This window comes from Phocoena phocoena, chromosome 20 (assembly GCF_963924675.1).
Source record: "Phocoena phocoena chromosome 20, mPhoPho1.1, whole genome shotgun sequence".
Taxonomy (NCBI): domain Eukaryota; kingdom Metazoa; phylum Chordata; class Mammalia; order Artiodactyla; family Phocoenidae; genus Phocoena; species Phocoena phocoena.
The window spans coordinates 13,073,185-13,143,426 of record NC_089238.1 but is presented as its reverse complement, the minus strand read 5'-3'; the positions used below and the strand labels follow the sequence as shown (position 1 = coordinate 13,143,426).

At 48.0% G+C, this 70,242-nt stretch overlaps 4 protein-coding genes, 1 non-coding gene and 1 pseudogene across 5 annotated transcripts in view; 1 reads left to right on the top strand and 5 right to left on the bottom strand.

The window, feature by feature from the left end:
• SARS2 (seryl-tRNA synthetase 2, mitochondrial) overlaps nt 1-4,845 on the bottom strand; it is an 11,033-nt gene extending 6,188 nt beyond the window's left edge. Inside the window, exons 1-2 of the mRNA XM_065898474.1 lie at nt 4,566-4,845; nt 485-580 (exon numbers count right to left, since the gene is read on the bottom strand). Coding sequence (XP_065754546.1) covers nt 485-580; nt 4,566-4,832 — 363 coding nt within the window. The 5' untranslated portion in view covers nt 4,833-4,845. The remainder of the gene's footprint in view (nt 1-484; nt 581-4,565) is intronic.
• On the bottom strand, nt 2,045-2,188 carry LOC136141120 (large ribosomal subunit protein eL39-like; annotated as a pseudogene).
• Nucleotides 4,846-5,447: 602 nt separating the features above from the next.
• Nucleotides 5,448-7,835, top strand: MRPS12 (mitochondrial ribosomal protein S12). The gene is made up of 2 exons (XM_065899597.1): nt 5,448-5,496; nt 7,465-7,835. Exons 1-2 carry the CDS (start codon nt 5,448-5,450, stop codon nt 7,833-7,835), a joined length of 420 nt encoding a protein of 139 aa, XP_065755669.1.
• Nucleotides 7,836-9,870: 2,035 nt separating this feature from the next.
• On the bottom strand, nt 9,871-15,981 carry LOC136140387 (F-box only protein 17). The gene is made up of 5 exons (XM_065898475.1): nt 15,633-15,981; nt 14,812-14,923; nt 12,752-12,847; nt 12,140-12,275; nt 9,871-10,014 (listed from the first exon to the last, which is right to left on the bottom strand). Exons 1-5 carry the CDS (start codon nt 15,979-15,981, stop codon nt 9,871-9,873), a joined length of 837 nt encoding a protein of 278 aa, XP_065754547.1.
• A 6,003-nt stretch (nt 15,982-21,984) lies between these two features.
• LOC136141599 (U6 spliceosomal RNA) lies at nt 21,985-22,091 on the bottom strand. Its single transcript, XR_010657771.1, has one exon. It is a non-coding gene; the product is annotated as a U6 spliceosomal RNA (small nuclear RNA).
• Nucleotides 22,092-32,721: 10,630 nt separating this feature from the next.
• Nucleotides 32,722-64,894, bottom strand: LOC136140244 (F-box only protein 27-like). Its single transcript, XM_065898324.1, has 7 exons — nt 64,855-64,894; nt 64,153-64,597; nt 63,740-63,835; nt 60,172-60,307; nt 59,373-59,501; nt 36,146-36,333; nt 32,722-32,761 (listed from the first exon to the last, which is right to left on the bottom strand). The coding sequence occupies exons 1-7, from the start codon at nt 64,892-64,894 to the stop codon at nt 32,722-32,724; spliced, it is 1,074 nt and encodes a 357-aa protein (XP_065754396.1).
• Between the last annotated feature and the right edge of the window lie 5,348 nt (nt 64,895-70,242).

Sequence of the window (70,242 nt, the reverse complement as noted above, 5' to 3'; positions counted from 1 at the left end):
CCCCTGGGTAGCCTGCAGTTCAGGGAACGTGGGCCCAGCCAAGGTTGCCTCTTGTCATTGACTGGTGTGGCTGTGGGGTGTCTGGGCCCATGAGACATGAGGGGACTCTGCTGGATGCTTCAGGAAAGGTCTCCCTGCTCTTGGAAAAGGCACTCAAGCCAGAGAAGTCCTGTTTTCTGCCTCCGGCAGAGACATGCCAGGAGACGCTGTACTACGGCAGCCACCCTGGGACCCTGAGGGGGCAACTGAGGTCAAATCAACATGGTGAAGTTGCAGGTGGAGAGAGAGGGAAGGAACCTGGCTTAGGGGTGCTGGGGAGAGCTGCTAATTCATCAGTCCCAGGGATGCCTGGCCCTGGGTGGCTTGTTGTGTGACATAATGAGTGTCCACATCCTTCACGTTCCATAAATTGGGTTCCTGTTACCTGCAGCCAGAGGCATCCTCCTGCCACCCCACCCCACCCACCCAGGACCCCCGCGCTCACCAGCAGGGCCTGCACTGCCTCAGCCACGGCCCCCTTCTCCTCCTCCAGGCTCCGGATCTGCTCCCGCTGCTGCCTCAGCTCCTGCCATGTTGAGATCTGGGGGTGGACACAGGAGGGAAAGATGTGAAGCGGCCACTGTCCCCTGCCCCTTCTGGCTGGAGCCTCGTCCCCTCAGCCCCCTGGACCAGCAGTGGGGTGAGGTAGAGACCACTCACTGTCCCCCAGTAGCCATTCTCCCCTCCTTCCCTTCAGTACTTGAACCCTCTGATGTTTAGCCGGGCACACAGCTGCCCAGAATTAAGACACACTCCCAGCCTCCCGGGCAGCTACATGTGTCTGTGGGCCCAAGACTGACCAAGGGACATGAGTTGAAGTGGTAGGTGTCACTCTTGAGTTGCTTCCTTAAAGATAAGCCCCCATACTGGACTTTCTCACTCCCTTTGGACTGGACGACGGACCCTGAGGAGAGGTGAACAGGACAACCCCCTAAGGGATGCAGAGCAAGAAGATGAAAGGACCTGGGCGCTGGGGGACATGGAGCTGAGCCGCACTTACCTCTTGACTCTCATGTGAGAGCAAAACGGCCTCTGTCCTATGGCGCGGCCACGGCAGCTACACCTGCACTCACCAACCCAGGGGGGGTCAGGAGGGTCAGGAGGGGCGGGAGAGACGCAGCCCCCTCCAGCCCTCACTCTTTGGGCACACCTACTGCTGTGGAGTCCCTCTGTGAGCCCAGATCCCCGAGCAAAGCCCTCTGTCCTCTCTGGCTGCAGTTTTCCCTTCGACAAAATGGTGAAAGCAACACCGTCCTACCTCCCTGGAAGGGGGAGGGGAAGCCAGAGGGGAGAGAGGGAGATCACAGGATGGTTTGTTACCCACTTGGTGGCTCCCCCTGGATGTCTCCTGGACACCTCCCAGCTCACCGTGTGCAAGAGTGACTCTGGGAAAAGTATCTCCCCCACATCTGCTCCTCCTCAGGGACAGCCCCACTAATGCCCACCCTCCACCCCAGCCCCACAGCCAGGTACCACGTCCTGACCTTTCTGTCCTTCCTCATCTCCCCACTCCTGCCCCACCCCAGATCCCATCATCTCTCCGCAGAAGCCCTGTGCCAGCCTCCTGGCCTTCAGGCTCACCTTCTCCAGTCCAGCCAGAGTTCTTATACAATCCTCTCCTGCCTGAGAGCACCCCTGGCCCCCAGCGCCCCCAGGAACAAACTGCATGCCTTGCTACTGCCTGACAAGCCACACGCCATATTCCTCTCCATACTTATGCCCTAAGGAAGTGTTTTTCAGGCTTTGGAATGTGATCCATTTGTGGGTTATAAATTTAACTTAGGGTCTCTAAACCAGCACTTTAGTAAACTGAGGTAAAATATACATAAAACTTACCTTTTGTTTTTCTTTTTCCCAACAAAAGGTTCACATGTTTATTACTGAGCTACACAGTGAGCAGTGGTGAGGAAAGATCAAGAAAAGAGGAGAGAGCATCAAACATAGGCAGTTGTTCCAGACACTAGTGATATTCTGACAACGTGCGCCACTTCATATGTGAGGCTCCTTATAGCCCCAGCTTGGTTCTTCTCTTAGAGTTGTACCTGATTTCATTACCAGTTTTCATTCGAATCCATTGGGGAATGGGACGATTCTACTTTTGTTTCTTGGCCAGGAATCGCTTGATCCTGAAAGTCTTGTGAGAAGACATGGCGAGGAGTAAATCCAACCGCCAAAATTTACCATTTTAATAATTAGAAAAGTATTTTTAAAAATTTATTTATTCTTTTATTTTTGGCTGCATTGGGTCTTCATTGTTGCATGTGGGCTTGCTCTAGTTGCGGCGAGCGGGGGCTACTCTTCGTTGCAGTGCAAGGGCTTCTCATTGCGATGGCTCCTCTTGTTGTGGAGCACGGCCTCCACACGGTGCATGGGCTTCAGTAGTTGTGGCATGTGGGCTCAGTAGTTGTGGCGCATAGTCTTAGTTGCTCCGTGGCGTGTGGGATCTTCCTGGACCAGGGCTGGAACCCATGTCCCCTGCACTGGCAGGTGGATTCTTAACCACTGTGCCACCAGGGAAGTCCTTTAACCATTTTTTAAGTGTACAGTTTGGGGAGGAGGGATAAATTGGGAGATTGGGACTGACCTATACACACTATATAAAATAGATAACTAATAAGGACCTAATGTGTAGCACAGGGAACTCCACTCAATATTCTGTAATGACCTATATGGAAAAAAATCCAAAAAGGAGTGGATATATGTATATGTATAACTGATTCACTTTGCTGTACAGCAGAAACTAACACAACGTTGTAAAGCAACTACTCCAATAAAAATTTTTTTTAAAGTGTACAGTTCAGTGGCATTAAGTACATTCATATCATCGTGCTATCATCATAACTATCCATCTCTGGAACTTCTTTACATTCCCAAACTGAAACTCTGTACCCATTAAACTTTCTCCCCTCCTGCCCCTGACAACCACCATTCTACATTCTGTCTCTGTGAATTTGCTCCAGGTGCCTCATGCAACTGGAATCACACAGTATTTGCCCTTTTGTGGCTGGCAAATTTAACTTAGCATAACGTCTTTAAAGTGCATCCACGTTGTAGCATGTGTCAGAATGTCCTTCCCTTTTTAAGGCTGAATGTTATTCCATTGTATGTATTTACCACATTTTGTTTATCCATTTATCCATCAGTGGACCCTTGGGTTGCTTCCACCTTTTGGCTACTGTGACTAACGCAGCTATAAACATGGGCATACAAATATCTGAGTCCCTTCTTTCAGTTCTTTTTGGGTATATATCTAGAAGTGGAATTGCTGGAATACATGGTAATTCTATGTTTAATTTTTTGAGGAACTGCCATATATTTTTTGTTTTTCTTTTTTGAAAAATTAATTAATTTTTAATTTATTTTTGGCTGCGTCGGGTCTTCGTTGCTGTGCACAGGCTTCCTCTAAGTTGTGGCGAGCGGGGGCTACTCTTCCTTGCCGTGTGCGGGCTTCTCACTGCGGTGGCTCCCCTTGTTGTGGTGCTCGGGCTCTAGGCACGCAGGCTTCAGTAGTTGTGGCACATGGGCTCAGTAGTTGTGGCTCGCTGGCTCTAGAGCACAGGCTCAGTAGTTGTGGCGCACAGGATTCGTTGTTCCGCGGCATGTGGGATCTTCCCGGACCGGGGCTTGTACCCGTGTCCCCTGCGTTGGCAGGCGGATTCTTAACCACTGCGCCACCAGGGAAGTTCCTAGTTTTTCTTTTTTAATTAACTTCTCTGAGCCTTAACTTCCCCTCTGATAAAACAGGGGAAATAATGGTACCCACCTCATAAAGTTGTTGTGAAATTTAAATGAGACTCATCTGTGTAAAGCACTTAAAATAGGATGGTAGGGGGGCCCAAGAGAGGGCTGGGAGGATTTGGGGTCCCTATAATCCTCAGCACCCCAGCAGGGTCTAGAAGTATGGTGACCCTGGTTCTAGTTCCCCAGCATGCAGTATTATATAAGTGCTAGCTTTATTATTATTATTATTAATAATATTCACTGCCTTATTCTCAACATCTGGAACATAACAGGGGTGCTCCCTACATATCTGTTCAAAAGCACATTCATTCATTAAATAACACTATCTAACTGCCTACTACCAGTGGGGTAGGTGCACAGCTCTACCTCTCATTCTCCAAAGGCAAGAGGCAACCCCGGCCCTACCGCTGATTCACACCCCCCGCCGCTGATTCACATCCCTGTGCCCCATTTTCCTTCGTGGCCTTAGGATAAGCCTGGCATGAGGTCTAAGCACAGAGGACACTGACAGTAAGTTCCTAACGCAGAGTGGGTACCCAGCACGCTTTATGGGGCAAGCGCATCATGGGTATCTAGACAGTAGGGCCTTAGCACTCTGGCTAACTGGCACGTAGTTAGGTGCCAAGTACAACACGTTGGCTAAACTTGGGAAGGAACTAAAATTCCTGCGATAAGACCGCCCCCTGCTGGAGAGTTTCTTGCTAACCCATTTCGTCCGTAAAACGAACAGCCAATAGACAAAGCGGCCCGGCCTCGCAACCACCGGCCAGCGCAAGCGCACTCACGATCGCGGGCAGATCCTCCGACCGCAGCTCCCCCTTGCGGAGCTCCAGGGCGCGCGCGGCCTCTTCCGGGTATGCGCACAGCGGCTCCATGTCCAGCTGAGGGAGCGCGCTGTAGCCCTCACGCGCGTGCTCGTACAGCAGGTTCCGGTCTCGTCTCTCCGTAGCGAAACTTCTCCTTGGGCTCTGGTTGCAAACGCAGCCTCCCCGGAGCCGCAGGCCCCGAGCAGCCACCAGAGGCCACAAGCGCCGCATTGTGGACGCAGCCATCTTCGAAGGGGGACAAAGAGTCACGCACTCTTCGTCCCGCCCACTACGCGTTTAGACTAATTGCAAAGCAGCTATTCTTGGGACTAGCCAATCAGAGCCTGGAGGGGGTGAGCCCTCTCCCATGCCTCAAGAAAAAAGATCAGCGAGAACAGTTGACCGAGATTGACACTGTCGTTGCCCAATCGTCGTCTGTTCCCCGCCCCTTCAGTGTACGGGAGAGGCAGAACCAGCCAATCCCTGGCGGGATAATCCCCAGACTGTGCTAGAGGCCAGATTCGGCGTGTCTGTGGACCCGGCTAGGGTCGGTAAGGTCGCCAGAGTTCTCGGGTCCTCCAAACTTCCCGGGCCTCCTCTCAGTTTCTAGTTTCCTTCTGTTTGTGAGCGGGGGCGGTTGGGAGAGACTATTCGGAGCAAGACTAAATTTACGGAGGGATTTTCTGTTAGCAGCGTTAGGGGTTGTGGTTTTACAGTGAGAGGAAATTCCTTAGATTTAACCGGAAGGCTCCGAGAGTGGGATGGGGAGAATTTGGACCCTCCCCCGACTACGGCCACTTTCCCCTCCCCCTGCTTAATGAGTCTCTTATCCCCTAACACAGGGACGCTGCAGGCGGCGGGATGTCCTGGTCCGGCCTTCTCCGTGGCCTCCGCACGTCCCTAAATCATGGTAAATGGGGGGCTTGGGCTGCAGAGACGAGGCTGCGTGAGGGTTATTTCCCCTGGGACTTGTGTCCCTCTGCCATAGTCCCGAGTTTCGGCGGAGCTGGGGTTGCAAGGGCAAGAGGTAGGAAGTAGCATTTAGGCGTCTGGTGGGTATCAGGAGTTCGGGTCAATTATTTTTTTCAGCAAATAATATTAAATACTTCCCATGGGTGAGACATCCAAGCAAGACTTTGAAGTCATTCATTCAACTGACGTTTTCTTTTCCTTTTTTTTTTTGGCCGAGCCACACGGCTTGTGGGATCTTAGTTCCCTGATCAGGGATCAAATCCACGCCCCTTGCACCCTTGCAGTGGAAGCGTGGAGTCTCAACCACTGGACCGCCAGGGAAGTCCCCAACTGATGTTTTTCAAGAGCCTACTACACGCCAGGCACTGAGAGGGACACTTTATTTATGAACCTAGTTCTTCCACAAACATCAAATGATTCTCCTGGGCCATGCCCTTATGAGAAATATTCCACTCAGTCACTCTGCAGACCTTTATTCACCAAGGGTCACAGGACTGGACAAGACAGATCTGTGCCCTGCTTGGGGAATCTGGGCTGGCCTGACATGCATATTTCATGGAAGCCTCTCACACACGGTGCTCAGGAGGGAGACCTGACTGTGGTGCACCATACAGATGAGGACACTGACGCACTGAGAGGTGAACAGTCTTGGTCAAGGGCAGACCCGTCGGAAGAGACTTCTAGGAATGTCTCGTCCTCTCTGAGGATTGTGCTGTAACTTGAGGCATAAGGACACATGGAAACGGACTGTAGGGCCAGGACCTGCCCTGAATCTGGAGGGGAGTGTGACGTTTGGGTGTGAGAGAGCATTCGTGCTAGTGACACAGAGAGAGGATGCACCTCACAGCTCTGGCCTGGGAGCTCCAAGAGGACATGGCCCAGGGTTGTCTCAGTCACCACTGCGTCTCCATTATTGATTGGGGCCAAGACACAGTAGGTGCTCAATGAATGTTTGTTGAAGAGAATCCAGTTGTTTGAGTCTTTTTATGTCCTATTTCCTGTCTATGAGCACATCCTGTCATCTACCTTAGAACCATATTCCTGCCCTTTTCCCCCACCTGCCTTTCCTCTCACTGCACTGCAGCCACACTGCCCTCCTTTCTGTTGATGTGTTTGTGGACACAGGCTGAGGCTGGAGCAGGGATAACGAGGGGGCAAGTGAGGAGATGAGGTCAGAGAAATAGCTCGCAGACCATGTGGGGCCTCGTGGTGGGGCCTCGTGGGCCCCCGGGGGGGAATTTGGCTCTTACCCTCACTGAGATGGAGCCACAAGAGGGCTCTGAGCAGGGGAGGGATGTGATCTGACACAGGTGTCCATGGGGTCCTTGTGGCTTCGAGTGGGGAGCAGACAGTAGGAGCCAGGAGACCTGGGAGGAGGAGGAAGGAGGACAGGAGAGTCCAGTGGGAGACGGGGATGGACAGGACGAGGGTGGATGCCATGGGGGAGGGAGAAAAGGGATTCTGATCAGTTGTGAAGGTTCAGTTGATAGGATCTGCTCACCGGGATAGGAGAGGGTGCGACAGGAGGAGGAGGAGTGACACCTCCCAGGGATACCCCTTGGGGTCGCTGTGGAGCAGCATGAATTAACGTAGGTACAATGTATAGAACAGTAGGAGCCAGTGGGAGCCTGTTTGCGTTTATTGTTGTTTAAACAGCATTAAAATTAATGTCTTCTTTGCAGAATAAAATGAGTTAATTCATAGAAAATGCTTAAAATAGGACCTGACACGTGGTGGTTACTCCATAAATGTTATATTACTCTCAGCCATGAGTACCCCTAGCCGTAAACAAATGCACCCTGGCGAAGTGCTTGGAACGGTGCGGAGAACACCAGAGCGGAGTGGCTGATGCTATCATCTGTTCACTGGGATAATAACCGCGGCCCTCCCGGTTGTGTCTCTCCAGGCCTAGCCCTGGCCCCGCGGCCTTGGGCCCTGCGTCCCATGGCCACCCTGAACCAGATGCACCGCCGGGGGCCTCCAAAGCATCCGCCTACGAAAGTGGGCCCCACGGAGGGCCGGCCACAGCTGAAGGGCGTGGTCCTGCGCACGTTCATCCGCAAGCCCAAGAAGCCCAACTCGGCCAACCGCAAATGCTGCCGCGTGCGGCTCAGCACCGGTCGGGAGGCCGTCTGCTTCATCCCCGGAGAGGGCCACAACCTGCAGGAGCACCACATCGTGCTCGTGCAGGGCGGCCGCACGCAGGACCTGCCCGGCGTCAAGCTCACCGTCGTGCGGGGCAAGTACGACTGTGGCCACGTGCAGAAGAAGAAGTGACTCTCTCCCCACCTCCCCCGGGACACGGCGGGTGGGTGATCACCGCAGAACAAAACCTTCCCCTCGGGGCCCCTGCAGTGTCCTTGGGAAGCTAGTACAACTCTAGAAGTAGCTGGTCGTGGTTCAAAGCCTGGCCGCTTCTTCCATCAGGACCACCCTTAACCCATAGTGGTCCTGGGTGTGAGTCAGAAAAAAGGCGCCCCTCTCCCAACACCCTTGGTTTCCATGTTGGCGCCAGGGACTTCTGCTGGGACGAGACACTGTAGTGCCATCTACTGGGAAGGGGTTGCAATAAACACAGAGACACGCCCCCCCCCCAACCCCTTGTGGTATTTGCATGGTATTTGCCCTCTGTGTGGTCTTGGGCACCGACATCCCCTCTGGCCTCAGTTTCCTCCTGCAGAAAAAAATAGCTCCACTTGCAGTATCGCCTTTGTTGGGTTTGGTGAAGATTAAACTGGGTGCTTTATGTGTATAACGCATGCAGTGGCCGCTCTGTTTTAAACTTTGGAGTTAGTGGGCAGCACTGAGGCCCAGTTCCCCTTCCTGCAGGCTGAGGGCCTGGGCACGAAAGCCCTGCTGTCAAGCTTCCTCATCTGAAAAGTGGCAGTAATTGTAATGTTGGCCACGAAGGGGTGTTGCAAGGATTAATGGTGTGTGCTGCTCTTCTGTTATTCTCAGACTCACACACACCTGGGTTCAAATCCTGCCTCCACCTCTTGTTCTGTGACTCTGGGTATATTTGCTTCCCCCTCTGGCTTCAGTTTCCTCCCTTGGAAAATGGCACTGAGCGTGATGCTGCCCTCACGCGATCATGTGCTTGGCCATGTTAGGTTTGAAAATTTGGGAGCTGAGCTTGTATCATCAGGCTTTGGAACCCAACGTCTGGTATAAGTCCGGCTTCCCCTGTTTCCTGGCCAGGTGACGCTGGGCAGGCCTTTTAAACTCTGAGCCCGTCTCTGTCTGGACTGAATGGCAGTGATGACAGTGCCTCCGTGAGAGCTGCTGGGAGAACAGCTGAGATCGGGCACAGGAGCTGTTGGGTGAGCCCTTGTAGCCCGTCTCTGGGTTCTCAAAGCCCACCTCTGTTTCTTGCACGGCACTTAGCACACCTGAAGTTCTCACGATTGGAAACATCCCACAGGGCCTTTTAGGATCGGAGCTAGGGGCAAACACGTGCATCAGTTACAGACAAAAATCCCCCATCACCTCATGCTTAGCACCGATTTTACTGAGCGAGCTTGTTGGCTGCGCTCAGTTGGGGAAAGGAGAGCTTTCCTTCACAGCATGCCTTGCTCCTGGGGTCCATCTCCAAGCGGGCTCAAGTGTGGAGAAAAGGAGGCTGTCGCCTGACAGGAGGCGAGCTGCCCCTGAGGCAGGGGCAGGAGGTGGGGGTGGAGGATACAGTTTGGGGGTCAGCGCAGAACTGGCCTCAGAAATTCTGAAAGAAATGGCACCCGTCTGGCCCAGAGGGGAGGTGCTGATGGGTGTGGTGCTGGAGGAGGTTGCACAGGCCCCACTGCCAAATCCCAGAGACTCCCCAAAACAACAGGAAGAGTTCACTTTGAGGCCGCTGTTGGTCCCCTCAAGGACCTCTGCTCCCTGCCAGCAATCACCTTGCCCCCAAAACATGCTGATAAGAGTCCTTGTCCAAGATTGTCAGCAGCTTTCCTCTATTTGAAATCCTGGTTTGGCCTTTGTTTTTTGACTCAGTCTGTCAACTGCTATCCACACATGTGAGAAAAAAATCTGCAAGTAACGTACAGGTCTCTGAGTTACTCTTTGACACTCTCCCTGGGAAGCTGGGGAAGCAAGTGACCAGCCTGGTTGGATCCCTGGTTTCTCGAATAGCATGGGGGCCACCACGCTGAAGCAGCAGCAAGTCGGGTTCACTGGAAACATTCCGGGAACAGGCTACACGGGACCCCCACTGTCCTCGGGCATCCTCCGGCTCGTGGCCGCAGAGCCGACCTTGATTGATGATGGTGTCTGGCAGATGGCGGTCTGTCCCAGAAGGCCGGATCAGGCTGGTTAGCTAGGACAGGCGGATCCTGACCCTCACGCTGGAGTGGGTCACGAGGGCACCATAGTGCCCCACCCAGGAACGCGTGTCTCTTCCATACTGCTCAAAAGACACATAGCGGATGCCCTTGCCAAAGTTGGTAAAGACATGGGAGACCTGTGCAGGGAAGGAGAGTGAGGGAGTGAGGCTCCATGGACTTCTCTTCCTCCGCAACCTCAACAGATATTCCCCAACACCAAGTAGGTACCTGGCCCTGCTCCAGGCGCTGGGGATATAGCTGTGAAGAAAGCAGCCAAAAGATCGTATCCTGGCGAAGCTGAGAGTCTAGACTGTGACGCTGAAGACAGATGGGGGAAAGGGCGGAGGAAATACTGCAGGAGGGTGGGATTGTAAAGCAAGGGCCCCACTGAGATGACAGAGACTTGATGGGGTGGGGGAGCCAAGTGGGGATCTGGAGTGTTCCAGACAGAGGAACAGTCAGTGCAAAGGCCCTGAGATGGCAGTGTGCCTGGAGCAGAGTGAGGGGAGAAGTAAGAGATGGGGTCAGGGAGGTAGTGGGCAGATCGTGTGGGGCCTTTGAGATTGGCCACAGAAGGACTTTGGCTTCTGGCTTTTTTTTTTTTTTTTTTTTTTTGGCCACGCCACTCGGCATGTGGGATCTTGGTTCCCCTGACCAGGGATTGAACCCACGCCCCCTGCAGTGGAAGCGTGGAGTCTTAACCACTGGACTGCCAGGGAAGTCCCTGGCTTCTGGCTTTTTAATCTTCTTTAATTTTTTAAATTGAGCTAAAATCCACCTAACATAAAATGTACCATTTAAAACTGTACAATTCAGTGGTTTTTTTGTTTGTGTGTGTGTGTGTGTATTCGTAATGTTATGCAATCATCACCACTATCTAATTCTGGAACATTTTCATCACCCCAGGAAGAAAACCTCGAATCCCTTAGCTGTCACTTCCAATTCCTCCCTCCCCCTATCCTCTGGCAACCAGTAATCTATCTGCTTTCTGTCTCTATGGCTTTGCTTATTCTGGAAATTTCATATAAATGCAGTCATACAATATGTGGCCCTTTGTGTCTGGCCTCTTTCACTTGGCACAGTTTCCAAGGCTCACGCATGTTGAAGTGTGAATCTGTACTTCATTCCTTTTTATAGCTGCATGATAGGCTGTTGGCTTTTGCTCTGAGATGTAGCCACGGAAGGGTTACAAGCAGGTGAGATCCGTGGTCTGACTCACCTTTTTTAAAAAATAAATTCATGGGCCTCCCTGGTGGCGCAGTGGTTGAGAGTCCGCCTGCCGATGCAGGGGATGCGGGTTCGTGCCCCGGTCCGGGAGGATCCCACATGCCGCGGAGCAGCTGGGCCCGTGAGCCATGGCCGCTGAGCCTGCGCGTCCGGAGCCTGTGCTCCGCAACGGGAGAGGCCACAGCATTGGGAGGCCCGCGTACCGCAAAAATAATAATAATAAAATAAAAATAAACTTATTTTATTTATTTATTATTTTTGGCTGTGTTGGGTCTTCATTGCTGCACGCGGGCTTTCTCTAGTTGCGGCGAGCGAGGGCTACTCTTTGTTGCAGTACTCGGGCTTCTCTTGCTGCGGAGCGTGGGCTTTAGGTGCGCAGGCTCTAGACTGCAGGCTCAGTAGTTGTGGCGCACGGGCTTAGTTGCTCCGCGGCATGTGGGATCTTCCCAGACCAGGGCTTCGACCTGTGTCCCCTGCATTGGCAGGCAGATTCTTAACCACTGTGCCACCGGGGAAGCCCCTGACTCACTTTTTAATAGGAGCTTTCTGGATGCTGAGTCTGTGTGTTGGGTTGGGGGTGGGTGGGAAGAGATCAGGAATGGAAACCAAAAGACCACCTAAAAGGTTACTTTGATAAGTGAGGTATGATGACCATGACAGTTTAGGCTCAGGAGCCAGCCTGGGGTTGAATCAGGCCCTGCACGCTTTAGGATGACTTCGGGCCAGTCACCTAACCTCCCGTGCCTCAGTTTCCCCAACTCTAGAATGGGGATGGAGCAAGGACTTTGGTTCACTGCTGCATTTCTAGCAACTAGAGCATAGCAGGCACACAGTAGGTGCTCAAAAATGTCTGTTGAACAATGAGGCCATTGTGCTAATGAAATGAATTAATGGGTGAAACTCTTGGGCAGGCCTGTAATAAGGGTTCAATGATTGTTAGCTGTTGTTATAGATACCCAGCAGTGCTGAGAGCAGAATTTGAGCAGGGTGAGAGGTGGGTGTGCCTTTGGGTCAGGGAAGGTAGTCTGGACCCACCTGTCGGCAGCCTCTTTCAGTCCACTGAAGGACCGGGTTGGGTGATGCCGAGAACTTGACCACTTCGTTTTCGTACATGTCCAGGAGGCGGACCCGGAGCCGGTAGATGCAGCCGCAGTTCTCCCGGGCACCCCACCTACCGGGTGGCAGTGAGCCTTGATAGCCTCACCACCCGCTCAGGTTTCTGGGTTGGGGAGGGCCACTGAGGTCTGGCCTCCCTGCACTTTGAGGAGGTTAGGCCTGGGAAACTAGGGGGAGGAGCCTAGGTGCCCCTGGGGTGGAGCCAGGGCCTGGGGGAAGAGCCTGGGTGCTCCTGGGGGCAGATTCAGGAGGCTTTGGGTCAGGTGTATATGGAGGGGGGTGGGGAGCTAATGGTGTTCTGGGAAGGAACCACAACCTTGGGGAGGAGCTTGAGGGTGTAGGAATCTGGGGGTTCTGGGCTTACCAAAGTTCCGCCCCTCCCTGGCTCTGCTACGATGAGACCATCGCTTCCCCTCTGTCAGCCTCACTATGAAGGGGGCACAGTAGCAGTGCCAGCCCGTGGAGTTGATGGGGGTGTGAAATGACTCCCTTCTGCAGAACTGCTGCCACTACGGGGGGTTCTCCACTCACCAGTCGGCCACACAGATCTCGATTTGGGAGCTGTCGAGCAGCTCCTGCCACACACCCTCCATCACCAAGTCCACAAGCTGCCTCTTGAAGCACCATCTAGGAAGGGGAGATGATAGGATGGGTGGGGGGGTAGAGAGTCCCATCATTCAAGTGAGCCCAGAAATCACCTCCTCCCGGAAATCACCTCCTCCCAGAAGCCTCCCCTGACTACCCTGTCTAAAGCAGCCCATCAGGGTTGCTCTACCAGACAAGATGTATGATGGGCTGTGCAACCCCACTGGCCTCTCAGATCCCCTCCACCCTTCATTCTGCTGTGGACTCCAGGAGGCTGACTGTATGCAGGCCTGCCCCTAATATTTGTGGGGACCAGGACATGAATACAAATGGAGGCCCACATACTAGACATCTGAGCAGAGAATTCTGGGGTCTCCTCAAGCACCAAGAGGCCCATGGTCTAAGGTTGTGTTGCCTGTATGGAAGGGTCTCCCTTACCCTCTACTTCCTGTTGGGTCAGCCAATGGGAAGCTCCAGCAGCAGATAGAAGGGAGAAGAGAGTGAAATCAGGGTATTTATTCTCCTGGCTCCCTCCCAAGGGATCATCGTGGGACTGTTGTATTTCTCAACGAAAGGGCCCTCTCCACAGTGCCCTCTCCTCCCAGCCTTCTCTGTCTTCATGTTTCGGTAATTGCTTCCTCCCCTTACCCCTGCCAGGCCTAGGGGTGGTAAGGTCCCTTCCCCCCACTGTTACTAGCCTAGAGTCCTGTAGTATTTCTTGTGTTCTGCCTGCACCTTTGTAAACAGTCCTTCTCCTCGAATTTCAATGTGCCATAATAACAGAAGTAGTGATTTATCAGAAGAACTGATAAATTGACCAGAACTGAACAGAGTGCTCAAGGACAGACCTAGGTTTGTATGGGAACTTCATAAATGATAGAAGTGGCACCGCCATTCCATGGGGGAAGGGAAGGATTCTTTAGTAGATGGTGTTGGGAAAACTGGCTCAATATAAGGAGGGGGATAAAAAGAAAACTGGATCCTTACCGAACATCACATTCAAGGTGGATTAAAGATCTAAATGTAAAAGATAAAACTATGAGGTTACTAGAAGAGAGTATAAGAGAACACTGTTAGGATCTAAGGGTAGGGAAGGATTTTTTAAACAAAATTTCAAAAAACAAATTCTAAAGCAAAAAGATGAATTTGATCATATGTAAATACCAAATAACACCATGGACATAGTTAATGCAGATGGTAGAGTGAGGGATTTCTGTAATGTCCAGGATGGACAAGGGACTGACAGCTAGAATATACAAGAAATTCTTGTATATCAATGAGAATAAGATATCAACCTTAATAGAAAATATGAACAGGCAACTTACAAAAGAGGGAATCCAAAAAGCTAACAAGCACATGAAGAGATGTTTAATTATTAGTAAACTGAAACATGCAAATTAAAATAACAATGAGATATCCCGTCACCCCTAATATACTGGTAACTACTAGAAAGCTAGATGCCACGAGAATGGTTGACTGTGGGGGGAGGGCACAAGGAAAATGGGTATGGGGTAAGAGGATACAGAGAATCAGCCAATCAAACTGTTTTTATGTCTTCACAGCATTTATCACCATCAGAAGCTCTGAAGTCAGACTAGCTGGGTTCGAATCCCAGATCCACCATTTATAATAATGGTATTTGTGTCATAGGGTTATTGCCAGGATTTAAAAATTTACATGTAAAGCATCTGGCATAGAGTAAGCCCTCTAAATGTTTATTATGTTTTTGTTTTTGTTTTTTACTGTTTGTGCGTTTAATGGCTTCCCCAACCCTACATCTAAAATGCAAATGAAAAAAGAGCAGGTTCCTGATCTTTCTGAATTTTCCTTGTGTCTCTGACATGTAAAACAGTGCCTGGTACCTGGTAGGCCCTTAACAAATATTAGCTGGTTGACTGACTGAACAAATGAATGTGCGAAGGAGAGGCTGAAAGTGGGTGAGGGTGAGGATGAGGACGGTAGGGTAGAGTCCCCCTCCCTCGCACCAGGGATCAAGGGCCACTCACTCGAAAGAAGTCACGAAGCAGGTCTGGGAAGGAGCGCCCGGCACCAGTATTAGGTTCTTTTCCACAGCCCAGCCATTCCCGCCGTGCTCCACCTCCCAGCCTCTGAAGCCCTCTGTGAGATATAAAACGGTTGAACACCAGGAATTCGCCCGCCAGCTCGTCCCGCAGAGAACCCGCCACCACCTAGCTTGCTCCGCCCACCAGCTCCTCCCTCCCAGCAGGCTGTATTCGTGGTCCCACCCCACAACGGCGTCACTCAGCCCTGCCCATCCACTCAGCTTCTCCCCAGCCTCTCTAGGCCCCGCCCCCTGTTCTGCCTCCCTTCACTCTCAAACTACTGGGCTTCAATTCTGGCCCCGCCCCGGGCTCCTTACACCACCGCTTCCGGGCCCCTCCTACCTTGGTCTCGCCCACTCACTCAGTTCCCCTCCCCACAGCCTCGCAATAAGACCTTATATTTCTATGCAAGCTCCGCCCCTGCCAGCACCCAATCGGCTTCTCCCCAGGCCTCCCCGGGCTCCTCCCCCTTTAACCGCGCCCACCTAATCTACAGTTCAAGCATAGCTTCCCGGCCCTGTCCCCTGGATCCTTCTGCTCTGTCTCGCCCAGCCATCTTGGCTCGCTATACGGCCCACAGCCCCTGGCTCCTCCCACCCAGTTTCCCAAGAGCCTCGACCACGTCCCCTGGCTCCCGGCCCCGCCCCTGTCTGCTTCACCCTGGCCGCGCCCACTCACTCCACCTCGCCTGGGTCCCCAGGCCACACATCCTTTTGGTCTCTTTTTTCCCGCCCCTGCTGCTAGACCCTGCCTCCGGCACCCACGCTCTCCGCAGGAGTTGAAGATGAGGTTGCGGCCGAGGGGCGCTCTCAGGCAGTAGCGCGCCAGGGCACAGAGCGGAAACTCCTCCTCGTCCTCGCTGTTGGGCGGGCAGCGCTGGGCCACCGCGTAGAGAGCGCGGCCCTCCGCGCTGCGGTCGCGGGCCAGCTGCAGCAGCCACACGGTGGGCCCGTCCACCACGTCGCGCCAGGCGCGGCACACTGGGCGGCAGCGCGTCACTAACGCTCGCGGTGGCACGTGGCTCAGCACCTCCACGAGCAGCTCCGGCGGCAGCGCGTCCAAGGCTATGGGCGGGTCCGCGGGCAGCCGCCGCCGCGAAAGCCGGGCGCCCATCTCCGGCCGCCAGAGTCCTGCAGGTCGAGAGGGGTCGGCGGGTCAGAGCAGCCCGGCCTCCCTCCACCTCTCCTTCCAGGACGCAAGTCCCCTGCGACTTGACCGTGACCTCACCAGGTACACGGGCGACCGGGGGACTGCCATAACCAAGAAAATGCAGCATCTGTTTCCTACCACTTGGCTCTGGACGGGGACCGGTTTCTCCCCACCTTTTCCCCTCAAGCAACAAACCCCTGGCCTGATCACGACCCCACCAGGACTGCTAACCACGACTTCTGTCTCTGGCCGGTGCACTTGTGTCTGGCTAAGCACTTTACGTATGACCATATGCACACTGAAGACCCATGAGAAAAATCCACCGAGGAGGAAACCATTTCCATCCCATCCCCCAACCTGTCCCAACTCTAGGGCCTTTGGAATCCAGGACCTGTCCTTCAGCAAAATCTATTTCTTCAATCTCTTCGCTGAAGATTCTTGTCACATTTTTGCTCTAACCAGAACCCAGCTGTCCTGTGAGCCTTCCAAGTGGGTAAATCTCCTTGCTCCCTGGTGCTGTTTCCAGAGATTCTCCCTCCATCCTCCCCCAAATGCCGCAGCTATGAATCTCATCATCAGGGTAGATCGTTTGTCACCTTGTCATCATCACCTGCTGAACCAGATGACTACCCCTCACTTCTCCATGATTTTAGTTCCAGGCTCACAGCCACTCAAGCTGCTCTTATCAGCATTCTTGGTGATTTCCGTATCCAGGATGACGATCCTTCCTTCTGCCACCAGGCCTCTCTTGTTCCCTGACCAGCTGTTCTTCTAGCCCCTCCATCCCGTGGTCGCACCTACACCTTGTCTCAGTAACCACAGCCTCTTCAGAGCCTCAGTCTCAGGCTTCTCACTCCCCACGCATCACCTCCTCTCTTTCCAGGTCTCTCCCTCCAGTGCCCTAGACCTACCCCCCCAACACACACACAGTCCTTCCAACCCACTATGATCTCCCATCCTTTGTCCCTACCTCTTTTTCACTGCACCACACCCCCTCAAGTCCTCAGTTCTTCCTTATCCAGCTTAAATTCCTTGGTTAATCATTTAAAACATTCTTTGCGTACACCCTTGCCTCCTCTGGCTTCTTCCAACACGTGCCCCGGTTAAATCCAGCCCTCCACCTACCTGTGCCTGTACCCGCACAGTTTAAAGCAGCTGAAGAACAACACACAACTCCACTGGCTGGTCTCACTTTAAGTTTGTGCACTTGATGTTCAAGCGTACCCACAGTGCTGCCTGGCAATCAGATTACATTTCTCTTATCCTCTTGCTCTTCCTCTCTGTAGATAACTATTTCACACCTTCTCCCCTATCCCCAACACATCACACTTCCTTCCACCTTTTCACTCTCTCTTTGCTTCTTCATTTTTTTTGGCCGCGCCGCGCGGCATGGGGGATCTTAGTTCCCCCACCAGGGATCGAACCCATGCTCCCTGCAGTGGAAACACGGAGTCCTAGCCACTGGACCACCAGGGAATTCCCTCCTTGCTTCTTATTTTGCAGAAAAACTAAAATCGATGGGAAGTGAACATCCAGAGACCCCCACCGCCCCATGTACCACCTGTGCTTTCCCACCGTGACTGCTCCCACCCCAGGTCACCGTCTCACGGTTCTCCCCTCTCTCTGTTGCGCTTTCAGCTTCCCCCTCTGCACTGGATCATTCCCGTCAGCTCGCACAGAGTCATCTCTCATCTGAAAACAAATTAAACTCCTCTTGACTCCACCTCCCCTTCCAGCTCTGACCCCATTTCTTTGCTCCTCTTTATAGTAAAGCTTCTCCAAAAAGTTGTCACACTCACTGCCTCCATATTTTCTACTGATCTTCTCTCTCAAACCTTCTCTAATCAGACTTTGCCCTCCTTCTCTACCCTGAAATGTCAAGGTCACCAATGACCCCCCCTTGGTGCTGAGTCAGTAGTCACGGTTCAATCCTCACCTTGCTTGACCTGTCAGCAGCACCTGACACAGTGAGGTGACGCTCTTCTCACTTGGCTCTGGGCCAGCACGTCCCTCTGGACCCCTCCCGTCTGCCTGTGGCTCCTAGTCGGTCTCCTCAGCTGTTCCTTCCTCCTCCCTCTGATTTCAGTGTCAGGGATCGGTCTTTTTTTTAAAAACAAATTTATTTATTTTTGACTGCGTTGGGTCTTCATCGCTGCGCATGGGCTTTCTCTAGTTGCAGCAAGCGGGGGCTACTCGGCTACTCTTTGTTGGGGTGCATGGGCTTCTCATTGAGGTGGCTTCTGTTGTTGCGGAGCACGGGCTCTAGGTGTGTGGGCTTCAGTAGTTGTGGCGTGCGGGTTTAGTTGCTCTGCAGCATGTGGGATCTTCCCGATTAGGGCTCGAACCCGTGTCCTCTGAATTGGCAGGCAGATTCTTAACCACTGCACCACCAGGGAAGTCCCAGGGATGAGTCTTTGAACCTCCTCTATTCTCCATCACCTCTCACCTGGACCATTACTGTCTCCCTGCTCCTTTCCCCAGCTATCAGGTGTGAACACCTGAGTCAGGTCCTGTCCCTGCCCTGCTCAGAGCCCTCCTGTGGCTCCACCTCACTCAGGGTCAGGGCAAGGTCCTCAATGCAGCCCACAAGCCCCACACGATCTGTACCCATCACCTCCCTGCCCTCATCTCCCCCTCACTCACTCTGCCCCAGCCACACCGGCCTCCACACCTCAGGGCCTTTGCACAGGCTGTTTCCTCCACCTGGAACCAGAGCATTTCTTGGCTCACCTCCACATTCCCTTCAGTCTTTGCTCAGATGTCAACTTCTCCATGAGACTGTCCCTGGCCACATTATTTACAATTTCAGGGCCTCATGACCATCACCTCCTCCTCCCTCCCGTTTTCTTACTTTATTCTTCCCTAAAGAGACCCACTTTACAGATGAGCAAACTGAGGCATAGCAAGGTGAAACACATTTATTTAACAAGAACTCAGTGAATAGCTCAAGACCTAGTGAGAAACGCATTTCATTTCCCCATCAGGGCAGAAGAGCTTAGTGATGAAATGCTCATGCCTGGGTCCAGCCAGCCTGGGTTTGAGTCCCAGCTAAGCCTCTTGCCTCAAGGGCAAATCACTTCAACTTTTTATGCCTCAGTTTCCTCTTCTGAAAATGAGGATGTTAACCTTACCCACTTCATAGGGTTATTGTGAGGATGAAACGAATTAATATTTATTTGTAAAGCGCTTAAATAATCGCTGGTGTTTCATAAATAAAAGTGGTATTGATATAATATTAGACACTAAATTATGTTAGTTGCTATTATTATTACACACCATAAAAAGATGGCGAGCAACCATTTAGCTACAATATTTTCATCTGGTGACATTTACTGAGCCCTTACTAAACCACCCGTGCTGAGCATTTAAGCTGGATCATCGCACTGAATCCCATCATCGTGTTTTAATGTCCAAAACAATCCTTGGAGGTTGCCCTGGGTTAAGAGGCTTCAATGATCTATAATGCTTGTTATACTATCTAATGCCAGTAAGTGCTCCATTCATGTCAGCTGTTACTATTTTGAAATAAATTGATTAAGGTCTTGTTAAGGATTAAGGCTCTATCAAGCCAGCGGTCCGTGGACGTGGCACAAAGCCCGATTCCCCTTCATCCCCACAACAGAGAACTGAAGTTGTGGAGACACGCTTTAGAGACTAGGGTGTGCTTTGCCCCAGGTGGTTATTAGCTGCATTAATAATTAGCTGCAGTTTACAAGCGAATCCACCAGCTTGCCCGGTATGGATGTGTGCCGATCACTGGCAAACAGGGGATTCCTGGAGCTGGGGGTGGTCCCCTCACACAACGAGGGCAGCCAGACTTCACTGAGGGGCAAGGACCTTCAAGTGATGTACCATGCGAGCCCTGGGTATTCAAAATGATTGTGTGTGATGCTCTCCTGAGGACCACGAGGTGCCTTGTAGCCAACATGTCCAACACGGCTGAATGCCAACGACTGGCTGGGTCAGAATGGCGTGGCGCTGCCTGCTGCTAGGGTGTTTGGGAGTGTGTGTGTGGGGGTGTGTTTGGTGGGGAGGATATTGTATTGGTTGTCACAGTGACTGGGGGATGGTACTGATATTCGGTTTCCAGGGACCTGTGATGCATGGCAGACATCTTCCCCAGATGGTTATAACAACGTATCCAAACTGATGTGCTCTTTTCCAGGGACTGGCCATTCTCCATTAAGGAGTGGTGTCCACAGCCCTCCCCTTGACATGGGCAGGCCTTTGGGATTGTTTCGCCTTTCAGAGCATTGCAGAAGTGACATTGCTAAGGGATTTCAGAGGCTGGGTCAGGAAAGAGGATACAGCCTCTGCCTGACTCTCTGGGGATGCATGCATGGGGAGCCGTGAGTCCAGCGGTGTGCTCCTAAAACGTTTAACAACTGGCTCTGTAGGGGAGAAAAAGAAGAGTCTGGGTGTGTAGCATTTGCTGATTTCTGTGGTGTGTATACACCTTCCATGGCTGACAACAAGCTACCAACACGACGTCCCTGGACTTTGGCGTTGGAAAGAGCTGTCCACAACGTGCTTCCAGGATCCAGTGTGAGCCAGCTCCAGACACCACGGCCTGAGTCACCATGTAAGTCTGGCTGCCCTGAAGTCGTCACACTGGAGATACACAGGGAGATAGACATGCTTCGGAGCCCCAGCTGTTTGGGTCTCCCCATCCAAGGTGCTACAGAGAGGAGTGAATGAGCCCTCAGATGACCCAGTCCCAACCACTGCCTGATGGCACCTGCACAAGAGCCCCTGAGAACTGCTTAGCTGAGCCCGGTCAATCCCCAGAGCCGTCAAAATAATAAAGGAATGGTTATTGTTTTAAGCCATTGCATTTTGAGTGGTCTGTTATGCAGCACTTGCTAAATGTAACGATGCTCAGTGACCTGTATCTCAGGGGACAGGTACCACTCGCAAAGGGGGGCCAAGAGAATTCCGGTCAGCATTAAAAGTTCCATCTGGAATGGATAAAGAAGATGTGGTCCATATAAACCATGGAATACTACTCAGCCGTAAAGAAGAATGAAATGATGTCATTTGCAGCAACGTGGACGGACCTGGAGCTTATCATACGAAGTGAAGCAAATCAGAAAAAGACAAATACCATATGATATCATTTATATGTGGAACTAAAATAGGACACAAATGAACTTATCTGTGAAACAGAAACAGACTCACAGACATAGAGAACAGACTTGTGGTTGGTTGCCAAGAGGGAGGGGTGTGGGGGAGGGATGGACTGAAAGTTTGGGATTAGCAGATGCAAACTATTATAAATATTATAGAATGAATTAACCACAAGGTCCTACTGTATAGCACAGGGAACTATATTCAATATCCTGTGATAAACCATAATGGAAAAGAATATAAAAATGAATGTATATGTATATGTGTATAACTGAGTCACTTTGCTGTACAGCAGAAATTAACATAACATTGTAAATCAACTCTACTTCAATAAGTTAAAAAAAAAGTTCCATCTGGGCAGAGGAACTGCCTTTAGAAACATTTAGAAAGGTTGTTTTTCTTTCTTCTTGTTTTTTTTTTTTTTTTTTTGCGGTATGCGGGCCTCTCACCGTTGTGGCCTCTCCCGTTGCAGAGCACAGGCTCCGGACGCGCAGGCTCAGCGGCCATGGCTCACGGGCCCAGCCGCTCCGCGGCATGTGGGATCTTCCCGGACTGGGGCACGAACCCGTGTCCCCTGCATCGGCAGGCGGACTCTCAACCACTGCGCAACCAGGGAAGCCCTCTTCTTGTTTCTTGATCTGAGGGCTGGTTACATGTGCGTTCGTTTGTAAAAATTCATCAGGTTGTACAGTTTGTGTACTTTCTAGAAAAGGTTTACTAGAAACGATAACAACAATAAAAACAGAGATGGTAGTCCATGGAAAGGAACGAAGGGATGTCCAAAAAGCTCTCCCCACTGTTATCAAACAAAAGATAGGATTATGATTATTACTATTATTTTAAAATATGGAACGCTTCACAGATTTGCTTGTCATTCTGGTGCAGGGGCCAGGCTAATCTTCTCTCTATTGTTCCAATTTTAGTATATGTGCTGCCAAAGTGAGCACGATAGGATTACTTTTAAATTAAGGACCCCATGAGAGTATTAAGAGGTAGCTTCTCTCTCTCCTCAGTGGTTCCTCCAATCAAGTAGGGCCTTTTTATACTGATGGAAAATTTTGCACAAAAATACCTCCATGACTCAGTGGTGATACCATTGCCATGGTTTGGTGGCATATACTTATAATAACCATTATTTTATGATTATTTTTTTATGCTCTAGGGACTGACTGGGCTCAGCCAAGCAGTTCTCAGCGGCTCTCATGCAGTGGTCTTCAGGCAGGGGCTGGTGCTGGGTCACCTGAAGGCTCACCACTCCTCTGTCGAGCACCAGAGGTGGGGACTCAAACAGCTGGGGGCTCCCCAGCATTTCTCCGTCTCCACGTGGTCTCCTGCTAGCGCATACTTTTCCCTGAGTAGCCACTCTTTTTTTTTTTTAAATGCTTTTTGCCACATAAAAGTAAACACTTTATTTTCTTTGTTGTACAAATCACGATGATGGAATTGTCCTTCTCTCTCTCTTTTGTTTTTGGCCGTGTGGCGTAGCATGTGGGATCTTAGTTCCCCTACCAGGGATCAAACCCTGGTACATTTTGGTACTTGAAATATCAAGTCGTTAACTTTTGTTTTATGAATTTGGAAGACTGAACAGTTACTGTGAATAGTAATATTTCAGTATCGGTCTAAAAAAATACATAGGTATTGTCCTTGTCTCCCTTTCTTAGGAGTCAGTGTTTTTTCACTGTATAATTATTTCAGCTTTGGGAATTTCCTGGCAGTCCAGTGTTAGGACTCGGAGCTCTCACTGCCGAGGGCGTGGGTTCCATTCCAGATCAGGGAACTAAGATCCCACAAGCTGTGCAGCGTGGCAAAAAAAAAAAAAAAAAAAAAAAAAAAAAAAAAAAAAAAATTTAAAAATCAGCTTTTCTGTATGCTTGAATTCGCTTTTCTGTATCGTTGAATTTTTTCAGAATATAATCATGTGGGTAGAAAAGACCCAACTGTCAAAGATTCAGTGTCCAGGCTTCCCTGGTGGTACAGTGATTAAGAATCCGCCTGTCAGCGTAGGGGACACAGGTTCGAGCCCTGGTCCAGGAAGATCCCACATGCCTCGGATGCCACAACTACTGAGGCTGTGCTCTAGAGCCCATGAGCCACAACTACCGAGCCCGCATGTCGCAACTGCTGAAGCCCGCACGCCTAGAGGCCATGCTCTGCAACAAGAGAAGCCACTGCAATGAGAAGCCCGCGCACCGCAACGAGGAGTAGCCCCCACTCGCCGCAACTAGAGAAAGCCCACACGCAACAACGAAGACCCAATGCAGCCAAAAATAAATAAGTTAAAAAAAACCAAGATTCAGTGTCTGTAAAGCCTATTAGGACCCTCTGCCGAGGGCAGGGAGCAACTGAAGGTTTCCAGGATCCTGGGCTGCTGCTGCCAGCAGGATAGCTGATGGTCAGGAGCTCCCACTATGGAGGCAGATGATCAACGTTCAAATCCCGGTTCTGCCTCTTCTTGGGCAGGCCATCACTTAGGCATGTTGCTGGCCTCTGAGCCTCAGTTTTCTTGTCTGTAACATGGGAATAACTATTGTTCTACCTCAAAGGATGGATGTGAGCAGTGAAGGACAAATATCCCTAAGCCATGCCTGGGACTCAAGGAATAACTCCCAACGGTCATAGAAGAGCTGTAGGCTTTCGCTCTTTGGATGAGGATTTGATAATCTGAAAGAATTAGGAACCTAGTGAGATGCCCTCTGTGGATCCCCCTTGTGGAGAAGGGAAATGGGAGAGGGGGTGGGCACACATCTACCTCATCACCCTTTCAAAACTCTGCCAACTACCCAGGGCACCCATGATGAACTTGAATTCCTCAGGGAGAATGCATGAGCAAACCACCAAGCCAAAGCCAGAAACTACTTCCAATAACACCCCATGGAGAGATATGCACCTGCATAAGCTGGGGAATCTTGGTGGTGGGATTTGTGGTGCATTTCTGCTGTGTGTGTACACGTACATGTTCCATTTATATTTGCACACAGGGAGCCCTGTTTCCCAGAATGGGTACCTTTTTAAAAAATTACCTTCATGGATGTATAAGTTACATCCAATAAGATGCACACACTTCAAGTGTACAATTTGTGTTCTAACAACTGCGTACCACTGTACAACCATGCCCACAGCCAAGATGTGGGACATTTCTTTCACTCTAAAAGGTTTACCCCTTCCCAGTTAAGCCCCACCTCCATCCCCGCCACTAATCTGCTTTCTGTCACTATAAATTCGAGTTTTCTCTTCTAGAATTTCATATAAATGGAATCATATGGTGTGCCAGTTATTAATTTACTTCCTCACAGCTCCAAGTTGAGAAATTGGAATCTGGGCGTGTAAATCTTTTCCCTTTGCCGGCTGACATGTTAAATTTTTCCAGTAGAGGGAGCCAGAGAGGCATTGCAGGAGGAACTGCTGTGTTAGATTCTGCAGCACAGCAAAGTGAATATGCATACATATATCCCCGTATCTCCTCCCTCTTGAGCCTCCCTCCCACCCTCCCTATCCCACCCCTCTAGACGGTCGCAAAGCGCCGAGCTGATCTCCCTGTGCTATGCGGCTGCTTGCCACTAGCTATCTATTTTACATTTGGTAGTGTATATATGTCCATGCCACTCTCTCACTTCGCCCCAGCTTCCCCCTCCCCCCATCCCGTGTCCTCAAGTCCATTCTCTATGTCTGCGTATTTATTCCTGCCCTGCCACTAGGTTCATCAGTACCATTTTCTTTTTCCTTTTTTTAGATTCCATATATATGTGTTATTTGCAGTGAGGTGGATGGACCTAGAGTCTGTCATACAGAGGAAGGGGTTTTGCTTCCCACTTCCAGACTGCCGGGATAGGCAGTTTCTCCTGCCCCACTCCCAAGCGTACATGCATGCTTCTCCGTTGTCTGGCAGTCAGCAGCATCCCTCAGCCAGCACGCTCCCCTGCCACCCACCTCAGCTGGTTTCCTAGCCGAGTGGGAACTGCTTTCCCCGGCATCCTAGAGGACTGACTTCTGGCAAGTTCCAGAGGGTGGATTTCCAGCAAGTTCTACAGGTGCAGCACCAAAGGGATTCTTTTGCCTTTTAGTGAGCCATCTCCAAGTGTTCTCCAAAAACAGCAGGGATTCTGGGGCTGCCACGGATGGCCTGGGACTGGCATCTTTCTCAAGCTCTCTGTCTTAGATCTTAGGGGTAGTGGCTGCCCCTTGTAGTTGCTATTTCTTTTTTTTTTTTTTTTTTTTTGCGGTACGCAGGCCTCTCCCGTGGCAGAGCACAGGTTCCGGACGCGCAGGCCCAGCGGCCATGGCTCACGGGCCCAGCTGCTCCGCGTCATGTGGGGTCTTCCCGGACCGGGGCACGAACCCGTGTCCCCTGCATCGGCAGGCGAATTCTCAACCACTGCGCCACCAGGGAAGCCTTGTAGTTGCTATTTCTATATTCTTTAGCATTATTTCTTAGCAGCTAACCCCTCTAACTCTAATTCTCTGCTATAATTAATAATTCTGTATATTAAACATTCTCCCTTCAAATTCCTGTGTGGTTCCAGTCTCCTGATTGGACCCTGACTGATAGCTATAGAATGTGCCCCTGTGTCTTCTTTCCTTCAGCATCACATTCTGTGATTCAGCCACGTCGTTGCATGTATCCATCAGTAGTTCACTCCTTTTTATCGTGGAGTAGTATTCCGTTGAACAGGTTAAACCACGACCTGTTTACCCACCCAGCATGATGGACATTTGGGCTGTTTCCAGCTTGAGGCTATTATGAATAAAGCTTCTATGAACATGCACATACAAGTGTTTGTGTGGACATATGTTTTCATTTCTCATGAGTAACTATGTAGGAGTGGAATTCTTGGATCACATGGTAAGTGTGTATTTCACTTTACGAGAACACGCCCGGTCGTTTTTTTCAGCATGATTGTGCCATTTGTGATCCCATCAACCATGTATGAGAGTTGCAGTTGTCAGCACCTCGTATTGTGAATCTTTTCAATTTTAGACAGAATGGCTTCCTTTTGATGCCCCGGGGAGATTTTCCTCTACCTGACAACCTCATTTATTAGTTTTTTTTTTTTTTTTGGCTGCCCCTTGCAGCTTGTGGGATCTTAGTTCCCCGACCAAGGACTGAACCCGCGCCCTCAGGAGTGGAGGTGCGCAGTCCTAAGCCCTGGACTGCCAGGGAATTCCCTCCCTTATTAATTTTAACTCTTTACTCTGAACTGTGGTGCCAGTGTTGTTTCTAACCTGTGACAAATGGTTACAGAAAAACCATCAATAAGACAAGATTGAAAATTCTTTGCTTTTTGGAATTATTTGCATGTACAAAGATTTGGTGTGTCTTCTCGTTCAAGAAGGCAGACTGAGCTATTGATGATCAGAGCCTCTACTGGCCTGTAAGAGTTTTTAGGTAGATTTTTAAAAAAACGGTACCCTTTCTGGGTGAATGCAAGCCTGGGGTAGCAGGGCCTGGTGATCAGAGCAAGGGCTGCATTCAAGCCCCCAGCTGGCCTCATCATAATAATTGCTGGTTCTGTGCTAGATGCTGTCAAAACAGAATCCCAGGAATCCCAAGTTCAAATGCCTACAAGAGACAGGCAGTATCCAAAGTGAGACCAACTGGGTGGAAGCAAACCGGAGAGAAGAGCCCAGCCTGGAGGCTGTGCCAGTGTTCACTGTGGCTGATTTATTGCCCAGTAGGAAGGTGGGCCCAGTTCGGCTACATTTTCCAGTTTGTCAAGTGATTGGAAATCCCTGTTTTTATGTGAAATCACCCAATTTTTAAATGTTAGCAGTGCATTTAAAGAAAAAAAAATAAAGAACAGTGTGGGCCAGGTGAGACAGATCTGCAGACCCAAGGAACTGATTGCAGGTAGCCTTTTGTGGCTTCTGTATTATCCCAGTTGATCTTCACACCATGAGGAAACTGAGGCCCAGAGAGGTGAAATGAGGCACAAAAGGTCACACAGCAGTCAGAAGTGGAGTGGCGATGGGAATCTGGGCAGTCTGATCTCCCTCCCAAAGGGCATCCTCCCTATGTACAGCAAAGAAATTAAAAAGCAAAGTGAACAGGAGGGAGACCATCACCAAGAAAGAAATGTTGATAAATTTCTGCAAGACAGAAAGCAGAAAGAAGTGTAGGGGCTAGTACAGAACTCAAGGTGGGGACAATGGAGCCTCAAGGACCCCCAGAGGCTCTGGACCCAGAGTTGAGGATCCAGAGGGGCCCAGGCTGTGGTAGAAGTGCAGGTCAGGAGTCGAGAGGGCAGAGGGAGGACAGAGGTTAGTCCATCTCTGAAAAACTGTGCCTGTTGGTTCCCCGTTCCCTCACCTTCCTCCCCCATGCTTTGCCACACAGATCTCAAGCTACCCAACATTCACATACAGGAAAAACAAAACAATACTGGATGACTGTTCTTTGAAAACATTGCATGAAGCATCCAGGAAGTGCCCAGGCTGCCGGTGCTCCTGAGGATAGCCTTCCCCTCTCTGGCATCTGGGAGTGAGCTCCCAGCAGCCTGGTTTCCCCCAAGTTATCACTGACAAGTGCTGCCTCCAAACACAGGGTTCTCAGTCATACCTTCAGCTGGACAAAGAGGCCAGTGGGAAAGCAGGACCATATTTACGAAAGCCCCAAATTTCATACCAGTTACTTAAATAAGTCACCCAGCCCCTTGTTCGTTTGAAAATGTGATTGGACAAGCAGGGATCACCAGATGCTTAAAGGAAACCAGCCGCCTGAAAAAGAACCAGTAAGATAAACATGCAGGGCTTCCCTGGTGGCGCAGTGGTTAAGAACCGCCTGCCAATGCAGCAGACACGGGTTGAAGCCCTGGTTCCTGAAGATGCCGCGGAGCAACTAAGCCCGTGCGCCACAACTACTGAGCCTGCAAGCCACAACTACTGAGCCCGTGTGCCACAACTACTGAAGCTTGCACGCCTAGAGCCCGTGCTCCACAACAAGAGAAGTCACCGCAATGAGAGGCCCGTACACCGCAACGAAGAGTAGCCCCTGCTCACCTCAACTAGAGAAAGCCGCGCACAGCAACAAAGACCCAATGCAGCCAAAAATAAATAATAAATTAATTTTTTAAAAAAAGATAAACATGCAGAGCAAAAGTGAACTGACCCCAGAGGTAACAGAGACAGTTCAGAGGGCCAAAAGAATGTAAAGGAAAAGAAAAACCCTAATTCATACACTCAGGGCCGGCTTCAGGCCTCACGGGTGTGTGACCTTTGGAGTTGTACTTAGAAGGGCTCCACGCCTGTTTAATGGTCTGCTACTGCCAACCTGAAATTCTTAATCGTTTTTGAACAAGGGGCCCAATTTTCATTTTGTACTGGGCCCTGCAAATTATGTAGCTGATCCTGAGTACACGTAGATTTGAGAAGAAATTCAAAGCAAAACAAGAACAGGATACTAAAAAAGGAAGAATGTCTTTAAAAAAAAAAAAAAAAGGAAGACTGTCGTCAAGAAGAAAAAAGAATTCCAAGAAATAGATGGGATGAGTTAAAAACAGGAAAATCCTTCTTTCAAAAGAGAAAAAGTAAAGCTATTTAAAAATACTGCAGGAAAAACAAAAAACTGTTTAAGAAAGTCATGGCGCAAATATGATACACACTAAACCATATCCATGTTATATCCATTTGATAACGTACAAGAAAAAGGAATCCATTTGACCTGGAGGCTAGGGGCATTCTCCTTATACTAGCTCTTGTTTATTGGTTTTCAAGGGAAAAATATTGTTTTTGTTTTATTGAGATATAATTAATATTGTGTAAATTTAAGATGTACAGCCTGTTTTTTTTGTTTGTTTGTTTTTGGTCGCAGCACGTGGCTTGTGGGATCTTAGTTCCCTGACCAGGGATCGAACCTGGACCCCCGGCAGTGGAAGCAAGGAGTCCTAACCACTGGACGGCCAGGGAATTCTCCAGCCTGTTGATCTGATACATTTATATATTGCAATATGATTATTTATTAGCAATGCCTTTATCACTTCACATAATTATTTCCTTTTTTGGTGAGAACATTTAAGATCTGGTCTCTTAACATAAAGATTGTCTTTTCAAAAAAAGACAGTCTTTTGGATTGTGCTAGGAAATCTACACGCAAAAAGATGAATTTAGGCCTTTACCTCACACCATACACAAACATCAACTCAAAATGAATCAGAGACCTAAATGTAAGAGTTAAAACTATAACATTTTTAGAAGAAAACAGGAGAAAAATCTCATGATCTTGGGTTAGGCAAAGATTTCTTAGATACAATACCAAAAGTATGATTCATAAAAGAAAAAATGGATTAATTAAACACCATCAAATTTTTAAACTTTTGTACTTCAAAAGACACCATTAAGAAAATGAAAAGACAAGCTATAGATTAACAGAAAATATTTGCATACCATATATTTGATAAAGGACTTGTATCTAGAATATATAAAGAACACTTAAAATTCAATAAGACGACAATCCAATTTAAAAATTGATGAAAGGGGCTTCTCTGGTGGCGCAGTGGTTGAGAGTCTGCCTGCCGATGCAGGGGATGCGGGTTCGTGCCCCGGTCCGGGAAGATCCCACATGCCGCGGAGCGGCTGGGCCCGTGAGCCGTGACCGCTGAGCTTGCGCGTCCGGAGCCTGTGCTCCGCAACGGGAGAGGCCACAGCAGCGAGAGGCCCGCGTACCGCAAAAAAAAAAAAAATTGATGAAAGATTTGAATACACATTTCACTGAAGAAGATATACAAATGACTAATAAGCACATGAAAAGATGCTCAACATCATTAGTCATTAAGGAAATGCAATTTGAAATCACAATGTGATACCACTTCATGCCCACTAGAATGGCTATTGTCCAAAAGATCGGCAAGGACAGGGAGAAACTGGAACCCTCACACACTGCTGGTGGGAATGGAAAATGGTACAGCCTCTTTGGAAAACAGTTTCTCTAAAAGTTGAACATTAAAAAAAAGAAAAAGTTAAACATAAACTTACCATGAAACCCAGCAATTCTACTATTAGGCTATCTACCCAAGAGAAATGAAAACACACGTCCCCGCAAAGACTTGACTGCAAAAGTGCATAGCAGCATTATATCTTTGGAAACAATCCAAATGTCCATCAGCTGGTGAATGGATAAACAAAATGTGGTATAGTCATACAGTGGAATACTGTTCAACAATAAAAGGAATGAAGTACTGGTACATGCTACAGTATGAGAATGAACCCCCAAACAGTATGCTAAGTGAAAGCATCAGACACAAAAGATCACATATCGTATGATGGATTCATATGAAATGTCCGGAAAAGACATACAGAGAGATTAGTAGTTGCCTGGGACTGGACATGGGAACAGGAAGTGATCACAAATAGGCACAAGGGATATTTTGGAGGTGACAGAAATGCTCTAAAACTGTGGTGATGGCTGCAAAACTCTGTAAATTCACTAAATCACTGAATTGTACACTTAAAAGGGCTGAATTTTATGGTATGTAGATTGCACTTCAATAAAGCTGTCCAAGGGAAAAAAAAAAAAAAAAAAAGCCCAAACCTGGCAAACTTTACAGTTAAAGCATGTAAGACTTAAATAGCGTAACAGAACAGACTGTAGAAGTAATCAACCTTGACCGTGTGAAAGCAAGTGTACAACTGACAAAAGATGGGAAAGGAAAAGGTGGGAGGAGGGGAAGCCAAGACGCTTCTCTCACTCACTCAGTATCATGGGAATCAAAAGTTGCCAGGATAAGAAATACAAGTGAAGCATAAAATTTAAAGTTACAAAGGTAAATAAGAAATGATCTTTTAAAAAGTACAATTATTAAAAATTAGTGGAGCGAATACACCGTGAGCTAAACACCATCTTTCATAGCAGACAGTAGTAGACGATACTGAATTTCCCTATTTCTCTGTCATTTTCACTGTCGTCACCCTCTCAGTTATTCAGCTGCCTTCTGGGCCACAGCATGGGTGAAATGGGAGGCAAAGTTACTCCTGATTTTGCTATATTCTAGTTTAAATGTCATGAACATCAGGCGTATTAAAATCAACCAACCAACCAGCCAACTAGTGCAATGTCACCATAATTTACTTAAAATGCCACTAGTGAGGACTCCCATACACACCTGACGAGAGTAAAAATTGGTGGAACCACTTTGGAAACTAGTTGGGCATTTTTAAAATTATTTATTTATTTATTTATTATGTGGCCGCACCACAGGGCATGTGGGATCTTAGTTCCCCATCAGGGATTGAACCCGCCGTGCCTGCAGTGGAAGTGCGGAGTCTTAATCACTGGACCGCCAGGGAATTCCCTAGTTGGACATTTTTAATTTATTTATCTTTGGCTGCATTGGGTATTCGTTGCTGCGTGCGGGATTTCTCTAGTTGCGGTGAGCGGGGGCTACTCTTTGTTGCGGTGCACTGGCTTCTCATGGTGGTGGCTTTTGTTTGTTGCGGAGCACGGGCTCTAGGCGCACGGGCTTCAGTAGTTGCAGCACGTGGGCTCAGTAGTTGTGGCTCGTGGGCTCTAGAGCACAGGCTCAGTCGTTGTGGCGCACGGGCTTAGTTGCTCCACGGCATGTGGGATCTTCCTGGACCAGGGCTTGAACCCGTGTCCCCTGCATTGGCAGGCGGATTCTTAACCACTGCGCCATCAGGGAAGTCCCAAGGCATTTTTTTACTTAAGTTAGAAATGTGCCTTCTCCATGACCCAGCAATTCGACCCCAGAGCCAGGAAACACATACTAGGATGTTCACGACAGCATTGCCCCTAACAGCTTCAGCCTGGAAATGACCCAGGTACCCATCTGCTGTAAGATGTATAAACAAATTAAGGCAGCCACAGAATGGGATACTAGGTAGCAATAAAAAAGAGTTAACGACAAGTAAACACAACAACACAAATGGACCTCAAAAGCATAATTTTGGGTGAAGTTGCCAGACACAACAAGTCACCCAGAGTGCGAGTCCCAGGACAACCAGACAGCTGGGTGGCCTGGGGCAGTCCTGTCTACACCTAGTGTCCCAGGGTAATTAGGGTCATTGTTAACAGCGACCCCTATCACTTCCAAAATTCTCTGGTTTAGATGATACATTATATACTCACACAGTGGTTCTACTCTTAGAAAGTTTACAAACAAGCTAAACTAATCAATCCTACTTATGGATGTACACACATATTAAAAGGTACTAACACCATATTAAAAAAACCAAGCAGGGAGACGAGCATTATAAAAGTCGGGACGCTGGTTCCCTCTGCGGGGATGGAGAGGGCTACTAACCAGAGGAGCATCTGGGGGCTGGTAATGTTCTCCTTGTTGACCTGGGTGCTGGTTATATACTTTATAATTATTTGTTAAACTGTACATGTATATTTTAGGTACTTTTCTGTATGAGTGTTATATTTCGCCATTTAACAATTATTAGTGCTATCAGTGAACACCATGATTATTTAAGTCAAAGAAGGAAACAGTCACACTGCATCTTAGTGCAAATAATAGTTCACATTTGTCGATGCTTTCTTTGTGTAAGGCATCCTGAGAAATTCTTTACGTGCATCATCTCATTCCCTGGAGGCAGCACTGACATTTCTGGGGCATCACAGGGCTAGTCGGGGACATTGGTTTTGGGAACTGCTGGTGACAGCCTGCAGAGGAGGTGGCGCTGGGGAGAGGTGAAACGTTGCCAGTTCCACATTCAGTCAGCCCCGGGTTCGCCCCAGCCCTAATTCAAACTTCTTCGTGAATTTGGGCATATGGCTTTCCCTCTCTAAGCGTAGATTTCCCCTCTGGAAAATGGGAAATGTGCAGGTCCACATCTTCTGTCCACAATCCCTAAATCCAAAAGCTCTGCAAACCAAGTCTTTCACTGACCCATTTGGTGGCAGAGCTGCCTGGAACTGATGGAAGGTTTTATTTATGGTATGAACTTGCATTTCACTGAAGAAATATCAGTGTGTTTGATTACTCTCCAGCTCCACTAGGAATCTTATCTAATGTACAGGATGGTTCCTATGGCTTAGCCTCATATTCACTTCCCAAACGCATTGGGCCTCAAAAGTTTTGGCTAAGACACTGTGGACTTGTAGTAACTCTCACTTCTCATGGTGATGGGGAAATTCAGTGAGATCAAGGCCTGGCCCTCGACAAGCGTTAGCTCCCATTGTGAACGTTGTGACTACGATCAGCACTTAAGTCCATCTATGGGACTGGAGTCTGTGGCTGCACCTCCTTATGTCAGAATCACGCAGCCATTAAAACCATGACTGGAGGAATGTGGGCTAAGGGGATCCTTAGGGAGTAACGAAACACAGCAGGACATGAAACTGTAGCAATGGCAAGGTCAGAGCCATTCAGTGAATTTAAAAACGGCAAAAGAAAATGCCAAGTTTGGGACTTCCCTGGTGGCGCAGTGGTTAAGAATCCGCCCGCCAAGGCAGAGGACACGGGTTCGAGCCCTGGTCTGGGAAGATCCCACACGCCGCAGAGCAAATAAGCCCGTGCGCCACAACTACTGAGCTTGAGCTCTAGAGCCCGCGAGCTACAACTACCGAAGCCCACGTGCCTAGAGCCCATGCTCTGAAACAAGAGAAGCCACTGCAATAAGAAGCCCGCACACCGCAATGAAGAGTAGCGCCCACTCGCCACAGCTAGAGAAAGCCCGTGTGTAGCAGTGAAGACCCAATGCAGCCAAAAATAAATAAATTAAATTAAAAAAAAAAGAAAATGGCAAGTTCAAAAGCTATCTCCAGAAAAAAAGAGTAGAAGGAAGGGCTCAAGAGCAGTGATGATGTTATGAGTAGTTATTCCCAGGTGAGCAGACCATGGCAGTTAAGAAAAGTCCTTCACAAAATACTAACAGCTGATGTTAACTGCACTCTAACTGCTCTAGGCATGTGGAAAGTGCTTTACAAGGGCTCCAGGGTTTGTACCACTGTGCACGTCTTCATCTCTGAGTTTCTATACTGTCTTACTTGATTTACATCAAATTTTACCATAAAAATGTCACCGTACAGAAAAGTTGAAAACAATAGTTAAAACGAATATCTCAGTGTGTTCCATATTTTACCATATTGGCTTTCTCTCCCTCCCTCTCTTTTGATTAACCTTTTTCTTTTTTTTGATGGTCTTGAACCACGTGGCGTTTTATTTGAATTGCGTTTTACATTTTCTGTCTTGGTATGTTGTGACTCCAGAGGACTAGCTACTGTTGCCAAGGCAAGATGACTTTGGGTAACTTCAGGGATCCACAGGGGTTTTTGTTTGTTTTTTAAATTATTTTTTATTGGAGTATAGTTGATTTACAATGTCTCTTTTGATGAACTATTAAACATGCATCTTCTAAGAAAGAATAAGGACCCTCTATAAGTCTATACTAACATTTAATCCACTAAGAGAAATCCATTCTACCATCTAATCTTCACTCCATGAACACTTTTTCCCATTGTCCCAAGGTCTTCTGGAGCTGTATCTTCCTAACAAAGATGGGGCTCACACACTGCTGGGGGTGCTCATGTCTCTCTAATCTCTTTTAATCTAAAACACTGCCCCTGCCTTTTCCATTTTTCTTAAAGAGATTATATTTCTTTTATCATAGGAAAAAACTAAGGCAGATTTTTCTATTTGATTTGTGAATCATATGTACAACTTGACTGGATTGAAAAATTAGCATTTAAATAAATATAAATACTTTATTAAAAATATTTTAGGGACTTCCCTGGTGGCACAATGGTTAAGACTCCACGCTCCCAATGCAGGGGGTCGGGTTCGATCCCTGGTCAGGGAACTAGATCCCACATGCATGCCTCAACTAAGAGCTCGCATGCCACAACTAAGGAGCTCGCATGACACAACTAAGGAGCTCGCAAGCCACAACTAGGACCCAGTGCAACCAAACAAATAAATTAAAAATATGTATATTTTTTAAAGTAGATTCCTCAGCCAGGCCATACAAAAATGGGAGTCAACAGATTATATACATATATATATAACAAATATATATATAGTTATATATAGATATATTTAATGGAACAAGAAAACAAAAATTATTTCATGTTACAAAAGTGCCAATAGAGAAACTAAAAGGAATGTCATGATTATATAGGAAGGAGGGAAACCGTGGAGATGATTGATAAACTAAGAAATAACAATGGAAGAATTTGCTTTAAAAATTTGGAAGTAACTACCAGAGTAATAAAAAGCAGAGAAAGGTTTAAAACCATGCACTACGGATCACAAGTTACTTTTGCCATTTCTGAAAAGTAATTTAATTACAAAGTTTTAAAACTGGCTGCGGGGGAGGGTGCGCTGTTTAAACGATTGATATTTCATGCAAAGCTTTGTCCCGTTTGTCTTTTGTTCTTGTGTTACTGGGACATTAAAAAAATTGTTATTATTTATTTTAAAAGTAGGTTGGTAATATTGTAAATTTGAATATTGGTAATATTCAAAATAAGGGGTAAACAGCTGCTGTCTAAAGTTGAAGGACCAAGATACGGAGTGTTAACAAATATTACTGAACACTGCAAAGGTTAACTTAGAACAAAATTTAAATTGGGTGGAGCGGCCGCAGCTAAAAACATACTGTGCCCAAGTTGCTAAATCGAGAAACGGCGCTCTAAGATCTTCTGATTCACAGATTTTTCCGCCAGTCAGAGGAAACAAAAACCAGAATTGGTAAAAAGTGGTCTGGCCTTTCACCAGCTGCTGCGAACACGTGTTGGTCGGGTACGTTTCGGAGGGGGATTTATTTAATGGTGGCCTCCGCGGGCCAGCAGCCGAGCGGAGAGGCGAGGGCTTTAGAGGACTGCTTTTAGCAAAGCCCTTTCCGAATGATCTGGGGCTTTCAAACGTGCGATTGTGTAACTCTGGACTTAAAGGGGCAGAAGCTGTCTGGGGCAGGCCGGGAAGGGGCACTAGGGCGCAGGACTCTCGGAACACGCCCCTCCGGGCAGGGCCTGGGGCGGAAATCCTTCCCGGGGCGCCTCAGCCGCGAGTGGGGACGGGACACCGGTCCCGACCTGGGTCCCTACCTGTCCCGGCGCTCACCTGGCGGCCTGCTCGGAGGCGGCGGCGGGCTAGGATCCCCTTCCCCACCCTGCTCTGAGAGGCAGTCGGGGGGCTCCCCGGGAACGGCCCCACCCAGGGAGCCCCGGGACCCGCGCTCTGGGCAGTCGGTCCTCTCCGGGGCGGACGGCTGTGAGATCCCGCGGGCGGGCGGCTGCGCGAAGCCGGAGCGAGGGAGGGGCGGGGTCTGGGAGGCTGTAGGCGCTGGGAGGAGGGCCCAGCTGCCGCGAGGCTGGCGGGGAGGGGAACCAGCCCCCGCCCTCGTGCATCTCGGGGCCCGCTCCTCTGAGAGTCTACATTTTCTCCACGTGGTTACGTGCTGCCCAGGCGCCCCGCGATCTGAGACCCGGGTTCCCCGGCGCTTAGCGCAGGCACCTCCGGTGGGCGAGTCCCACCTCCCGGGGAGCCTCCCGCCGTGGGAATGGTCCCAGCTGCCCCCACCCCCCTAAATCCTGTCTTTCCTTCCTTTTCCCGCCACCTGCCTACAACCGCCTCGCCATTCACAACATCTCTCCCACCATCTGTCAACTTCTAGTAAATGGCCGAGCTGTGACTTCGACCCTGGGCTTGGTGTGAAACACTTGGATAGAAGTTTCTGTCCACAGGGGTTCTCTCGAATTTACATTGTGTCCCCAGGGTGGTAGTGTCTCAGAAGCCCAGGCTTGTTCTTAAGTTGAGCCTCTCTGCCGAACATACCTCTCTGGGGCGACAACCTGGGCGCTCCTACGTTAGAAACCTGTCCCCTCCCCTAAATTGCAGACAAGGTAATTAATCCGAGGTTCACAGTAAGGATGGGGCCAAGACCCATTTCTCTCTTGACCTCTGCCCTTGGCCCTGCACAGTTTCTTCGGATTGCCCTGTACTGCGCAAGGAACCTCAAGGACTGACCTTGGCCTCCCCAGAGCCAGTCTTCTGAGCTCCAGGCCTCCCACAACCTAGGAAATCGTCACCAGTCCCAGTTACCCCAGCGCTCACTCATCGCGGGCACTGAAACCGATAGAACACGTCTCTGTACTTAGTAGAGCGTAGGTTCCTCTGTCTCCCGGCAGAGAGACTTCAGGGAGAGGCAGAATGACAGGTAAGAAAAGAGTTTACAGTATTAGTATAGGACGCTTGTGAGGCCTACAAGCTGGTGGGCAAGGGAGTGCCATGCCTGGAGAACTTAGTGGGCTACAGTTTTATAATCAAAGGAAAAGTGGAGAGGGGGAGAAGACCACCTTTTTCCTCATTCTTGAGTAGATGGTGGGCTTCCATCATCAGCTCCTCCTCCATGCCAGGTGGGGGAGTTTTCTTGTCCCTCCATGGTCAAGCCGGGACTGTCACGGCACAATGGAAATGAGCAAAAAGGCGGTAACGTATGCTAAAAAAACGTAAATCATCTCAGGGTTCAGTATAATGTTACCCTTTCCTTATATTTTTGTTTTCAGTGTGCCCAGAGGAGCATGTCCTAGGAATCATTAACCTACTGAGCTCACTGGGCAAGACATGGGTCTCATGCCACCATCGTTTTATTGTTTTGGGGCATGTCTCATGCTTCTGTTGCATGGTTTTGTTGCTAAGCGAGCCTGCTTGGTTTTGTGGTTAAGCAAACCTGTTTTCTTGAGTGATCATTAACTTACAGGGGTCTCCCATACTTTTTTCTCTACTTAAAATCCCCTAGTGGGATTAACTAATCACCTACTTTGTCCCTTTACTCTGTCCCTATCAACTATGCTAAATGCTTTATATACATTATTCCATGGACACCTCTCCTGAGAAACTGAGGCCCAGAGATACGTAGGCTTTGCACGAGGTGCAAGTCACTGGCTTGGTGGTCACACAGGAAAGGGTTTAAGCCTCGGTTCCCCAGGTCCCCTCCGCCGGAAGCCTCAGAAAGGCACCACAACGCCATCGTGAGGACGGCGTGAGGTCCGTGCCTGCAGTGCGCAGTAAACGTCAGCTCTCGTTATTTGTACCATCCGCCTTTCGAAGCATTTTCTGCGGCGGGTTGTAAAATTGTTGTATTATTGGTAGCGTGTATAGTACCGATCCACACACAGTCCCTTATCTGAAAGGCCTAGGACGAGATAGTTTGGATTCCGGATTGTTTATATTTTACTTTTCAAATTTAGAAGGCAGTAGAATGCATATAACATATATACAGCATTCTGCAGTATTCCCAGCAGGATCAGGGCAGCATTCCACGATCATGTGATATTTCTGCGTTAAACTGTGTGTAGAAAGAACTACATAGTGCAATAGTTATGAATACCTGATGTCAGTTCAGTCAGGTCTTATTGCTTGAAGAGATTGGGGCCTAATTTACGAAGAAAGTTTGTGGGTAAGAAACTATAACAATGTTTTTAAGTTGTTATTTATTTATTTATTGAGCCTCACTGCACAGTTTGTGGGGTCTTAGTTCCCTGACCAGGGATGGAACCCAGGCCCGGTGAAGGGGAAGTGAAGAGTCCGAACCACTGGACCTCCAGGGAATTCCCTATTTTTTTTTTAATAACTTTATTTATTTATGGCTGCGTTGGGTCTTCGTTGCTGCGCGCCAGCTTTCTCTAGTTGCGGTGAGCGGGGGCTACTCTTCATTGCAGTGTGCGGGCTTCTCATTGCAGTGGCTTCTCTTGTTGCAGAGCATGGGCTCTAGGTGTGCAGGCTTCAGCAGTTGTGGCTCCCGGGCTCTAGAGAGCGGGCTCAGTAGTTGTGGCAGATGGGCTTAGTTGATCTGTGGCATGTGGGATCTTCCCGGGCCAGGGATCGAACCCATGTCCCCTGAATCGGCAGGTGGATTTTTAACCACTGCTCCACCAGGGAAGTCCCCTTGATTGGGTCTTGAATTGGTGATTTCCTTTGGGTTCTGTCTTGCTCGGGGCTAGTTTTCTTTTCCTGTCTGATGATCTAGCTTGTTCCTTGCCATTCTCAACTGAGGAGCAAGGCTAGTGTCTGGTAGGTGATGGGACTGTGCTTCCTGTTATAAATGTTGGACTGTTTTCTCACCAGGTCTCAGGGTGAATGGGAGCTTTGTGTCTGGGTGTGGGGCTTGCTGCCGGGCCGGCCTCACATGTGGATGGTTGAGACCAGAAGCCCCACTTCCGGCTGCCCCTCCCCTCCTCCATAAGTGCCAAAATAGGACTGGCTTTTTCCAGAAGCTGACACCTAGCCTAGTTACCACCTCAGGCTGGCAGAGAGAGCTGGATCTCTTTAGCGAAGCGCCCTTCGATTCTTGTTTTCCTGCCCATGAATGTTGGGTGGCCTGTGCCCTGGGGAAGGGGGGAGGAGAGGGTGCAGGAAGTGTGGAAAAACTATCATCTGAGCCTGCCTTGGCCCTTTTTTCTCACTCCTGCCTGTCTCCCACAGCCCGGGTCATGCTGGGCTCCCTCTTCCCTGCAGTCCTGTCCTCAGTGCGATGACCTCTTCACTCTGATTCATATCCCCAAGCCTCTAGCAGGTTTGCCTACCAGAAAAGTGTGGGAATCTCTTACATGTGGGTCGTCTCCGCAGGAGGCTGAATAAAGACCCCCTAAACGTATCTATGCCCTAATCCTTGGGACCTGTGAATACTGCCGAAAATGCGGCACAAAATATTTTACAGACTTGTAAGCTCCAGAACTGTAAAAGCATAACTTTTGTTGTGTTAAGCCATTGAGTTTATGGTCATTTGTTGCAGCGGCAACAGGAAATGAATCCAGTCTCCTCCCCCACCCCTTTGTACTGTCAGCTGATTTCCTTTTTTATTCCATTACTTTATAGAAATGGGAGTGTATCATAACCTCTAAGGTGCTAAGACAGGGGGGCTCTGGGTCAGACTTTATCTCCTGGTGACACCGCTGATTACTGAGTGACCCGAGGCAGGTCACTTTGCTGTCTCACTGTGTTGTCATTTTCCTTGTGGCGTGAAGGTCAAACTGGATGACGCAGAAGTCGCCTCCAGCTTCTATCAGGCCTACAGATCTGTTTTGTTTAGCTTTCAGTGTTTTTAAGTTTCTCATTGTATTTATTTTGAATTGGATAATATATTTACAAGGTATAAAAATTTAAAAGTATAAAAAAGGTTTCTAGGGATAATCTCTCTTCTACCACTGCCCTCAGCTACCCCAGTTTTCCCCTCGATTCAGACATGTTCTTGCAGAGATTTTCTATGCATGTACAAGGAATTATGCAGACACACACTCTCTTCAAATAAACAATAACATACCATGTACTCCCTGTTTGACACTTTGCTTTTACCGTATAACATATATTTTAAAAATTCTTTTCCTTTATGGTTTATTACAGGATATTGAATATAGTTCTCTATGCTCTACAATAGGACCTTGTTGTTTATCCATTCTATATATAATCGTTTGCATCTGCTAATCCCAAACTCCCAATCCATCCCTCCCCCACCTCCCCTCATTTAATATACTTTGATGATCTTTCCATATTACATAGAGAGCTTCCTTATTTATTTACGTTTATGTATGGGGGTACCCCATGTTTTACTCTCATCCTTTACTGATGGAAATACAGGGGTTTGTTGTTACCAACAGTGCTGCCATATACAGTGTGTGTCATCATAGTATGTGTACATTTCTAAAAGTGGAACTGCTGGGTCACAAGATATGTGCATGGTTGTAATTTTAAAAAGGAACAATGACAAGTGTTGTTGAGGGTGCAGGTAAATCGGAACCCTCATACACTGCTGCTGGTGAAAACATAAAATGGTGTAGCTGCTTTGGACAGCAATCTGACAGTTGCTCAAAGAGTTGAACTTAGAGTTCCCATAAAACCCGCAATTCCACTCCTAGGTATATACGGTAGAGAAAGAAAAACTTATCTCCACACAAAAACTTGTACACAAGTGTTCATAACAGGATTATTCATAATAGCCAAAAGATGGAAACAACCCAAGTGTCCATTAATTAATGAATAGATAAGCAGAATGTGATATTTCCATGCAATGGAATTATTGAAATGGGATTACTGAGCCAGAAAAAGAAATGAAGTATGGATACATGTTACTACATGGATGAACCCTGAAATCCTGTTGATAAGTTAAAGGAGCCAGACACAGAAGGCCATATGCTGTACCGATTCCATTTACATGGAAATGACCAGAATAGGCAAATTTACAGAGGCAGAAAGTAGACTAGTGGTTGCCAAGGGCTGGGGGAATTGCAGAGGATGGGGAGACGAGAATGTTCTGGAATTAGCTAGTGGCGATGATTGCACAAGATTTTAAATATACTAGAAACCACAGACTCAAACACTTTAAAATGATTAATTGTTTTGTTATGTGAATTCTATCTCAATAAAATAGTTATACTTATGAAAAAATATATGCAGCATAAAATTTTCTTAGCCACTGCAGAATTACCCATTACTCACCAGTAATGTATGCAAGCAGCCGTTTTTCCATGCTGCTGGATTTGCTCACAACCATGGGGCTTGCATGTAAACAGGAATACTAACTAATCTTTGTTCTTTGATAAAATCGTTAAACAGTTATTCTTCGATATCAGAATTCCCTAACCAATTAAACACTCCTTCAAAATGTAATCACTTAAACCCTTCACAAGTCTAATATCAGATCTTCGCAAACGTTGTAAATACCTTAACGAATAGATGAGGCAATTGTGTGATATTATAATGATTATAAAACTAATTACTTGTACTGACACATGTCACAAATGTGCTGACACCGTGGGTTTGAATTTGTTTCTTTACGATGGCTGTTCCAATGTGTATTCTTCTTTCCTGTTGGGAGTATGATTTTATTTGCCAATGTAAAGAGTCAGAGTTATTGCCTCAGAGCTGCTGAGGTTTTGGGTGGAGGTGGAGCCAGTTTCGGGATGGCCGATGATTCAGGACCAGTGAGGAGATGGGGAGGCACCCACCGCAGCAGCCCATTGATGTGGTCTTTCCTCAAAACTGTCCACGGTATTGGCTCTGAACAAGCAGATAGGCTGGCACTCTTTGTTCTGAGCAGGATCTGTTTCTTTTTCTTCCTTTTCTTAATATTTATTTGGCTGCATCGGCTCTTAGTTGCGGCACGCGGGCTCTTCATTGTGGCGCCTGGGCTTAGTTGCCCCGCAGCACGTGGGATTCTAGTTCCCCAACCAGGGATTGAACCCAAGTCCCCAGCATTGGAAGGCAGACTGTTAACCACTGGACCACCAGGGAAGTCCCTGAGCAGGGCCTGTTTCCATACAGTCAAATCCAAAGCCCTTCATCAGTGTGCCTTAATAAAACCCCAACTTACATTTTTAAAATATATTTATTTATGTTTGACTGCGTTGGGTCTTCCTTGCTGCGCGGGCTTTCTCTAGTTGCGGCGAGTGGGGGCTACTCTTCTTTGCAGTGCACGGGCTTCTCATTGCGGTGACTTCTCTTGTTGCAGAGCACGGGCTTTAGGCGCGTGGGCTTCAGTAGTTGTGGAACACGGGCTCCGTAGTTGTGGCTTGTGGGCTCTAGAGCGCAGGCTCAGTAGTTGTGGCGCACGGGCTTAGTTGCTCTGCGGCATGTGGGATCTTCCCGGACCAGGGCTCGAACCCGTGTCCCCTGCATTGGCAGGTGGATTCTTAATCACTGTGCCACCAGGGAAATCCTTAACTGTTTAATTTTCTTTGGACACTCAACAGAAGCTTCTAAAAAGCGAAACCTTCCCAAGTATTTAACTCTTACAATAAATTACAAGAGTGTCAAGATCTTTTAAATATTCTAGTACCATTTACTCTGTTTGAAAAATTCCCTTTCACATTTCAGTGACAAATTACAAGTCCAAAATAATGTATTACTCAATTACACACTTCAAGTTGGAAGACTTACATTTACAGGACGCATCCGTCACATTTTCTCCTATGCCAAATTCTCTTAAACATTTCAAATATATTAAATACCAAATATCCCAGATGATTCTTAAACATAACACAAAACTATTAATTCTGTGGGTTCACCTGACTTTCTCTGATTGTAAGCCTTCTTACAACTAACTGGGCATTAAAAGACACTCATAAGGAAAATTTTACTAGGGAGGTGAGGGTGATTCTCGGCCAGGAATTTGGGACTGGTACAGGAGCTCTGACTTGCTGGTTATGAAAAAACCCACGGGGCCCCTTTTAAATAGTTACCAAAACAAAGCGGCTTCGCAGGCTACCAAGTTCTTGTCCCCTGGGTTGCATTCAATGTCGGGCTGTACCATTACCTGACATGTGTACAATTTCACAGCCAGTGAAATCAGAGGAAGTCTGCGGCACTAGCCGGGTTGTTCACATCTGGATTGGCATCAGCTGGTCTGTTTACTGCCCAGCTCTATTCTGCATTCTTTCCTAAGTCTCACTGTTGGGCCTGGCCATAACCCCAGGAGGTAGTTAAATGACGTCCAGTGTGTTAATGGCATCATGTAGCATCCCTTTGCCTGGCTCTGCTCCTGACCTGGCTGACGTCAGGACTGTGATCCGGAGATGAACGGGGATGTCTTAGAAGGTCCCACAGGGATTGGAGATCAGAGGTTTGGAGATTGTCCCTGGGATGGATCAACTCCCACTATTATGTCAATGGAATGGGAGTGTAGCAAGGGTACAACCAGCCTGGAATTAACCACCCTGGGTGTGAGGGGAGCAGCTGAGCTCAAATTGTTTTTGGTTTTGTTTTGGCGGTGCCATGTGGCTTAGAGGATCTTACTTCCCTGACCAGGGCTTGAACCCGGGCCACGGCAGTGAAAACGCTGAGTCCTACTGGACCACCAGGGTATTCTCTAGGTTCAAATTCTTAAAAACCCCAGAGGCCCCATGGCCTGGAGGAGGGGATGCAAGGGGTCGACGTGGAGGAAGATCAGAGATCGGGCTCTTGCGGGGGTGCTGGAGGGGGACAGTGGAAGGATGGCAGGACGCCAGCCAAGTGAATTCACAGCCCAGCCAAGAGGGGCTGAGGAGGCAAATCAGTCAGCCTGGACATGAGCACCTACTGCATGCAGCACCTACTACGTGCGGGGCGCCTTCCTGGGTCCTGCTGTCTCCGAACTAGATGAATCATAACTGAGGTGAGAGGTAATCCTGCCCGGGACCAGAGCCAGGTGGTGGCAGAGATGCGGCCGATTTTGCATGTATTTTGAAGGGCTCCAGAGCATGTGGGCTTAGTTGCCCCATGGCATGTGGGATCTTAGTTCCCAGACCAGGGCTCGAACCCGTGTCCCCTGCATTGGTAGGTGGGATTCTTAACCACTGGACCACCAGGGAAGTCCTGGATTGAAATTTTTTATGATTGTTTAAATATGAAAATAAGGATGCTGCTAAGTGTTCTACAAACCCCAGGACAGTCCCTTACGGCCAAGGATTATCCAGGCCAAAATGGCAGTAGTGGTGAGGTTAAGAAACCCTGCCCTAGAGACACTTGTGCCCATGACCTCAGAGGCAGGTACGAGAACGTTCATTGCAGCAGTGAGTAATAATAGTCGCGAAACTGGAGACAACACGCATGTCCGTCAAGAGTGGAACAGACGTGCATATTGTAGTTTATTCACATAATGAAGAAAATTAACAAGCGATAGCTATGTCATCAAAATGGGTGAATCTCACTTCGATGCTGAATGAAAGAAGCAGGTCACAGAACACATGCTGTATAATTCAAAAGCAAAGATATATATATAGATATAGATAGATAGATATAGATAAAGATATATATGAAATACATAGGTACTAAACACACACACAGACACACACACACACACACACACACACACACACACACACCAAGAGATTATTACCAAATATCAAGATGTTGGTGATCTCTGAGTAAGCTGGAAGGGGAAAGAAAGACGGGGAAGGACCCACAAGGGGCTTCTAAGGCACTGGCAATGTTATTCCAGAACTTAGTTGGTGGACACATAAATATTTATTTTATTTTTGCTTAAAAATAAACACACATGGGACTTCCCTGGTGGCACAGTGGTTAAGAATCCGCCTGCCAATGCAGGGGACATGGGTTCGAGCCCTGGTCCGGGAAGATCCCACATGCCGCGGAACAACTAAGCCCGTGCGCCACAACTACTGAAGCCCGTGCACCTAGAGCCCGTGCTCCGCAACAAGAGAAGCCACCGCAAGGAGAAGCACGTGCACAGCAATGAAGAGTAGGCCCCGCTCGCCGCAACTAGAGAAAGCCTGCATGCAGCAACGAAGACCCAGCACAGCCATAAATAAATAAATAAATAAATAAATAAATAAATAAATAAATAATAAACACACATAACATTCACATTTTTGACACGTAGGGTTTCCTAGGAAACAGACTTTGAGGTAGAGATTTGCAGCCCAAACTGCTGGTTTCTGGGAAGAGCTCTCTGGGGCAACATTTATAAGGAAGAGAGGAGGCAGGAAAGGCACAGGGAGAAGCTGACGTGGTTGCAGCAGGGCCTCCGTCCATCCTACAGGGAAACTGGAGGGGGCTGGCCTTCTGGGTTGTCCCTAATTGAGGCATGGAGCCAGGCTTTTTTTTTTTTTAATTTATTAATTAATTTATCTTGGCTGCGCAGGATCTTCGTTGTGGCGTGTTTAGTTGCGGCATGTGGGATCTAGTTCCCCGACCAGGGATCGAACCCGGGCCCCCTGCATTGAGAGCACGGAATCTTACCCACTGGGCCACCAGGGAAGTCCCTGGAGCCAGGCTTTTGTCCCCTCATTGACCAGACATGGAATATGGGCTGCCCCTAGGAAAGGGACATAAGCTTAAGCAAGATGGTTTTCTTCAGCTGAGGGCATTGACCAGACAGATGCTCAGCTCTAAGCCATCAGCTGCCAACACTCCTGACAGCTGGTGGAAACAATTCCTCCATCCTGAAGAGGGTATTTGGGTGGCATATCATAGCAACCAGTCCACTTTCCTACCTATGACAATTTCACATCAAAAAAATTTTTTAATCTACTAATGTGACACACCATATTATCAAATTAAGGGAGATGAAACATTAGATGGAGTTCAACACTCATTTATAACAAAACCTTTGTGACCAACTAGAGATAAAAGGGAAGCATCAGCGTGATATAAGGACCCCACTGGAAACCTTCAAAATATCCAAGTTAATTAGAAAACTTCCCTGTAAAAAACAAAAACAAAATTTCAGCCAGTCTGCTGGATTAAAGATCAACATACAAAAATATCATTAAGACTCCTCTAATAATAGCAATGACCAATTAGAAAATATAATTCTTAGAAAAGATTCCCTTCTCTTATACAACAAAAAGTAAGGTGCATAGCTCAAATGCCAAGAAAAGATGTTCAAGTTCATTTTGGAGTAAATTATGAGACTTCATTAAAGGATGACAAAGATGACTCAACAAGGAGACAGATGCTATGTCACAGAGTAGTAAGATAAATGAATTAGACCAGGCACAAAAGGACAAATACTGTAAGATTCCACTTTTATGAGGTGCCTGGAATAGGCAATTTTATACAGACAGAAAGTAGGATAGAGGTTACCAGGGGCTGGGGGTGGGGAGGAAGAATGGGGAGTTACTGTTTAGTGGGTACAAAATATCTATTTGAGATGATAAAAAAGTTCTGGAATGGATAGTGGTGGTTGTACAACATGGTGAATGTACCTAATGCCACAGAATTGTAGGCTTAAAAATGGTCCATGCTATGTTTATTTTACCACAATAAAATAAAGAGTCTCAGGGAAACAACTCCTGAAGGAACCATGTAAAAACAATTTTTAATGAATTAGATATACACAAATCCATATGGATACATGTAAGAAATGTGATGTTGAGTGAAAAGAGCAAGTTGCAAAAGATGAATATGAAACTATGATATTCTCTGTGTTCATTAGAATTTGGGTTTGGCTGTGTAAAATAGACACTCGAAATCATAGTAACTTAAACAAGATTTAAGTGTATTTTCAAATGGGACCTAATGAAACTTAAAAGCTTTTGCACAGCAAAGGAAACCATAAACAAGACAAAAAGACAACCCTCAGAATGGGAGAAAATATTTGCAGATGAAGCAACTGACAAAGGATTAATCTCCAAAATTTACAAGCAGCTCATGCAGTTCAATATCAAAAAAACAAACAACCCAATCCAAAAATGGGCGGAAGGTCTAAATAGACATTTCTCCAAAGAAGATATACAGATGGCCAACAGACACATGAAAGAATGCTCAACCTCATTAATCCTTAGAGAAATGCAAATCAAAACTACAATGAGGTATCATCTCACACAGGTCAGAATGGCCATCATCAAAAAATCTACAAACTATAAATGCTGGAGAGGGTGTGGAGAAAAGGGAACCCTCTTGCACTGTTGGTGGGAATGTAAATTGATACAGCCACTATGGAGAACAGTATGGAGGTTCCTTAAAAAGCTAAAAATAGAGCTACCATACGACACAGCAATCCCACTACTGGGCATATACCCTGAGAAAACCATAATTCAAAGAGTCATGTACCACAATGTTCATTGCAGCTCTATTTATAATACAGGACATGGAAGCAACCTAAGTGTCCATCGACAGATGAATAGATAAAGAAGATGCGGCACATATATACAATGGAATATTACTCAGCCATAAAAAGAAATGAAATTGAGTTATTTGTAGTGAGGTGGATGGACCTAGAGACTGTCATACGGAGTGAAGTAAGTCAGAAAGAGAAAAACAAATACCGTATGCTAAAACATATATATGGAATCTAAGGGAAAAAAAAAAAAGGTCATGAAGAACCTAGGGGCAAGACGGGAATAAAGACACAGACCTACTAGAGAATGGACTTGAGGACATGGGGAGGGGGAAGGGTAAGCTGTGACAAAGTGAGAGAGTGGCATGGACATACATACACTACCAAACGTAAAATAGATAGCTAGTGGGAAGCAGCCACATAGCACAGGGAGATCAGCTCGGTGATTTGTGACCACCTAGAAGGGTGGGATAGGGAGGGTAGGAGGGAGGGAGATGCAAAAGGGAAGAGATATGGGAACATATGTATATGTATAACTGTTTCACTTTGTTATAAAGCAGAAACTAACACACCATTGTAAAGCAATTATACTCAAATAAAGATGTTTAAAAAAAAGATATAAGTTTATTTCTCTCTAGGGGAAAATTCAGGAGTAGGCTGTGCATGTTAGGCATGGTGGCTCTAGGATCTAAGCTGCTTCTGGCTTCTCATTCTGCCAACATTAATTAGGATGTGGCTCTTGTCCTCATGGCCCACGATGTAACTACAGCCATCACATCCACCTTCCAAGAAGCAGGAATGCTGAAGAAGGTGTAGAGAGGGCATGCTGCCCCCCACCCTAAAGTCATATCTTAGAAGTGGTGAACATCACTTTCCCTACATTCCACCAGCTGGGACTTAGTCACATGGCCACACTTGGCTGCAAGGGAAGCTGGGAAATATGGTTTTTATTTTAGGAAGCCTTGTGATCAGAGATATCAAGGGCAGGATGGACATCGGAGGACATCAAGTAGTTAATCTCACGTGGTCCATGACAGAGACTGCTAACTTCATCAGTTTCCTCATATCCATTTTCCCTTTCTTACTTTTTTTTTAAAAAAAATTATTTATTTATTTTTGGCTGCATTGGGTCTTCACTGCGCACGGGCTTTCTCTAGTTGTGGCGAGTGGGTGCTACTCTTCGTTGTGGTGCGTGGGCTTCTCATTGCAGTGGCTTCTCTTGTTGCGGCACGTAGGCTCAGTAGTTGTGGCTCATGGCCCTAGAGTGCAGGCTCAGTAGTTGTGGCGCAGGGGCTTAGTTGCTCCGCGTCATGTGGGATCGTCCTGGACCAGGGCTCGGACCCGTGTCCCCTGCATTGGCAGGCGAATTCTTAACCACTGTGCCACCAGGGAAGCCCTCCATTTCCCCTTTCTTCCTTTTACTATTAAAAGCCCCCAAGTTTTAGCTGGCCACCCAGTCACAAACTACTTTTCCCAGTCTCCTTTGCAGCTAGATGTGGCCATGTGACTAAATTCAGGCCAGTGGGATATGGGATGTGAGGAGAGATATCATATGTGACTTCTGGCTCATCTCCTTGAAAACAATCCCAATTTCCCATACTTCCCCTTCTCCCCTGCCCCACTGGTTGGGACAGAGCAATTTTAGCAGCTTTCTTGGATCTGGAGATGGAAGACACATGTTGAAGATGGTAGAAATGATAGGTCAAGGACCAGAGCCATCTACCTGCCCCAGACCGCTCACCAACCTATAAATTATTAAATAAGATATGAGCTTCCATGTTGTTGTAGATACTGTGTGTTCAAGTCTGTTACAACAGCCTAGGCTTCATCTTAATTAATATAGAAATTGATACCAGGAGTGGAATGCTGACGTAGAAAATAAAACTCTAAGACATGTGGCATTGTCTTAGTGATCATGCAACAGGTGGCAGACTGGCTATTGTAGGATGAGAACCGGTGGCCTTTATTGTGCCAGGAGAAAACATTTTGTAGAACTCTCTTCTTTGACAGTGAGGTTAGCGGCCCATCGTTCACCTGAACTTGTAGCGCTAGGGAACTGGTTGGAAAACTCAGAGTATTGTTGGTGTGTATACTACCCATATTTGCTTTTTGCGATATCCTTATAAGAGAGATGAGCTCAGGCAGGACCTGGCCAGTTTGTAAGGAGGGATGGAAGGAACTGGACTCTACTAAGGGATTCTTCTCTGCCTGTAGCCTGTAGTCTAAGATAACAAGACTCCAGACACTCACCACCTAGGGAAGTTGGACAAGCTAACACTCTGTGCTCCTGTCATTCAGACTCCTTCTCAAAAGCTTCCATACAATGTCTCCACGAGACAGTAGAAGGCAACCCAGATGCAAACATCATATGGAAGATGTTGGCATCACACTCAAGCTATTGATTCAGCTGGCCTGAAGCTTGCAACCCTTTAGTCAAGGGAGAGAGGGTTGGGCTGCTCAAATAGAGAGATAAAAAGGAAGTTCCTCATATTTTAGAACAGCAACTAAAAGAGATTTGGGGCTGTGGCTACATTCACATAGAACTGAATGGAGAACTGTGAAGAAAAGAGTCAACACAGCTGGCCTGAGGCTTCTATCTTTAGAAGGACCTGCTTACAAGATTGCCTCTTGGACTTCCCTTGTGGTGCAGTGGTTAAGAATCCGCCTGCCAATTCAGGCGACACGGGTTCGAGCCCTGGTCCGGGAAGATCCCATGTGCCATAGAGCGACAAAACCCGTGTGCCACAACTACTGAGCCCGTGTGCCACAACTACTGAAGCCCGTGTGCCTAGAGCCCATGCTCTGCAACAAGAGAAGCCACCACAATGAGAAGCCTTCACACTGCAACGAAGAGTAGCCCGAGCTCACTGCAACTAGAGAAAGCCCACACGCAGCAACGAAGACCCAAGGCAGCCAAGAATAAATAAATTTACAGAGGAAAAAAAAAAAAGACTGGCTCTTGGCTGGCATCTGGAAACCTGGCTTTTGGAAGTGTTCCCACCATCCCCTAACAGATAAGGGTGATTTTCTGTGGCTAGACTATTTGTGCAAACAATGTGGTTTATGCTGAACACAGCATGTACCTAATTCCTAATTTGGTAGCATGTACCAAAATTCCAGAAGGAAAGTAGCATAAACCATATTGTTCACACAATTCCAGGCACAGAGAATCACCCTTATCAATCCTTGTCACTCCCAAAATGCAAGTTTCCAGGAGTCAGTCAAGGGTCAACCTTACAAGCAGGCCTAATGGTGCTACCCACAAAACGCTATTTAGAAAGGGAAAAGAGGAGCTTGACAGTGAAGGCAGACAGACACCACCTCAAATCTAGTGATCAAGGTGAGCATCGTAAGTAACAGAACAAATTGAAACCGTGTATCACCTGATGGGATGCAATGAGGACAAAAAAGTCACTTCTGTGATATTCTTGCCAAAGAGGCATGATCTGAATCTATAAGGAAATGTCAGAAAAAAACAAATTGAGGAACATTCTACAAAGCAAAACTGGCTTACAAGGTCTGAAACTGTCAATATCATGAAAGTAAAAAAGAGATGGAGGAACTGTTGCCGACTGGAGGAGACTATGGAGACATGACAACCAGAAGCCACTGCACGTGATTTTTTTGCCTTTTTAAAAAAATTTTTGTTTTATATTGGAGTATAGTTGATTTACAATGTTGTGTTAGTACAGCAAGGTGATTCAGTTATACATATACATGTATCTATTCATTTTCAGATTCTTTTCCCATTTAGGTTATTACAGAATATTGAGTAGAGTTCTCTGTGCTATACAGTAGGTCCCTGTTGGTTATCTATTTTGTATATAGTAGTGTATATGTTAATCCCAAACTCCTAATTTATCCTTCCTCCCCACATTTCCCCTTTGGTAACCATAAATTCATTCTCTAAGTCTGTGAGTCTGTTTCTGTTTTGTAAATAAGTTCATTTGTATCATTTTTTTAGATTCCACATATAAGTGCTATCATAAGATATTTGCCTTTCTCTGTCTGATTTATTTCACTCAGTGTGATAATCTCTAGGTTCATCCCTGTTGCTACAAATGGCATTATTTCATTCTTTTTTATGGCAGAATAATACTCCTTTGACATGTACCACATCTTTCTTTATGTACCACATCTTTTTTTATCCATTCCTCTGTCAATGGGCACTTAGGTTGCTTCCATGTCTTCGCTATTGTAAACAGTGCTGCAATGAACATTGGGATGTATGTATCTTTTTAAAAAATATTTATTTAGGCTCCACCAGGTCTTAGTCACGGCACACAGGATCTTCGTTGCGGCATGAGGTCTCATAGTTGCGGCATGTGGAATCTTAGGCATTCGGACTTCTTAGTTGTGGCATGCATGTGGGATCTAGTTCCCCGACCAGGGATCGAACCTGGGCCCCCTGCATTGGGAGCACAGAGTCTTATCCACTGGACCACCAGGAAAGTCCCTATGTTTTCAAATTATGGTTTTGTCCACATATACGCCCAGGAGTGGAATTACTAGATCATATGGCAACTCTATTTTTAGTTTTTTAAGGAACGTCCAAGCTATTGCACATGATTTTGACCTGGATCTTTTTGCTACAAACAAAACAAAACAAGCCATTGGAACATCTGGCAAAACTTGGATGGAATCTAAGGATTAGAGGTACAGTGTTGGGAGTCCCCAAGACCGCTGCCATGTTTAGAGATTTTCTAGAATGACTCATGGGAGTCAGCGTACTCAGCGAAGATTTATGACAACAGTGTGCTAAGGACACACAGCCAGATGGTAAGGAAAAAAGACATGGGTGGGATCTGGAGTAATCTCGTGCAGGCTTCCTTATGCTCTCTTCCTTCCATGAGGGCTCACAGAGCACAGCAAAATGCAGCAACATGTGTGTGTTGTTTCCGTCGTGGGAAGTCCATTAGAATGTCAGCATCCAGCGTTTTCATTGGGGGCTGCTCACATAGGCACCGTCTGCTGACATATACCAAAATTCCAGACTCCAGGAAAGAATGAAAGTGCTCAGCATAAACCACATGTTTGCAATTCCAGCTCAGTGAGCCATCCTCATCAGTTAGAGAATGATGGGAACACTCTGACCAAGCTCCTAGATGCCGGCCAACCTCGTAAGCAGGCTCTTCTAAACATGGGGTCTCTGGCCTGCTGTGATAACTCTTTTCTGCAGTCCACTACATTGACCCTTGGCCAGGGCATCTTTACAGCAAAAGTCTTATCAGTAGATCCTCACAGGGTGAGATTAACCTGCAGTATTGGCCTCAGTTATGCCCTCCAGAGTCCTGGATTTATTATTTATGTATTTGACCGGGTCGGGTCTTAGTTGCGGTACGTGGGGTCTTCGTTGTGGTGCGCGGGCTTCTCTCTAGTTGTGGCTAGAAGGCTCCAGAGCGTGCGGGCTCAGTAGTTGCGGCGCACGGGCTCAGTTGCCCCGCGGCATGTGGGATCTTATTTCCCCGACCAGGGATTGAACCTGCATCCCCCCATTGGAAGGTGGATTCTTAACCACTGGACCACCAGGGAAGTCCCTGGAGTCCTGGATTTAGCCAGGTAGAGCAAATCCCACTAACCATAAATGTCTGTCTCAGAAAATCAGGTGGCTTCCTCAAGTTTCTAGTCTTCAAGCTTCTGTTTGAACTTTTTTTCCTGGCCCGAGGCATCAACTCAGGTACAGCATACTCTGGCCAAGAAGGTGAAGCTGACCTCAAAGCCTTCCAGGGCTGAGGCATGTCAGGGCACCACACACGTGAGAAGAACAACCCCAGAGGGCACACATGGTACCCCTAGAAGCAAAGAATTTATAATTGTTAGGGCACCCCAAGTAGGACACGCATTGGTCAGGCAGAATGGGTCAACAGAGCCCCCAGTGTGGCCGCCTGCCCTGGGTCCTCCCACTCCAGGGTTGCCAGACCAGTCCAAATGGTTCAGCTCAGTCCTAGCTTTCAGGGGGAATGCCTGAGGCAATCAGTTCCAAACAGTTTGTTTTGCCATGAAGCTGGTTCATCCACCTCGTTAGCATGGACAGCACCTGGATGTATTTGTGACTGGGGTCCCCTCCTGCTGTATCTTAGTCAGATCTGTCAGATGTGACCAGTTGGAGGGATAGACGTCAGAGGTAGACTCACAGTTTGAATTCAAAGTGGTCTAGCAGCCTGGAAAGACAACACTGGGCTTCCTCCCAATTTTTTTTTTTTCAGCTGGGGAGGAGAGGAAATCTTCCGGTAGCTCTGAAAGATAAAGATCATATCTCTCCCCCAACTCTGGTACCTCTCCTTTATATATATATATATATATATATATATATATATATATATATATATATATACACACACACACATATATATGTATATATATATATATATATTTTTTTTTTTTTTTGCAGTATGCGGGCCTCTCACCATTGTGGCCTCTCCCGTTGCGAAGCACAGGCTCCGGGCGTGCAGGCTCAGCGGCCATGGCTCACGGGCCCAGCCGCTCCGCGGCACGTGGGATCTTCCTGGACCGGGGCACGAACCCGCGCCCCCCGCATCAGCAGGCGGACTCCCAACCATTGCGCCACAAGCGAAGCCCCAGAAACGTCTTTTAAAAGCTGTCAAAAGGTCATAATGAAACCGAGTGAGGCCCTTTTGTCCCCGTTTCTTGTAAGCAACACTCCAGCCTTCATGACCTTCCCTGAGTTCCAGAGGGACAGTTGCTAATCAAGGGAGGCTGAGGCCAGATTAAAGGGACCAGAGAAGTTCATCAGGGTTACAAGACCAGGACTTCCCCCGTGGTCCAGTGGTTGAGATTCTGCACTCCCACTGTGGGGGCCTGGCTTCCATCCCCGGCAACTAAAGAAAAGATCCCGCATGCATGCCTCAACTAACACCCAGTGTAGCCAAATAAATAAATAAATGCTTTTTTAAAAAAAGAAAGATTAGAAGACGGAACACCTGAGAGACAAGATTAAAGGAGTGCAGGTCCTACACACACCCTAATCTTTTCAGAGACACCACCTTTGAATCATTGTTATAAAACCCCTCCTCAAATCCTCCCAGGTTGGGACACAGTTTTTCGAGGCAGACGCCCGCTGTGGCCCCCTTTGCCTGGCAAAGCAATAAAGCGATTCGTTTCTACTTCACCCAAAACTCTGTCTCGGAGATTCAATTCATCACCGGTATACAGAGAGGCGGAGCTTTTGGTAACAGTAATACAGAGAAAACAAACTATTGTGTGTGTGTATAAAATACATATGTATTATATATATATAACACGTATATACGTATATATATGTATACATTGATCATTGATATTTTGAAATCATACGTGCAGATGAAATACCCAGAAAATACAAATTTCCCTTTTCCTTTGAGATATAATTGAGAGGCAATATTGTATTGTAGATTTTTCTTTTCCTCCTTGGAAGTCTACTCAAATCCCTAGAAGTAAATTCAGCATTCAGGGTTAACATCATGGCCACCCGAATAGGTAGGGTTGCTGCAGCCTCCAGGCCTAATAGCTAGAATGTTTCCTTTCTTCTTTTTCCTCTGGCTTATCTAAAGCTTCGATCCAGTCTTGGGAATGGATTTTAACCTAGTTTCCTTCTACTTGGAGGAGAAAGCAGTGCAAACTTTTAGGTTCACCTGAAACCCATCTTTGGGAAGTTTGGCCCTTTTCTCTTCCCACCTAGAATAGGGAGCAACTGCAAACTAATATTTATTGTCTTTGACCCACCCCAAACTCCCACCTGGAGGAAAGTGGGAAAAACCAAAGGCATCATCAGGCTGCAATATCGTCTTCACTTCCGGGTCAAAGTTAGCCAGGGGGTCCTGTGGGCCAACTCCCCAGGGGTTGGACCTATTGTTTTTCCGGTACGCAGGCCTCTCACTGTTGAGGACCTCTCCCGTTGCGGAGCACAGGCTCCGGACGCGCAGGCTCAGCGGCCATGGCTCACGGGCCCAGCCGCTTCACGGCATGTGGATCTTCCCGGACCGGGACACGAACCAGTGTCCCCTGCATCGGCAGGCGGACTCTCAACCACTGCGCCACCAGGGAAGCCCCTGGATCTATTGTTTTAATTGCATAGGTAACTTCTACCTCTCACAACATGTTTTTGAACCCAAGTTCATGTGCTTGACACAGAGTGAGGCCAAAGAAACGGAAACATCGAAGTTTGGAGCACAGAGAGTTTTACTGCAATGGCCAAGCAAGGAGAACAGGCAGCCCGTGCTCAAAAGACTTGAATTCCTTGAGGTTTTCAGGAAAGAGTTTTTTAAAGGTAACATTTGGGCTGAGAGCTGCAGGGTGTATGACTTTCTTCTGATTGGCCGGTGGTGAGGTAACCGGGTGATGTACAAGGAATCTCGATCATCAGTCTTCTGGTTCTGACAAGTCTGGAGTCTCAGCATGTAGGTGCCATCCTCTGCCTGCATGGGGGCTTTAGTTCCTGCAGAAGAACTCAAAAATATGTATGAGATTGTTATGTATATCCCTTGAGGAGGAACTAGGACTCTGTTTTTTTCCCCTGCATTATTGTTCCTTGACTCCTTTCCCTTTCATTCTGCATTCCCTCACTTCCCTAATTAGTAACTGTTTGAATCTGCCCTTTGGAACAGTTGACAAAAATAATCAATAAACAATCTATAATAGGAATAGAAAAGAGTTTATTTGAGCCAAACTGAGGACTATAGCCCTGAGATGCCCTCTCAGAGAACTCTGAGGAACTGTTCCAGAGAAGCATGGTTTTCAACACGGTTTAATAACTTGTCAGAACAAAGAACACCAAACAAGTCAGAGATACGTTCCTTCAAGGTTTAAAAAAAAAGAAAAAAAAAGAAAAGAAAAAGATCAGCATGTACACAGTGAGTCAGTATGGCCTTGGCAAGGGAGTCTTATCATGGAAGCAGTACCAGCGTTGGCGTCCTAGGAAGGGAGGCATTTAATCTTTATTCTTAATATGGGCATTTTTACTTCTGGTCAATGCACGTTTTTCTTTAATAATTAAAGCAGATGTACAATGTATGTTTGATAGGCCGTAAACAGGCTATTTTAGTTAGCATAAAATTTGAGTTACGTCATGTATAAGCCACAATGTCTTCCCCAGACCTCAATATGTGAACATTTCTTTCATCAGAAATCAGGGAAGGTCTAGGAGGCTGAAGCCTTTTCCCTACAAACAAGAAACGGGGGCCTTGGAAAGACTTTTTACTCGGGAGGGCCCTGCAGGGTCCTCCTCAGTTTCAATCCCCCCTTTTCTTTGATACTCCTCAATCTTGAGGGGAACAGGGGTGGAACAAGAAAAGGAATAAAGTTTTGGATAGAGAGGTTAATCGTAGACTTGGTAGGGGTTACAGTTTTAGGGAGACTCAGTTTCAAACAGACAGCAGCTCAGCTCTTTCAGACCATGAGCAACTCCATGGCCACCAGGCACTGGGGTTTCACCATTCCCCACCCCCTCCCTTTCCCCCAAACAGAGTAGCCATATTTTAGGTAGCTAGGATCCTTTTAGCAGTGCCACCCCTGCCACAGCTGTGCACATGTTTGTGTGGCCCCAAGATTACCCCCATGGTTGGATATTTGCCAGGAGGACTTGGGGGACTCAGCATATAGTTGGACTCACTCCAGGGGTGCAGTAAGGATACACAGTGGATCCTAAGGGAAAAACACACAAGCAGAGACTGGAAGAACCCATGTGCCTCTTCCTTCTGTCCTCTCCCTTCCCTGGTGGGGGAACACGCAGAGTGTACTCTTCTCCCAGCAATAAAAATGCAGTCACATGTGTGTGATGTCCAGGGAATCTCATGAGGGACCCAGCACCCTAGGGTTTCACTGGGCCCTGGACACAGAGGACCCTCTGCCTGGCATGTACCAAAATTCCAGGCTCCCCATATGAAAGCAGGTGTAGAGCAGAAACCATAGTGTTTGCACCGTCTAAGAACAACGAGCCTTCTTATCAGTTAGGAAATGGTGGGACAACTACCAAAATTCAAGCTCCCAGATTCCAGCCCACCTTGCAAACAGGCGTTTCAAGGAAGAGAGACAAGCTATGTTAAGCCTTTCTGTTGTTTAATCAATGTGACCTTCATTATTCCAATGGTCGTATTGTAGTTATGTAGAAGAACGTCCACATTTGTAGAAAATACACATGAAAGGATTTTGCGGTGATGTTGATGGTGCATGAAGTTGGAAATGTATTAAATGTTTCAGGGGGGAAAAGCTCTGTGTGCTATAACTACCATGTATCCTGTAAATGCCTGTCTCATATTCCTCATATCCAAATTCCTCCGGTTGACCTAAAAATATCCTCCAGAGCTAAACTGTCTGAACCAGTATCTGCTCCAGGACCACACACTACATGAGGTCATGGTTCTTAGGTCTGTTTCAACCTGTCACCCTCCCCTTTTGATGATACTGGCAAAACACTGTCCTCAGTGGGTGTGTCCCATGCTGATACTGCAGGTGGGTGGGGCAGTTCAGGGTAGTTACATCAAAGGCAGCAGCAGGCCTCATCTGCTTTACATCAGGAGACTGGAACTCCTCAGGGATCCTGCAGCAGTGAGGCTAGCCACGACCCCTGGACTGGGGTGAGGACAGCCGGATCCTGCCATTGCATGGTCCTCTCTCACCCTCATCACGACTAGAATGTCACAAACGTGGTGTCACTGTGACACCGTACCCACATCCACCACCTGCCTAATGCTTTTAACCCTGATTGATAATCTTTGACTCCATGATTTCCTTAGGGCTTGGGAAATGGGGTGCTAACACTTCCACGCTCTCAAATGGAGAATACCTTCTATAGGTGTTTTCTTCTGTACAATTTCCCCTCCTCAACTGGGACAAATCCTTACTGTGAACCAAGTAGTCACCAATGCAGAAACATTGTATGTATTTCTATTAAAAAGACATGAGAGGGCTTCCCTGGTGGTGCAGTGGTTGAGAGTCCGCCTGCCGATGCAGGGGACACGGGTTCGTGCCCTGGTCCGGGAAGATCCCACATGCCTCGGAGCGGCTGGGCCCGTGAGCCACGGCCGCTGAGCCTGCGCGTCCGGAGCCTGTGCTCCGCAACGGGAGAGGCCACTACAGTGACAGGCCAGCGTACCGCAAAAAAAAAAAAAAAAAAAAAAGACATGAGACACTATTGGCAAAATAATACCTTTATTACCTATGATTGGCAGATATATTTCTGATTTATTCTTTCCATGTTTGAAAAGAATTTCAAAATAATTTTATACACCATACAATTCAGGGTAAGGCTGGACTCAGGGGACCACTTGATGGTTCACAGGGTGGGAAGAACCCTCTGTCTCCATACATTTTTTTGAGGTAGTTTGACTTCCAGCTCTGAGTCCTGATCCCAGTCTTGAAACGCCATGGGGTTAAGTTCACCACCCGTGGGGGCTGGAATTTTCTCCGCCATAGGGATGAGCTTCTAGGAGACAAGGGTAGAGGGCTCTGGAGCTGAAACAGAGAGCCTGGTGTGGGTGGAGGGTGAGAAGCCCTCTCACAATCCAGTGTTTCCCTGTGCTGACCACTGCGTATCCACTCAGTAAAACAGGGGCTGCCTTAGAGCAGGAGCAGCCAGTAAATCTGATGGAGGAACTTCCTTCTAGTAGTTTCCAGAATCTGAAGACAGGGCCCAGTAGGAACTTTGACCGGATCCAGGAGATCCCAGGATGCCAGGGAGCTACAAGCCCTTGATTACTGGGATGGCCCAGCCAATGGGCTCAGCTCCCCGGAGGCACGGTCAGGTAGTTTTCAAGGACAGCCCTTGACTAGGACGGACAGACCTGCACGATAACACTGGAATTCGTCACAGAGATTCCATACTGCTCATTTCTGAACTCCACGTCCCAGATGCAGCATTCAAAAGACACAAAGCGGACGCCCTTCTTGAGGTTGGAGAACACGTGGCTGACCTGTAGGAAGGAAAAGAGGTAAGCCTCATTGTGACATAGGTTTTCTCTCAGAAGCTGAGTTGGGGTCCTCAGGCAGGTGGTATTTTCCATAGATGGCTGCGACAATGTCTCCACAGGTACTTCTAGAATCATACCACTCCTTATCCAAGGATAGAGTCTAATTCCTGTTCCCTTGAATCTGGGCAGGTTTCCTTGTAACCAAGAGTGTGGTGGAAATGACGCTGAGTGACTTTTACTAAGTGACTTCCAAGGCTGGGTCAGAAAGGCAATGCAGCTTCTGCTGGTTTCTCCAGAAGCCTCATGGTGGAGGCTTGAGCCACCAAGAAGCAGCTGACTGCCCTAAAGCTGCCATGCTGCGAGGAAGCCCGAACTAGACCAAGCAGAGAGATCCCATGGCCAAGCTCTGAGACTAAACCAAGAGATGCTTGGCCAGCCACCAGCTGTATACACACTCACATCCTGCCCTGCCCTTCGGCCCCAGCCAGTGCCTGAAGGCCACTACATGAGAGAATGGAGCCAGAAGCACCCAGCAGAGCTCTACTCACAGAAACCACGAGAGGTGAGAGAATGACTGCTGGTGCTATTAAGCCACTGTATTTGAGGGCAATTTTTTATGCAGCCATAGATTCTCATAAGCCCCACTGTCCTTTCCCACACCCCAGACACTCACCCGAGGAGAGACGCTGTTTCTCCACTTCCAGATGGGAAAAGGCAAAGGAGAGAAGTGATCCAGGATGGCCTGGTTGGCATCTAGAAGTTGGACAGTTAGCTGATATATACAGTCAGTTCCTTGTTGGTCATTCCGCCTGTGGGAGAAGGGAGACCTTGAAGGCTGGACTTGCCGTCCTATCTCTTTGGGGGTCTGCCTGCTTCACCTGAATGGCCTTCCCACGTACAAAATAGTTTTGTGATCCCCGGGACTGGCACCCTTAGTGTCACTTAGGAGTTTGGCCCCTCTGCATACCCATTGAATCAATCTGCACTAAACTCTCTCCCCAGCTGGTCCGCAGGCACATTCATTTCAGAAGTAATGACCTAAAGCCGTGCTCTTCAGGGTACCTCCTCCCATACTATTTCTCATTCTATATTTCACTGGTGGCAAAAGATGTCATTTCCGATGTGTACAACGGTGATGTTTTAAGATACAATTTTCTTATCAGCCATTTACAAGGATCCAGAGGAATCTAGATAAATTGGTGATGGGATATCCAACAATATTCAAAGACACCACATGCAATGTCCTTCAATGGTAAATGGATAGATTATGGTGTATTCATGTAATGGAATATTATAAAGCCATGAAAATAAACTAACTGCAGCTACATACAACTATGGATGAATTTACAAATGTGTTATTGATTGAAAGAAGCTAGATACAAACTATATGACTCAATATGTATTAAGTACCAAAATGGACAAGACTTATCTATGGTAACAGAATTCAGGATGGTGCTACCCTTGGGTTGAAAGTGATGGGGTATGGTGCATGAGCGATGCTGAGGGTGGGGTTTGCTGGCAACATTCTGTTCTTGATTTAGTGAATGTATTCACTTCGTAATAATTCACTGAGTTGCACAACCAAGACATGTGCATTTTTTTTTTTTGCGGTACGCGGGCCCCTCACTGTTGTGGCCTCTCCCGCAGGCTCAGCGGCCACGGCTCACGGGCCCAGCCGCTCCACAGCATGTGGGATCTCCCTGGACCGGGGCACGAAGCCGTGTTCCCTGCATCGGCAGGTGGACTCTCAACCACTGCGCCACCAGGGAAGCCCGATTTTTGATGTTAGAAATTAAAAATTTAAAAACAAGAGTAATAGGTGGTATAAATACACAAACAAGTAAGTATCTCCTTTTACAGAGATTTCACATCACTCCACTACTTGGACTTAGATGTCCATTCAACTTCTCCCACAGAATTTTGTCCTAATGTAGTACTAATATATTTTAAAATTCTTCTGACTTACCTTTCATACTGTTTGTGCCAACCACACACACACACACACACACACACACACACACACAAAGAATATAATTAGAAATGTAAAATTTTTCCTGTGACCATAAAACTCTAAGCATTAACATTTTTTCTTTTGGATTAAATTATTTCCTACTAGTGATTCCCAGACATTGGTGCAGATTGGAATCATCTGGAATCTTGAAATGATACCTTATAGAAAAGCATTTAGACCTGTCCAAAGGTAAGGTCTTTGCTGTCCACTACTGGGAGGTAATCCCTGGACCCTTGGACTGTTGTGTCTGACAGGAGTATCTTTGCTCACCTGGGGCCCTTGAGCCACATTGAATAGCCTGCCAATATGATTTGGCGGGGGCTGGCCACATCCACATAGATAGTCTATAATGGGAGCAAAGCACCGCGGGAAGACGAACAATGTGACTTAGGGTGCCTCACGCAATATCACTTGACCTGGAGGCTGAGGTGAAACACAGGATAAAGTCCCTATAAACTCAGGTGAGCTTCCCTGGCTGGCAATATTCCATGCATACTGTCACCCATGGAGGCCAGGACAGTCAGGTGTCCTGATCCCATGGGGAGAGGGCAATGGAAATCTGGTATCCCCTGGATGCTGCCTGGGATCTTCCCCTTGGCTAACTTTAATCTGTATATTTTCCATGTAATAAACTAATTGTATAATAGTTTCCATTCCGTTCTGTCTTTCTAGTCAATTACTGAGTCTGAGGGTGTTTTGAGGAATCCCCCAAACTGGCAGCTGGAAGGTGGTCTTGACATTGTGCCCTTTAACTTCGTAGTTGGCTCTAAACTTCTCACAGATGTTGATGCCTGGCTCTCTCAGCCTAGACACTCTATTTAATTGGTATATCCCAGACATTGGGAGTTATAGATATTTTGGGTGATGTACGACAAAACTGGGGAGTCACTGATTATTACAATCAACTGGTACACCATTGCTCAAAGCCACACAACCATGCTACAATAGTTTGATAGAGGATTAAATTAAAAACAAAAGTTGATTGGAAATACGCCTCCTAAAGATATGGATTTGCAGAGGGAGGAATTTTACGGTGCCTTGATTGAAAGTGAATGTGGTAAGGCCAAAATTTTAAATGGTCACTTTTCCTGTCTCTCAAGTAGTCTTTACATCTGAGGACCAGGCAATACAGTGAGGGGCTTTCAGTTTCTGTAAAACTGGAGGACTGTGAGATAGGAATTGGGAAAGGAAAACTATATGATGCTCCCACTCTCGATGTGAACTGTAGTGAGTTGTTTTAGAACAAGGAACATAAAACTGTAGAGGACTTGGATTTTGCCTTGCTTAAAATCATCTGGGTCCTGTATCCCCTGGAAGGTGCTCATGGACCACAGTTTCAAGACCATCACTACAGAGCACAAGAGTCAGACAAGTATGAGTGTAATGCCAGGCCCTGCCAAGTCTTAGCTGTGCCACCAGGGAAAAATCACCTCCCCATTCCGAACTTCTCAGTTTGAGGTTTCAAAAATAATTTTCCCACAGGATCAAGGACCACGAAGGATACTAAAACAGCTCACACTTCAGAGCACTGGCTTTGTGTTTGACATATAACCCTATCTTATAAAGATAGGGAAACTGAGGCACACTGTGACTTGCCCGAGGCCACAAAGCTGGGAAGCCAGGGTTTGAACCTAAGAGGTTCTAGCTCCAGAATCTGACCTTTAGCCAAGTCTCCTACCTTGTCTCCTCCTAAACCAAGGAGCATCTCATTCACAGACGAGACCGAATTGGGCCCAAGTCCTCTGTATAGGATCCAAACTGGCATCATCCCATCCGGGTCCTTTTGGGGGTTAGGGGGTGGGTTCAGGGAATGTACTCTGCTAAGTACTAAAGCTATCATGGTGGTTAAGTCTCATTTCCCCACCTGCTTTATCCTAAGGGGCTGTTAGGAGGCCTAAATAAAGTCACCCAGGGACTTCCCTGGTGGCGCAGTGGTTAAGAATCCACCTGCCAATATAGGGGACGTGGGTTCGAGCCCTGGTCCGGGAAGATCCCACATGCCGCAGAGCAACTAAGCCCGTGCGCCACAACTACTGAAGCCAGTGCGCCTAGACCCCATGCTCCGCAACAAGAGAAGCCACAGCAATGAGAAGCCAGCGAACCACACCGAAGAGTAACCCCTGCTCTCCACAACTAGAGAAATACCCATGCACAGCAACGAAGACCCAAAGCAGCCATAAATAACTAACTAACTAAATAAATAAAGGGCTGTTTTTATCATCACACTCACCAGTCAGAGACACAAATCTCAATCTTTCCACTGTCCAGAAGTTCCGGCCAGAAACCCTCCTTCTCCAGGTCCAACACTTGCTTCTTGTGATAACCCCTAGGAAAGACGGAGAAAGGTCAGTGAGGACCAGGCAAGTCCTCAACAACTGCCCTTGGGGAAGAGGGACATTCACCTGCAGGCAGACAGGAAGCTGGTCAGCATATAGGCACTAGGTATGACCTCCAAGTTTTCCTCCTCCACCGCCCAGCCGTCTTCACTGCTCAGCACCGTCCATTTCAGGAAACCTTCTGTTAAATGAAAACGGGTTTTCCCCAAGTTCTTTGCCATCCCACCCGCCCAGGGATAAGTCCCCTGGGGTTTCCCGTGGGGACCTGCACGTCCCGCTCCTCCCTTGGGATCCAGTTCCACCCCACCCACGGAGTCCAAGCGCCCCCCGCATCCGGCCCCTCCCACCGGCTCCCTTGAGGAGGACCCCTTTCCTGGGCTCCCCACCTAGGCCCCTGGGGTTCCGGAGAAGGTTGCGTCCTATGGGTCTGCGCTCGCAGAAGCGGCCCAGGACGCAGGGCCTGGGGTCGTCGGCGGCGGGCAGGCAGGTGCGGAGGACGGGTGACAGGGCGGCGTGGTCTCGGGCCAGGATGCTCAGCCACAGGGCCTGGCAGTCCACCAGGTCGCGCCAGCGCCGGCACACCCGGCGGCAGCGCCCGAGCAGCACGTGAGGGGGCACGTGGCTCAGCACCATCTCGAGCAGCTCCGTGGGCAGCTGGCCCAGACCCAGCGGCTCCTCGGGCTCCTGCTCTAGCAAGGGGATCCCGACAGGCTGGCCCCTGGAGGAGGTCTTCTCGCCAGGCTCCCCTGCGACTGCGGGACAACCAGGGCCAAGATGTCAGAGACCTGCAGCCTCCGTCAGCCCCGCCCCTGCCAGCCACACCCCAAGACTGTCACCCCCTAAGCCCCCTCAGCTTCCTCCCCAACCTCACCACCCCCAGCCCCATCCTCAAGGCCCCAGACTCCCAACCCGTCCTTGCCAGCAGGCGATTTAAGCCCCTGTCTACCATTTGCATCACAGCCCCCGGCAGCCAACCTCCTCTGCGACCTTGCAGACGCCCGAGTCCTACCCTGCATCTCAGCCAGAGCTCCTCGCAGGCAAGCCTTCATGGAGCTTCATGGGCCCCCATCTCTACCTCGGCCCTTTTTATTTGCCCGCCCCTCCCTTCTTAATACCCAGCACCACTGCCAGCCACTTCCCCTGCCCCATGCTCTTTCTGACTCCACAGTCTCTGCCCACCCCTCCTTTCTTACTGTCTGTCATGCCCCCTCCTCCCTCTGCCTTGCCCCGACTTACTAGCCAGCCCCTCCTGTCCCCACCTCCTGTATTCTCCAGACACCCACCTCCCTCAGGCCGTATTTGGACTGAGGTGGAACTGCCCAACCAAATCTCCCAGAGTAGGGACTGCCAGGATCCAGAGTCTGTCGCTCTTCGTCTGGACCAGTGGCCCCTTGGAGTGTCCCTAACCAGGCTGTAAGGCCCTTGGTGCTGAACAACTGCTGCTATTTGGGTCAGACACCTGGGCAGGAGGCTTTGTATTCATTAGGTCGTATAAACTTCTCATCACCTTTAAGGATCCAGCATCACTAGCTTGGAGATCATTGCACAGGAGAAAACAGGCTCCAGCAGGAGCTAAATGCATTTCTATCTGACTCCCTAAAAGAGTGCTGTAGCCAGTAATAACCCCAGCCAAACTTCATGGAGCCTCTTACTACCAGTCAGGGTAGCAACCCCCTGAGATAGGTATGGCTATGTCCCCACTTCCCAGGTGAGAAAACTGAGGCCAAGTGACCTGCCCAAATCAAACAGCTAGTAGGTGACAGAGCTCGGATTTGAACCTAGCCTGGGTAGCTCTAGAATTCTTGCTTTTAACCTCTATACCAACTCTGTCCAAGAAAAATAAAAGGGGAGCTACACATACAATTTCCAATATCAGCAAGTAAAACCATCATTGATTTTTGCCCACGTGGAACTTACTTTCTAAGGGAGAGAGACATGGTGAACAGGAGACAGATTAAGCAAATTAGATACTGTTAGGAAATCATTAAAAATAAAATCTCCTGCCAACCCCCAACATCCTCTTCAAAAATGCAGAAAAGATGCAAACAGTTTTTCTATGGAGTAAGTATTAAATCAGACTGTAATTCACATGGTCCATGACAAGCAGTGGACGTGACATGGAAATTGTGTAGTGTGTTAGAAGGTGATCAGTGCTCTGGGAAACAGAGCAGGCAAGGGGAAAAGGGCCATAAGTAGTCTGGGTGGGGAGATCCTGAATTCTGAGAGATGGATTGACTATTACATGGGCCAAATTTCTTTTCGATACATACACTGTCAGTACAATTTTTACTGTTGAGGTTTTCCAGCATATCCCAAAGTGGAATAATGTAAGGAGCTCCAGCAGTTAACTGCTGACCAGTCTGGTTTCATCTCTCCTCCCACCCACTTGCTCCCCCAGGCAATTTGAAGCAAATCTTGGAAACCACACCCTTCTGCCCCTAGCAATACATTATTTTAATGTAATTTGTAAACTGGGGGAATCCGTTTGCTAATGAGATTATGAAAGTTGATTATGACCCAATCAGGATTTCAAAAAGCGGTTAAAATTAAAAAGTTTGAAAACTTCAAGTAAGATAAAAGAGCAGAGACTGACAAGTCAGTTTCCATTCTTCAATTTCCTCCTCAGACACAATCTCCGTTAATTCCCGGAATTACACCCCATGGTGTACTCCAGTTAAAAAGAAAAATAGGGACTTCCAGGGTGGCGCAATGATTAAGAATCTGCCTGCCAGTGCACGGGACATGGGTTCGAGCCCTGATCCAGGAAGATCCCACATGCCGCAGAGCAACTAAGTCCACGTGCCACAACTACTGACCCTGCACTCTAGAGCCCCCGAGCCATAACTACTGAGCCCGTGTGCCACAACTGCTGAAGCCCGCGCTCCTAGAGCCCGTGCTCCACAACAAGAGAAGGCACTGCAATGAGAAGCCCGCACACCACAACAAAGAGTAGCCCCCGCTCGCCGCAACTAGAGAAAGCCCACACACAGCAATGAAGACCCAACATGGCCAAAAAAAATTAAATAAATAAATTTTTAAAAAATAAAAGAAAAATATAATTCTGTTCCAAGGGCTTACTGCCTAGAAGAAAAGGATTAGAGAATAATGGCTCCCGGGAGACGAGGGTGTACAAGGCACCCCAGGGGCCTTTTGGGGAAGTTGTGGGTGCATTTTGGTGTCACAGTAATGAGAGTGTTATTGGGAAGCTGTGCACAGGACAGTACCACCCAGGGGAGAACTATCATGGATTCCTCCTCCTAGCCAATGTCCTGTGTGTTTTATGTAGGAGGAAATCCTGTTAATCTGAGCCTAGAACCCAAATTAGTTGGCCTGTAAATGTAAAGAGTGTTAATAGACACTGAATGGTCCAAGAACGCAACTTCTGAGTCAATTGGAAGAGTTTCCTCGGCTTTGTTGGCACTTTACTAGTTGTTACGATTCAGTTCAGGAAACTGCAAAATCTCTTCATCTAGGCGGTGCCAGCTGTGGGTTTTATGGAGCTTTAGGGGTCCACAGAGAGTTCTGGGGATTTTTCAGATACACTGGGGAAGTTTTAAAATCCAACTCTGAATTAGATCTGCATTTGTAACAAATTCCCAAGGGATGTTGATGGCTGCCCTCCACGGACCACACACTAGCTGGATCTTATTGGGAGCAAGCCCGAGTATCACTTGCATATTGAAATATGTATTCTTTTTTTTTTTGCGGTACGCGGGCCTCTCACTGCTGTGGCCTCTCCCGTTGCGGAGCACAGGCTCTGGACACACAGGCTCAGCGGCCATGGCTCACGGACGCAGCCACTCCACAGTATGTGGGATCTTCCCGGACCGGGGCACGAACCCGTGTCCCCTGCATGGGCAGGCGGACTCTCAACCACTGCGCCACCAGGGAAGCCCGAAATATGTATTCTTTTACTTATAAATTTCTCTCCTTTTATTTCCCTTACACTATACATATATATTTGGGAACTTTTATTAACATTTAAAGATTTCTCTGTGGAGATAGGTTTCATCAAGTATTTCATTTCAAGGTGGTAAAGGCTGAATGAGAAATTCTTCGCCATAAATGGAGGAAGGTTGTGGTTGGCTCTGACGGAGTGAAGCAACAAGGATGGGCAGGAAAGTGCTGAGTGGGTATGCAGGTGCCTCTCTCTGCTGGAGGAGGAGTGGTTGGGAAGTTGGGGGGAAACCTGCCAGCCTGGTTTGCAGAAGTAGAAAATTCCTGAACCTCAGAGCACTGGAGGCAGGTTGCACGAATATCCCAAGGATATCAGAAGTTCCACCAACTTTGCTTCCCTGCCCCTGGTTCTCCTATCCTGTTAACAGGAGTGGAGTAGCAAGCCTGGGGGTATTTTGATTCCAGGTAACGAACTGGACTGGGGATGGGCCTTTTGTGTGGATGGAGGGTCTGAGGGATCTTAGGAGGAAGGAGGTAAGTAGTTAACAAAATCTCTTTCAGAACGGTGGGAGGGATTTGAAGAGAGCCCAGCTCCCTAGCTTAGGGTTGAGTGCGTCCTGCCCTGGATGTCAGGTTCAAGTTCCTTCCTCAAGGTGATTCAGCCCCTGAAGGCTCTTCTCTCCTGGATTAGGGAGGATGTGGGTGGGGAGATGGGATTTCAGGTAAAACCTTCTCAGCTCCCCACCCAACCCAACCTCTAGGGGGTCAAGGGCAGAAAAGAGCCACAAAACCCACAAAATTTATTTGCTCTAAAGAAGAAATTCCGGGCTTCCCTGGTGGCGCAGTGGTTAAGAATCTGCCTGCCAATGCCGGGGACACGGCTTCGAGCCCTGGTCCTGGAAGATCCCACATGCCGCGGAGCAACTAAACCCATGCGCCACAGCTACTGAGCCCACATGCCACAACTACTGAAGCCCGTGCACCTAGAGCCCATGCTCCGCAACAAGGGAAGCCACTGCAATGAGAAGCCTGTGCACCACAACAAAGAGTAGCCCCCCCTCACCACAAGTGGAGGAAGCCCACACACAGCAACAAAGACCTAATGCAGCCAAAAAAATAATAATAATTTAAAAAAAAAGTTCTGCCTAGGGCCAGTTTTCTAGGCTCTACAACAAACTAAGAGTCTTTAAATAACAAAGCACCAACCTGTCTAGAGAGGACACACACCTAGGGAGTTGTGAAAGGAAAGTCCTGGGCAGGGCAAGGAGTGGGACAGGCCAGGGAGGGCGGGAAGGGAGAGGCCTGGTGTGGAAGGTCTGCAGAAGGCAGGTGGTGAGAAGGACGGCTGCAGCCTGAGGGGAGATGGGCCTGGAGGGTGTGGAGGGGCCGGCCTCCTTCCAGAGCAATCTACCCTACCCACCTCTCAGGGGACTGTCTAGCCAGAACGTCCAAAATCGCAGACCATGTGAACATTCCTAGTAAGGGTTCAGCCAGAGCTGCCTGCCCCTCTGGTGTACCACAGCCGGTAGAATTACTGCATGCTGCCAACAGTCCATTTAGAAAATGTAATTCATAGGTGATCCCATATATTTAAAAAGACATTAATAATTCCTTATGTATGACACTGGTATTGCGGTTCCATTTCCCTGTTGTATTTACTGCTGTGTCTCCATGCCTGGCCCGGGGCCTGGCAAACAGTAGGAGCTCAATAAATGCTTGTGGAATTTGTGAGTGAATTGCGGCAGTTTCTCACAGGGTTACAGTTCCACTTTATCTAGATTCTTCTGCATAGGGCTCCTGACTGAGGACAGGCATGGGCCATGTCAGGAAACCGTTGTCCACCTCCAGGAACAAAGGTGATGGCCCACATTTAATTCAGGGAGAAACTGAGCTTCTGACAGAGGATAAGTGATTTGCCCAGCTCAGGAGGGGTGGTGCTGGCCACCTTGTGGAGGGGATGGTGTTAGCAGGGATGCGGTGGTTGCCATGGCCCTGTAGAAGTTGTCTCTGCATGGGATGGGGAGGTCAAGGGCTATGAGGATTCCCCTTGGATGACGGCCAACCATTCTTGACACTTTCACCCGGGAAGCATAATGATAATAATAACATCAGTAATAACTGTGCCCTCTCCCCGTCCCAGGCAATTTGCTGCATGTCTTAGGAGCACTATTTCATCAACTCCTCTCAACTCCCCCTTGATTTAGGCCTCGCTACAAAATGAGAAAAAAAGCTTGGGGAGGGCAGCAGCCTGCCCGAAGTCACACAGCTGAACCCCGGTCCACAGGGAGGAGACTCCTGAGTCCGTCTCTAACCTGCTGTGCGGGGCATCTGATCAGGGCAGTGACGGGAGGGAACCAGTCTCAGCCAGGAGCTGGCTCTCGGGGGGCAGGTGGAGGCAGGTGCCCTGAGCCCCAGGTCCTTCTCCACCAGCAGTCCCTGAACTTGGCATGGAGCCTAGAGGAACCGTTAGCATCACTTCTGAAGCCGAGACTGCCAGGTC

What these genes read in the sequence shown, in the direction of transcription:
- LOC136140387 (XM_065898475.1), bottom strand. Translation starts at nt 15,981, where the DNA reads ATGGGCGCCCGGCTTTCGCGGCGGCGGCTGCCCGCGGACCCGCCCATA. An exon ending in GAGATCTGTGTGGCCGACTG is followed by an intron (nt 12,276 to 12,751) that starts GTGAGTGGAGAA and finishes GCCACCCGGTAG; the next exon opens with GTGGGGTGCCCGGGAGAACT. An exon ending in CTGAAAGAGGCTGCCGACAG is followed by an intron (nt 10,015 to 12,139) that starts GTGGGTCCAGAC and finishes TTCCCTGCACAG; the next exon opens with GTCTCCCATGTCTTTACCAA.
- MRPS12 (XM_065899597.1), top strand. Translation starts at nt 5,448, where the DNA reads ATGTCCTGGTCCGGCCTTCTCCGTGGCCTCCGCACGTCCCTAAATCAT. An exon ending in CCGCACGTCCCTAAATCATG is followed by an intron (nt 5,497 to 7,464) that starts GTAAATGGGGGG and finishes GTGTCTCTCCAG; the next exon opens with GCCTAGCCCTGGCCCCGCGG.
- LOC136140244 (XM_065898324.1), bottom strand. Translation starts at nt 64,894, where the DNA reads ATGAAGGCTTGCCTGCGAGGAGCTCTGGCTGAGATGCAGG. An exon ending in GAAACAGCGTCTCTCCTCGG is followed by an intron (nt 59,502 to 60,171) that starts GTGAGTGTCTGG and finishes TCCTTCCTACAG; the next exon opens with GTCAGCCACGTGTTCTCCAA. An exon ending in CCAGGTGAGCGCCGGGACAG is followed by an intron (nt 32,762 to 36,145) that starts GTAGGGACCCAG and finishes CCTCCTCTGCAG; the next exon opens with GCTGTCACCAGCAGTTCCCA.